A 71,239-nucleotide genomic window follows, 5' to 3' on the forward strand; every position below is an offset into this window, starting at 1 on the left:
CCAGATCCCTTCTCTCCCCCCAGATCCCTTCTCTCCCCCCAGATCCCTTCTCTCCCCCCAGATCCCTTCTCTCCCCCCAGATCCCTTCTCTCCCCCAGATCCCTTCTCTCCCCCAGATCCCTTCTCTCCCCCAGATCCCTTCTCTCCCCCCAGATCCCTTCTCTCCCCCCAGATCCCTTCTCTCCCCCCCAGATCCCTTCTCTCCCCCCCAGATCCCTTCTCTCCCCCCCAGATCCCTTCTCTCCCCCCCAGATCCCTTCTCTCCCCCCCAGATCCCTTCTCTCCCCCCCAGATCCCTTCTCTCCCCCCCAGATCCCTTCTCTCCCCCCCAGATCCCTTCTCTCCCCCCCCAGATCCCTTCTCTCCCCCCCAGATCCCTTCTCTCCTCCCCAGATCCCTTCTCTCCCCCCCAGATCCCTTCTCTCCCCCCCAGATCCCTTCTCTCCCCCCCAGATCCCTTCTCTCCCCCCCAGATCCCTTCTCTCCCCCCCAGATCCCTTCTCTCCCCCCCAGATCCCTTCTCTCCCCCCCAGATCCCTTCTCCCCCCAGATCCCTTCTCTCCCCCAGATCCCTTCTCTCCCCCAGATCCCTTCTCTCCCCCAGATCCCTTCTCTCCCCCAGATCCCTTCTCTCCCCCAGATCCCTTCTCTCCCCCAGATCCCTTCTCTCCCCCAGATCCCTTCTCTCCCCCAGATCCCTTCTCTCCCCCAGATCCCTTCTCTCCCCCAGATCCCTTCTCTCCCCCCAGATCCCTTCTCTCCCCCCAGATCCCTTCTCCCCCCCAGATCCCTTCTCCCCCCCAGATCCCTTCTCCCCCCCCCCAGATCCCTTCTCCCCCCCCCAGATCCCTTCTCCCCCCCCCAGATCCCTTCTCCCCCCCCCAGATCCCTTCTCCCCCCCAGATCCCTTCTCCCCCCCAGATCCCTTCTCCCCCCCCCCAGATCCCTTCTCCCCCCCCCAGATCCCTTCTCCCCCCCAGATCCCTTCTCCCCCCCCAGATCCCTTCTCCCCCCCCAGATCCCTTCTCCCCCCCAGATCCCTTCTCCCCCCAGATCCCTTCTCCCCCCAGATCCCTTCTCCCCCCAGATCCCTTCTCCCCCCAGATCCCTTCTCCCCCCAGATCCCTTCTCCCCCCAGATCCCTTCTCCCCCCAGATCCCTTCTCCCCCCCCAGATCCCTTCTCCCCCCCCAGATCCCTTCTCTCCCCCCCAGATCCCTTCTCTCCCCCCCAGATCCCTTCTCTCCCCCCCAGATCCCTTCTCTCCCCCCCAGATCCCTTCTCTCCCCCCCAGATCCCGTCTCTCCCCCCCCCAGATCCCTTCTCTCCCCCCCCCCCCCAGATCCCCCTCTCTCCCCCGCCAGATCCCCCTCTCTCCCCCGCCAGATCCCCCTCTCTCCCCCGCCAGATCCCCCTCTCTCCCCCGCCAGATCCCCCTCTCTCCCCCGCCAGATCCCCCTCTCTCCCCCCCCAGATCCCCCTCTCTCCCCCCCCAGATCCCCCTCTCTCCCCCCCCAGATCCCCCTCTCTCCCCCCCAGATCCCCCTCTCTCTCCCCCCCCAGATCCCCCTCTCTCTCCCCCCCCCAGATCCCCCTCTCTCCCCCCCAGATCCCCCTCTCTCCCCCCCAGATCCCCCTCTCTCCCCCCCAGATCCCCCTCTCTCCCCCCCCAGATCCCCCTCTCTCCCCCCCAGATCCCCCTCTCTCCCCCCCAGATCCCCCTCTCTCTCCCCCCCCCCCAGAACCCCCTCTCTCCCCCCCCAGATCCCCCTCTCTCCCCCCCAGATCCCCCTCTCACCCCCCCAGATCCCCCTCTCTCCCCCCCCAGATCCCCCTCTCTCCCCCCCAGATCCCCCTCTCTCCCCCCCCAGATCCCCTCTCTCCCCCCCCCCCCAGATCCCCCTCTCTCCCCCCCCCCCCCCCAGATCCCCCTCTCTCCCCCCCCCCCCCAGATCCCCCTCTCTCTTCCCCCAGATCCCCCTCTCTCTTCCCCCAGATCCCCCTCTCTCCCCCCCCGGATTCCCCTCTCTCCCCCCCCTAGATCCCCCTCTCTCCCCCCCCCCCCCCCCAGATCCCCTCTGTCCCCCCAGATCCCCTCTGCCCCCCAGATCCCCTCTGTCCCCCCAGATCCCCCTCTTCCCCCCCCCAGATCCCCCTCTTTCCCCCCCCCCCCCCGAAAGATGCCCCTCTCTCCCCCCCCCCCCCCCGAAAGATCCCCCTCTCTCCCCCCTGTCCTGGGCTGTCTCTCTTTCCCTTCTCCATTTTGAAATTCCTCCCTCAGTCCCGTTGGGATTTGAAAGGAGAGTTTGCAGATTTTAGTATTTTCTCTCTCTCTCCCCTGCGTCAGATGGTCTCCTCCCGGGGAGCTGGGGGAAGAGTCGCTCTCCCGGTCGGGACTCGGGGCTTTCTGTGTCGTGTGTGTGTGTCTCTCTGACTCGGCCAGAAATCTGAAAGTGTTTAAGTTCCGAGTGAGCGAGTCCCATCCTCACACTGCAAATCTGGATCCAATTAAATCCCCTCCCGGCAAAACTTCCACCACCCCCCAATCCTGGGAATATTGTCAAATCCCACTTTAAGCTGGGGGAAATAAATCCATTGGGGTTGAGTTTGATGTGTCATGAGGGAGGGGGGGTGTTGGGAAGGGAATGCGTGTCCCAATTCCCAGTTTGCTACTTTGAATTTTTCCATCTTGCTGGCAAATTGCATTCCCGTCCCCTTGTTTTTCTTGTAATTTTCCCTCGGAATCTGGAGGGTGTTTCTGTCTGGGATTGTGGCTGCTCTTTGCTGGCAGTAGGAGTGTCCATGGGTCTGTTTTGTCTCCAACCTTTGCTGTTTCTCTCTCTCTCTTCCTGCCCCAGTTCAGAGCTGTAAATATCCCAGTTCTCTTTCTCTCGACTCCCCCCTCACCGCCCCCCCCCCCCCCCCCCCACCTCCTTGACACTTTTACAGAATTTTTTTTCTTTTGGTTGCTTTGTTGTGCCTGTCCACAGAGGATTGGAGCTGAGAAAATGGCAGAAAGGAATCTGTTTATTTCTTCTCCTCGCTTTGCGAAGCTCTGTTGAAACCTGGCCAGAGGAGTCTTTCTGCAGCTGGGCCGTGGCTCTCCTGAATTGCAGCAGGCTTACACAATCTGGAGCAGCCAGCTGAGAATCCAGGGGCTGGCCTGCAAAGGGTGAACTTTTCCATTAGCCCGCAGCCCCGCTACAATACACACCATCCTCCATTGTTACTCTGTGTCTAATGCTATTGTTGGAGGTGCAACTTTATTTTCCTGCGGCTTTTTTGTGGTAGTAGGACGGTGGGGGAGAGAGAGAAATCACTCGTTCCCTTGTTTCCCCCCCCCCACCCCCTTCCTCGGGACTCAATACCAGGTGACCATTCTCCAGTCACACGGAGGTTGCTGGGTTGGAAGGGGAGGGGGTAATCATAGAAACTAGGAGCAGGATTCGGCCCCTCGAGCCCGCTCCGCCACTCAATGAGATCATGGCTGATCATCCAAACTCAGTACCCTGTCCCTGCCTTCTCCCCATATCCCTTGATCCCTTTAGCCTTAAGAAATATATCTAACTCCTTCTTGAATATATTTAATGAATTGGCCTCAACTGCCTTCTGTGGTAGAGAATTCCACAGGTTCACCACTCTCTGGGTGAAGAAATTCCTTCTCATCTCTGTCCTAAATGGCTTACTCAGTTCAGTTCAGTTCAAATGCTTTATTGGCATGAAAGTTTACAGAGAACCATATTGCCAAAGCTGACATAGCAAAAAGGTACAGTTTTCCAACATTCTGTAGGTGTCAATCGATTTGACATTTGTTGGGTACATACAATATTACTTTTAAACAATATTAATTTTAAACAGTCTTTGTACTTCATTTGGTACGTTCAATATTAATTTTAAACAGTCTTAATTTTAAACAGTCCTCAGGTTGTGACATGTTGTTACATATTTGGCCCCAAGGTATGGTCTGTCTCCTTCTCCTAGGACTAATCTCAATTTTGACAGGTCATCCAATTCCTTGAAATCTGGGGTTGTTTGGCTTAGCTTGTTGAATAATATGTTTCTTGATGTGTTGAATTTTTCGCATTTTAGGAGGAAATGCATCTCTGTTTCAACCTCGCCGGCCAGACATTGATCGCATATTCTATTCTCTCTAGGCTGCCAGGATTTCTTGTATCTGCCTTTTTCAATTTCCAGTTGGTGGTCGCTTAGTCTGTACCTGGTGAGGGTCTGTCTCTGTTTTGTGTCTCTGATGGTCGTGAGGTAGTCTGCCAGTTTATATTCTCTTTTTAGGGCCCGGTAACATTCTAATCTGCTTTGGCTTTCGGTTATTTTGTTCCAATGTTCCAGGTAGGTTTCTTTGCATTTTTTAATGATTTGGTTCACTCGGATTGGTGTTTGGACGGCTGTGTTGGTCTGGGGCTGGTCAGGGTCCGGCTGAGTACTTAGTTTCAGTAGCAGCTGACTCAGGGGACTTTTTTCTGGATTTAGCTCTTGGGTCTGAAAGGCTTTGAAATGAAGGGTGTCTGGGGAGCTAGATTTGAGGTGATTTAGGAAGTTTAGTGCTCGTTTTTGGATGTTTATTATCAGTGGGTATCTGCCTAGTTCGGCTCTGCATGCATTTGTTGGCGTTTTTCTTTGGGTGCGAAGGATGCTTCGGCAGAATTCTGCATGTAGGGCTTCTATTGTGTGTTTTTCCCATTTAGTGTAGCTTTGGTGATTTAGCGGGCCCCATACTTCACTACCGTACAGTGCAATGGGCAGGATTATGCTGTCAAATATTTTGAGCCAGATTTTGATTGGGATTTGGATGTAGTAGAATTTTCTTTTTATTGCATATAGGGCTCTTCGTGCTTTTTCTTTTAGTGCATTCACTGCTTATCCTTATCCTTAGACTGTGACCCCTGGTTCTGGACTCCCCGGCCATCGGGAACATCCACGAATTGGTTTGCACGGTCACATGTTTGTATCTTGTCGGATATAAATCGAGTTTAAACCCAGTAATTTCAAACACATGACTGACTGAACGATCTGTTTCCTTGCCGGAGTTGGAATGCATAATTTCTTGAGTTTTTTTTTTCTAAAACTGTCCCCATCGCACTGTAATTAGTCGGGTCGATGGACTTTTTTTTCTCCCTTTCTAACGGAAAGAATTCGTTGATGGTTTAAGCCGCAACAGTCGAGATTTGGGTTTCGGCCAAAACCACAAAGCAGAACTTGTGTTTTTAATTTTTTTTTTAAATGACGTACGTGGTGATTGCGCACACACTGATCCGTGCTGTCCTGAGGAAGCTCTGCATTCTCCTACAGGGAAAGGGGAGAAATTGGGGAGAGAATCACCCTGACTGGCGCTCGTCTTGGGCACTCCCACAATCGGGATATGAAATGTCGTCGGGAGTAACCCTTTCCACCCAGACAGAGGATGCTGAAAGTTGCTGCTTAGTGACTTTGAGCAAAAAGCCGGGCACAGTATCGTAGCATAAACATGGGAACATGCTGTCCCTTCTTCCTTCTTGGGCAGTCCTTCGGAACCGAGGATGACTTGTTTCCACATTAAAAATGAGTTCTCAGGTGACTGATGAGTCCAATGCGGGACCTGCAGTCTCTGGTCACAGGTGGGGCAGACGGTGGTTGAAGGGACGGGTGGGTGGGGTGCTTGGGTTGACGTGCGCTCCTTGCGCTGCCTGCGCTTGGCTTCCGCTTGCTCCCGGCGAAGAGACTCGAGGTGTTCAGCACCTTCCCGGATGCTTCTCCTCCACTTTGTGCGGTCTTGGGCCAGGGATTCCCAGGTGTCGGTGGGGATGTTACACTTTTTCAAGGAGGCTTTGAGGGTGTCCTTGAAGCGTTTCCTCTGCCCGCCTGGGGCTGTCTTGCCGTGCCGGAGCTCCGAGTAGAGCGCTTGTTTTGGGAGTCTCGTATCGGGCATGCGGGACAATGTGACCCGTCCATCGGAGCTGATTGAGCGTGGTCAAAGCTTCGATGCTGGGAATGTTGGCCTGAGCAAGAACTAACTCCAAACCACCGTCAACACCTTCACCGAGCGTACGAGAGCATGGGCCTTACACTAAACATCCGTAAGACAAAGGTCCTCTACCAACCTGCCCCCGCCACACAGTACTGCCCCCCCCGGTTATCAAAATCCACGACAAGGCCTTGGACAACATGGACCACTTTCCATACCTCGGGAGCCTACTGTCAACAGGGGCAGACGTCGATGACTAAAAATGAGTTGTCAGGTGACTGATGAGTCCTAATGTGGGACCGACAGTCTCTGTAACAGGTGGGGGCAGACGGTGGTTGAAGGGGGCGGGTGGGTGGGGTGCTTGGGTTGACGTGCGCTGTTTGCGCTCGGCTTCCGCTTGCTCCCGGCGAAGAGACTCGGGTCCGGCGCCTTCCCGGATGCTCCACCCTTGAAAAAGTGTAACATCCCCACCGCCACCTGGGAATCCCTGGCCCAAGGCCGCACACGCTGTCCAGGAGCATTAACAATACGCATGTAACGTGCAGACTGTCCCTGAACATGATCCAGCCTGGCAGTCTGGCGTTTGTGAACTGAGGAAAACATGTTTCTAGGTTGTCTTAAAGGGAAAAGCTGGACCTTCGGCCCTGGTTTATGTCCCGACGACTGAACATTTAAAATCAATTTTTCGCATTCTTTCATTCCCCGCTGTTGCTCATCTACTCTCAACCTGTTTGCAATCTGTAAAGTTAAGATTGACTGGGGAGACTCTTAAGAACTTGCATTTAACTAGCGCTTTTCACATTCTCAGGCTGTCCCAAAACACTAGACTGAAATATTCCGGTACGGGGATGTTGCTGGGAACTTTTCTGCGGAATGTAAGAACTATGAGAACTAAAAATGACATTCAGCTCACTGAGCTGATTCATAGAAACATCGAAATAGGAGCAGGAGTCGGCCATTCGGCCCCTCCAGCCTGCTCCGCCATTCAATGAGATCATGGCTGATCATCCAAATTCAGTACCCTGTCCCTGCCTTCTCCCCATATCCCTTGATCCCTTTAGCCTTAAGAAATATATCTAACTCCTTCTTGAATATATTTAATGAATTGGCCTCAACTGCCTTCTGTGGTAGAGAATTCCACAGGTTCACCAGGACAGAGATGAGGAGGAATTTCTTCACCCAGAGCAGGCTCGAGGGGCCGAATGGCCTACTCCTGCTCCTATCTTCTATGTTTACATGCAATTTGATCCCGTCCCCGTCTTTCCAGAGTCCGATCCCTACAGTCATCCATCTGTTTCTTGTGAGTCCAGTGTCCTGGCCTGGTGCATAAAGAAAGAAAGAGCTTGCATTTCGATAGCGCCTTTTACTACTTCAGGACATCCCGAAGCGCTTTACAACCAATTGAAGTACTTTTGAAGTGTAGTCACTGTTGTAATGTAGGAAACGCAGCAGCAAGCTCCCACAAACAGCAATGTGATAATGACCAGATCATCTGCTTTAGTGATGTTGGTTGAGGGATTAATATTGGCCCCAGGACACCGGGGAGAATGCCCCTGTTCTTCGAGAGGTTCCATGGGATCTTTTACGTCCAGCTGGGCCCTCCAAAAGACGGCGCTCCCTCAGTGCTGCACAGGGAGTGTCAGCCGAGATTGCGTTCAAGTCTCTGGAGAGGGGCTGGAACCCACAACCTTCTGACTCCGAGGCGAGAGGGCTACCCACCGAGCCAGGGCTGACACTGGGATAGAATAATCGCAACTGAACCTGGCTGGGTTTTTTTGGGGGGTCCTGTGTGGCTTAGTACCTCCGCTGGTCGTGTATCTCTCCACAGAGCTGTTTGGTGGTTGGTAACCAGCGAAATCTTGACCTGTCTCGGGTGGGTAAGCTCTTGCCTGTGTCTCGGCCTCTGCTAGATGCTCGCTGGGCAGACTGCGCCTGAGCCTGATTTACACGGGGTTGGTATCTGGCCGAGCTGGTCCTCTTCACCGTGGTGCTAGCAGTAGTTCAGTACTGATTGTAGTCGGACTTTCTTGTAGGTCTTATTCCCCACCATCTCCTCATAAATAGAGGTATTGAGTACAAAAGTGGAGAAGTTATGCTGAACCTTTATACAGCGCTGGTTGGGCCACAACTGGAGTATTGGGTCCCGTTCTGGTCCCCACACTTTAGGAAGGATGTGAAGGCCCTCGAGAGGGTGCAGAGGAGATTTATCAGAATGGTTCCGGGGATGGGGGATCTTAGCTACAAGGACAGGATGGAGAAGCTGGATTTGTTTTCATTAGAGCAAAGGAGGTTGAGGGGTGATTTGATCGAGGTGTACAAGATTATGACGGGTTTGGATAGGCTAGACGGGGAAAGGCTGTTCCCACGAGTTGATGGTACAAGGACTAGGGGACACAGATTTAAGGTTTTGGGCAAGAGATACAGGGAGGGATGTGAGGAAAAACTTTTTTACGCAGCGAGTGGTGAGGACCTGGAACTCGCTGCCGACGGAAGTGGTGGAAGCAGAGACACTCGATGTTTTCAAGGGGAGACTGGATAGGCACTTGAGGGAAATAAACTTGCAGGGCAACGGGATAGAGCGGGGGAATGGGACTGACTGGATTGTTCTACAGAGAGCTGGCACGGACTCGATGGGCCCAATGGCCGCCTTCTGTGCCGATATGACTCTATAAGCGCATCCGTCCCGGAGCTGAGATAGTGGGACTTGGGTGCTTCTAATACCAGTTAAATGGCCTGAATGAACTTGTACTGATATAAACAGTCCCTCTTCTCAAGTGTTCTGCTACACGTAGAATCACACAGCACAGAAGGAGCCCGTTCAGCCCATCCTGCCTGTGCTGGCCCTTTGGTAGAGCGATCCAATTAGTCCCACTCCCATGCTCATCATACCTCGCTGCGTACATTTAGTTTTGCCCCATCTCTCCTCTGGCTTTTTTTGCCGATTATCTGAAATCTGAGTCCTTGATGTACATCACTTGAGTGAGAGATATTTTCAGTTTGCGACTGTATGAAGTATGTGAGTTTCTGATTGTTGATGCAACCTCTGTTTTCCCCACTTAACCCACAAGTTTCCGTGTTGGGGTCAGAGACGAGCTTTCCTGTACCGCAGCTGACGCTTTCATCTTCACACCCGCGATACAGCTACATGTAGATTGGAAATGATTGTTTCGCGTTCAGGCTTTCTGCTTTTCCACGCTGTTTTTAATATTGAAATTAAAACTCGATAAATTATTGTTACTCATTAACAGACTGCGAACTGTACTTGGGCCAGGGATCTGTGGGCAAGAAAGGAATGGGTATGGTGAAGAAGTGGCAGACCTGTACCCACCAGTACTGTACCCCAGTGTTCTACAGTGACAGACCTGTGCCCACCAGTACTGTACCCCAGTGTTATAGTGACAGACCTGTACCCACCAGTACTGTACCCCAGGGTTATACAGTGACAGACCTGTGCCCACCAGTACTGTACCCCAGTGTTATAGTGACAGACCTGTACCCACCAGTACTGTACCCCAGGGTTATACAGTGACAGACCTGTACCCACCAGTACTGTACCCCAGTGTTCTACAGTGACAGACCTGTGCCCACCAGTACTGTACCCCAGTGTTATAGTGACAGACCTGTACCCACCAGTACTGTACCCCAGTGTTATACAGTGACAGACCTGTGCCCACCAGTACTGTACCCCAGTGTTATACAGTGACAGACCTGTACCCACCAGTACTGTACCCCAGTGTTATACAGTGACAGACCTGTGCCCACCAGTACTGTACCCCAGTGTTATACAGTGACAGACCTGTACCCACCAGTACTGTGCCCCAGTGTTATACAGTGACAGACCTGTACCCACCAGTACTGTACCCCAGTGTTATACAGTGACAGACCTGTGCCCACCAGTACTGTACCCCAGTGTTATACAGTGACAGACCTGTACCCACCAGTACTGTACCCCAGTGTTATACAGTGACAGACCTGTACCCACCAGTACTGTACCCCAGTGTTCTACAGTGACAGACCTGTACCCACCAGTACTGTACTCCAGTGTTATACAGTGACAGACCTGTACCCACCAGTACTGTACCCCAGTGTTATACAGTGACAGACCTGTACCCACCAGTACTGTACCCCAGTGTTCTACAGTGACAGACCTGTACCCACCAGTACTGTACCCCAGTGTTATAGTGACAGACCTGTACCCACCAGTACTGTACCCCAGTGTTATACAGTGACAGACCTGTACCCACCAGTACTGTACCCCAGTGTTATACAGTGACAGACCTGTACCCACCAGTACTGTACCCCAGTGTTATACAGTGACAGACCTGTACCCACCAGTACTGTACCCCAGTGTTATACAGTGACAGACCTGTACCCACCAGTACTGTACCCCAGTGTTATACAGTGACAGACCTGTACCCCAGTGTTATACAGTGACAGATCCAGGTCCAACAATTGTTGTTTTGGACCCACCAGTACATTAAGCATGTATCTCACAGCTGAAAATGCTCTCTCCAGACACAACCCAAGTTTGGAGGGACTGCATCAATACTTTTACCAAGTTCCATCGCCGTTCAGGTAGTCATGGTGTGAAACTTTCACACATGCATCTTCGCAATTCGCTGAAATGAGCGAAAAATCCCTGCAGCGTGACTGTGTGAAAGTTTCAGGCTCTCACCATCACGCCTTATTAAACCAGTGACAACAGTCCCTGCGACACTGATGAGCTTAGCGGCAGGGGTGGTGGGGGGAGGCTTGTGACTATTTTCTCCTTTCTGGGTCAGCCTTTCACATTTCCTTTGGCTAACCGATTAGCTGGGCTGATTGAAATCTGAATATCGCGCAGCTCGTTAGTTCAAGCATTGTGCTGGTCTTTCTGAATAGACCTCCTTCAGAGCCCCATGGCTGTTTGAAAAGGAGACCGGGAGCTGGGATTTTTCTGTTAATTAAAGACGAACTGTACGCTCCCAATTAATGGCCCCTGACCACCTTGCACACTGCGCCCCATCAGTGCTGAAAAGGAGTGGGTTTTTGAATGTCCCCACTTTGTATTTTGAGCTGCTGAATAACCCGTCTGTACGGATGTATAGCGAGTGTCTGAACAGATGAGCCCCTGGGCTAAGCATGTTCACTGTGGCGGGCACTTGTGCAGCCGGGTTCTTCAGTATGGCTTTGTGCTCGGTTCGTTAGGTTAGCCAGTTTGTCAAACCCTTTTATTCTTCAAAGCACCGAGGTTACGAGATGTCAATGCGGAGTCTGTCCGGTCTGAGTCAACTCTATCCCATCACTCCAGCTAGAAACATAGAAACATAGAAGATAGGAGCAGGAGTAGGCCATTCGGCCCCTCGAGCCTGTTCCGCCATTCAATGAGATCATGGCTGATCATCCAAATTCAGTACCCTGTCCCTGCTTTCTCCCCATATCCCTTGATCCCTTTAGCCTTAAGAAATATATCTAACTCCTTCTTGAATATATTTAATGAATTGGCCTCAACTGCCTTCTGTGATAGAGAATTCCACAGGTTCACCACTCTCTGGGTGAAGAAATTCCTCCTCATCTCTGTCCTAAATGGCTTACCCCTTATCCTTAGACTGTGACCCCTGGTTCTGGACTCCCCCGCCATCGGGAACATCCTTCCTGCATCTAGTCTGTCCAGTCCTGTTAGAATTTTATAAGTTTCAATGAGATCCCCTCTCATTCTTCTAAACTCCAGCGAGTATAAGCCTAATCGACCCAATCTCTCCTCATACGTCATTCCTGCCATCCCAGGTATCAGCCTGGTGAATCTTTGCTGCACTCCCTCCATGGCAAGAACATCCTTCCTCAGATAAGGCGACCAAAACTGCACACAATACTCAAGGTGTGGTCTCACCAAGGCCCTGTACAACTGCAGCAAGACATCCTTGTTCCTGTACTCCAACCCTCTCGCTACGAAGGCCTTCTTGTTCTGCACCGTTTTCCCCCTTACTTTCTCCACCGTGCTGGACTGTGGTCCACAGACACTGGTAACCCTCGGATAGCTCGGCCATTCTGCAGTGTGAGAGCCGTGAGGGTGAATGCTGGCAGGCTCTTTGACCAAGGGGGTCTTGATTGAGCTGTATACAATGACGAGGGGGCTAGAATCGATAGGAAGGACCTATTTCCCTTAGCAGAGGGGTCAATAACCAGGGGACATAGATGTAAAGTCATTGGGAGAAGGATTAGAGGGGAGTTGAGGAGAATTGTTTTCACCCAGAGGGTGGTGGGGTTCTGGAACTCACTGCCTGAAAGGGCGGTCGCGGCAGAAACCCTCATCGCATTTAGAAAGTACTTGGATCTGCACTTGAAGTGCCGTAACCTGCAGGGCCACGGACCGAGAGCTGGAAAGTGGGATTAGGCGGGATCGCTCCTTTTCAGCCGGCACAGACTCGATGGTGGCCTCCCTCTGTGCTGTAAATGTCTGATTCTGTGCAGTCCTCCCCAAACGCCCAGGCATTTACTGTCCAGCAGCCGTTTACCGGTTGGTGAGTAGGAGCAGGAGCCCCGGCTGACTGTTCTCCTCCTTGGGCCTGGGGCACTGAGGCTAATTGTAGCCCTCGCTTCTGACCCTTACTGAGATCAACTGAGTCAGTACAGAGCCGGGATTGTACCTGCGCCCTTCAGACTGCTACCGTTTGTCAGGTTCGGGGTGGGGGGAGGGGGGCAGAAGCCTACTGGTCGCTTTATCTGCAGAAAATGTCAAACCCCACCCCCACTCTGGGGTGCCTCCACAGTGGGAGGCTTAACAAGAGCAATTTGCATTTATATAGTGTCTTTTAATGTCAGGCACTTCACAGCTAGGCACAAGGAAGCAGACACGGAACTAGGGGCCAGGTTCCCGAGGAGTTAAGAGGATGGAGGAGTTTGCAGAGGCCCCTGGAGGGACTTCAAGGCGAGGATTTTAAATATAATGCACGAGGGGACGGAAAGCCAGTGTAGGCCAGCGAGGCGGTGATGAGCGTGCGGGAGAAAATACGGGCAACAGAGCTCTGGACGAGTTGGGAGTTGATGGAGGATGGGAGGCAGGGAAGGCAGTTCATCGCGGTTCCCTAGTTCAAGAGCCAAGTAGTGCTGAATTCACTTCTCGTGCGTGGATTAAATGAGGGTGCAGTTGATATCGGGAGGGGGGTGGGGGCCACGTGCGAGAGAATTGTGGCAGTGACCTTGTGTCATAGCAACCAGTGATGTGGCTCGTGGAAGAGTCAGCGCTTGGGCTGTGTCAGCTGTTGCCAAGCCTGAAACCAGATGGGGGGCAGGAACCACAGCTGAAGTTCTGGTGCCGTCTTCTGAAAGTTCACTGAAAGAACCAATGCCCCCCGCATCGTAAGACATTAAAGTAAAAACATCAGCGAGACACATGGCCCTCTTTATATTGGTGGCAGTGGTATGTTTACGCTCTCAGTTCCCGAAGCACGGCTCGCGCACAGCTGGCTTCAAGTCAGATGTAAAGCCATCAGGGCCTGAAATTGCCAGCTTGGAAGGTCTATTTTTAGCAAGGCCCCCTCTGCTGTGGGAATTGGCGGGGCAAACTCCCCGTCGCGGCTATTATCAAAGGACAGTTGAAAAATAAAAAGGACCTTCTAATTTACTCTGCACGGTCAAATGCCTCAACGGCCCTGGCAAAAACTGGACCGTGGAGTCCTGAAACAGGGCGGGTGGCAACCAGTGTTCCCCGCAGGCTGCGCTTTGTCCTACGTGGCCTGTTTCTTGTCCTGCGCGGTCCCTTTAAATGTCTGCACATGCGCGGTATTTGCACTGTAAAAGCCGGCGAGCGGCCTGCGCGGGACCTTTGCGATTGCTGTGCAGCCGCGCACCTTAGCAGGAACAATGATGCGGTGCCTTCGCCCTCCGTGTTATTGAAGACGCATCTTATGGTGCTTTTACTTTGCCGAGTGCAGCAAACAGTGGTTCAACACTTCCTCTTCTCATCTTTCCCAGCCCCACAGTCACGAATATAAACGGTCCTCTTTACACAGTTGTAACAGTGGAGTGTAGCCAGGTTATCCCCAATCCAGCTGCTCCTTCAATGCACGAAGCCAGCTCCCTGCTGAAAATGAGTGCTCCAAAGGAGTATAACTGTCCTCAGTACAGAATAAACACCTTTTGTTTCATTTTTTTTTGGCATCGGGCGTCTTGTTCCTAGGCAGCAAATGATTTGAGCCTATTTTAATGCTGAGTTAGGACCCCCCGCAGCTGTGAAGATCATTTGCTGCTGGCCAGATGGGCTGCCTGCTCGGCCCACCACCGACAGACAATGGAACATAAGAACATAAGAAGTAGGAGCAGGAGTAGGCCATACGGCCCCTCGGGCCTGCTCCGCCATTCAATAGGATCATGGCTGATCCGAACCTAGACTCACGTCCACTTCCCTGCCCGCTCCCCGTAACCCCTAATTCCCTTATCTGCTAGGAAACTGTCTTATCTCCGTTTTAAATTTATTTAATGTCGCAGCTTCCACAGCTCTCTGAGGTAGCAAACTCCATAGATTTACTACCCTCTGAGTGAAGAAGTTTCTCCTCATCTCAGTTTTGAAAGCGCAGCCCCTTATTCTAAGATTATGCCCCCTAGTTCTAGTCTCACCCATCAGTGGAAACATCCTCCCTGCATCCACCCGATCAAGCCCCCTCACAATCTTATATGTTTCGATAAGATCGCCTCTCATTCTCCTGAACTCCAATGAGTAGAGGCCCAACCTACTCAACCTTTCCTCATAAGTCAACCCCCTCATCTCCGGAATCAACTGAGTGAACCTTCTCTGAACTGCCTCGAGAGCAAGTATATCTTTTCTTAAGGATGGAAAACAAAACTGTACGCAGTATTCCAGGTGTGGCCTCACCAGTACCCTGTATAACTGAAGCAATGGAGAGTGTCCGCAATCTGTGAATGGAAATGGAGCAGGCTGGTGTTTTCAAAATCAGGTTAAAATTCAAACCCCTAACGTCAGCGTGGTTCAGTGGTAGCACGCTCGTCTGTGACTCAGGAGGTTGTGGGTTCAAGTCCCACTCCAGAGACTTGAGCACAACAGTCTAGGCTGATACTCCAGGGCAGTACTGAGGGAGCGTTGCACTGTCGGAGGCGCAGTACTGAGGGAGCGTCGCACTGTCGGAGGGGCAGTACTGAGGGAGTGCCGCACTGTCGGAGGGGCAGTACTGAGGGAGTGCTGCACTGTCGGAGGGGCAGTACTGAGGGAGTGCCGCACTGTCGGAGGAGCAGGACTGAGGGAGCGCCGCACTGTCGGAGGGGCAGTACTGAGGGAGCGCCGCACTGTCGGAGGGGCTGTACTGAGGGAGCGCCGCACTGTCGGAGGGGCAGTACTGAGGGAGCGCTGCACTGTCGGAGGGGCAGTACTGAGGGAGCGCCGCACTGTCGGAGGGGCAGTACTGAGGGAGCGCCGCACTGTCGGAGGGGCAGTACTGAGGGAGCGCCGCACTGTCGGGGGGCAGTACTGAGGGAGCGCCGCACTGTCGGAGGGGCAGTACTGAGGGAGAGCCGCACTGTCGGAGGGGCAGTACTGAGGGAGCGCAGCACTGTCGGAGGGGCAGTACTGAGGGAGAGCCGCACTGTCGGAGGGGCAGTACTGAGGGAGAGCCGCACTGTCGGAGGGGCAGTACTGAGGGAGCGCAGCACTGTCGGAGGGGCAGTACTGAGGGAGAGCCGCACTGTCGGAGGGGCAGTACTGAGGGAGCGCCGCACTGTCGGAGGGGCAGTACTGAGGGAGCGCAGCACTGTCGGAGGGGCAGTACTGAGGGAGAGCCGCACTGTCGGAGGGGCAGTACTGAGGGAGCGCCGCACTGTAGGAGGGGCAGTACTGAGGGAGCGCCGCACTGTCTGAGGGAGCGCCGCACTGTCGGAGCGGCAGTACTGAGGGAGCGCCGCACTGTAGGAGGGGCAGTACTGAGGGAGCGCCGCACTGTCGGAGGGGCAGTACTGAGGGAGCGCAGCACTGTCGGAGGTGCCGTCTTTCGGATTCTCACTTTGCTGTTTGTGGGAGCTTGCTGTCCGCAAATTGGCTGCCGCGTTTCCCAAATTGCAACAGTGACTACGCTTCAGAAATACCTCATTGGCTGTAAAGCTCTTTGGGACGTCCTGAGATTGTGAAAGGTGTTGTAGAAATGCAAGATTTTTTTAATGTAAAAATGGGCAGTGCCAATTAGGGTGGTTAGGGCTTGGAAGCGATGATGGTATTTTATAACTGCGGCAGCTGTAGTTCATTTAAAATTCTATTGGAAGTATTCACTCATTGACTCCCCTCGCTTCCTCCAGGAAAACTATTTGATTGTTGCCCCTGTACTGCCAGCCGTGAGCGAACAGCATTTCATTCTGACCTTTGTTTCGTTTTCAGTGTTGTGAAGGAAGAGATCTCCGACGACAATGCCAAGCTGCCCTGTTTCAACGGGAGAGTCGTATCCTGGGTAAGAAGCCTTCTGTGGGGGGGGGGGGGCGGTCGCAGCCTTGTGGCCTTCATCCAAGATTTGCTGGCATTGAGCCTTCGGCTTTGGAACCTTGAGCCCAGATACGGGGAGGGGGTGGTGATGAATCGATCTCTCCGCCAGGGGGGCATGAAAGGACGATGTGTACCTCATTATTCTCGAATGGGAGTGGGCGGTGTTTGTGGTCACACTGTCCTTTCCCCTCTGGGATTGTTGTTTCATTGTACCCCATTCTGAGAACAGCTGATAATTTAAACCCAAAACTCGCTTGATGGCAGTTGACAGTGAAATTAATTAATTTCTACTTCGCATTGCCACCATTTTCAGCTGCAAACGCGTGTGCACAATGTGTTTGGCAGCAGGGGCCCACAAGGTGGTGTCGTTCAATTGACTTAGTTCAGGTGTTGGACAAAGAGTGTAGCCCCTTCATCTTATCTGACACTTAAGGAATCAATGAGGGGCAGTACTGAGGGACTACCGCACTGTCGGAGGGGCAGTACTGAGGGAGCGCCGCACTGTCGGAGGGGCAGTACTGAGAGACCGCCGCACTGTCGGAGGGGCAGTACTGAGGGACTACTGCACTGTCGGAGGGGCAGTACTGAGGGACTACCGCACTGTCGGAGGGGCAGTACTGAGGGAGCGCTGCACTGTCGGAGGGGCAGTACTGAGAGACCGCCGCACTGTCGGAGCGGCAGTACTGAGGGACTACCGCACTGTCGGAGGGGCAGTACTGAGGGACTACCGCACTGTCGGAGGGGCAGTACTGAGGGAGCGCCGCACTGTCGGAGGGGCAGTACTGAGAGACCGCCGCACTGTCGGAGGGGCAGTACTGAGGGAGCGCCGCACTGTCGGAGGGGCAGTACTGAGGGAGCGCCGCACTGTCGGAAGGGCAGTACTGAGAGACCGCCGCACTGTCGGAGGGGCAGTACTGAGAGACCGCCGCACTGTCGGAGGGGCAGTACTGAGGGAGCGCCGCACTGTCGGAGGGGCAGTACTGAGGGAGCGCCGCACTGTCGGAGGGGCAGTACTGAGAGACCGCCGCACTGTCGGAGGGGCAGTACTGAGGGAGCGCCGCACTGTCGGAGGGGCAGTACTGAGAGAGTGCCGCACTGTCGGAGGGGCAGTACTGAGAGAGCGCCGCACTGTCGGAGGGGCAGTACTGAGGGAGCGCAGCACTGTCGGAGGGGCAGTACTGAGGGAGCGCCGCACTGTCGGAGGGGTCATCTTTCAGATGAGACATTAAACCGAGGCCCCGTCTGCGCTCTCAGGTGGATGCAGAGGATCCCATGGCACTATTTCAAAGAAGAGCAGGAGAGTTCCCATTTATCACTAAAACAGATTATCTGGTCATTATCACATAGCTGTTTGTGGGAGCTTGCTGTGCGCAAATTGGTTGCTGCGTTTCCCACATTATAACAGTGACTACACTTCAAAAAGTACTTCTATGGCTGTAAAGCGCTTTGGGATATCCTGAGGTGGTGAAAGGCGCTGGGAGTCTTTTTTGCTTTTTCTCCCAGGCAGATTAATCGCAGCTCCTCATCCTCTTCAATTCCTGAAACACAGAGTTGAGAAGCTAGCTGTTGGAGCATTCACTTCAGTTCTGGGTGGTTCAGTATGTTTTTGAGACTGAATGATGATTCCTCCCTTGCCCCGTAATGGCTCAACTCGTCGAGGCAACGAGATACTGCCCCCCATTGACCAGGAACCACACAGGCTTGACGCCTAGTTTGCCCTCGGTCAAGATCGCAAGCGGCACTTCAACTGGCCGCGACCACAGAGCAGTGGGGGAGTTGGCCAAAGTTCCTGCTGCCGACAGCCATCGTGTGTGTGTGTCTCTGTGTGTTGTGTCTCTGTGTGTGTGCGTGTGTGTGTCTGTGTGTCATTGGCTGGGCTCAGCAAGTCGCTCCTCTCAGATGCAGCCATGCAGTCTGCTCCTCTGGCGCGATGGAGGAGCCTGCAAACAGTAACTGCCGAGGCTCTCGCACGGGGCCTCGGACATAGTGGAGGGAATGTCGCTGTGGCGCCGTATCTGTGCAGAAAGTCTGCTCCTTCGAGGGTGTGGAGACTTGGCCACAAGATGAAATAAAATGCAGCTCGTGGGGTTATACCAGTGATGCCCCCTCTTTATTCGCAGTCTTGGCAGACTGCCTGTTGTATAGCGGAGGGCACGGCGCGTTAGTCTTTGCAGGGTTAAATCAGCAGGGTCCTTTATTAGTTGTCCTGGCTGAGTGCCTGTGGAAGTTGTTTCCTTCAGGATGGTAATTAAGGAAACAATCATTTCTCTGATGGGAAACAGCTGTCGTGGAATAGAAAGCTGAGCCGGTGCGTTGGAGTTGCCATCTATTGTAATGGTTTAAACCGGTCGAGTTATTACAGGAAGCTGTCTCATCCGAATCTTGTACGCCGCTCGCTGTGAGCGCACTTTTAGTTTCAGTGGGTGTTAATTTATTGACTGGCCGAGCGGCTGGACAGTCCCCTGGCGCTTGCTGCCTGCAGACTGAGCTTGGCGGGCATTGGCGCTCGGCATGGGCCAGGCCTGCCTCCATCGGTCAAACGGGGGTTGATGTTTTCCTAGATAGAAAGCAGAGAGGAAGTGAGCGAGAGAGAGGGGGGGTCTGGCGTGGAGGTGGAATGCTTGTTGCTGCTCCCTCTCCTCCACGCTCAGAGGAGGCACCATTCATCACACTGACCAGCGCACCTGGCTGAAGGCACTGTCCATCGTACAGATTTTAACATATTTTCTCCTCCATTTTCCTCGTGGACTTCCGTTTATGCCAATCCCGTATCCCCCCCCCCTCGGGGCTGTGCTTCCGATCTGAACCCAGTCGGTGCGTGTCAGCAAGCTGTTCGGTTATAGAGACAGACCATTGCAGCTAAACTCAATCCCGATGTCCGCACATAAGCATTATCTAGCCGGGGGTGGGGTGGAGGGGTCACTGGACAACAACCAGCCTTGCTGACGTTTCTTTTTCCCTTCCCCTAACCTGGCACCGAGACCAGTTGTAACAACGGCTGTACTGGTTGAGATCAGCGAACCCTACATGGACTCGGAATTCAACCTGGGCCCCTCTGGCCTGTGAGCCAGTGCCACGTTAAGGGGGATGAGTTTTGCTGTGTAGTTTAACCAGAAAGCGGCTATGTTGAATGATCTTAATTCTTGTGGCTCAGTTGGTAGCACCCTCGCCTCTGAGTCAGAAGGTCGTGGGTTGAAGTCCCACTCCAGAGACTGAGAGAACATAAATCTCGGCTGACACTCCCAGTGCAGTACTGAGGGAGCGCCGCACTGCCGGAGGGGCAGTACTGAGGGAGTGCCGCACTGTCGGAGGGGCAGTACTGAGGGAGTGCCGCACTGTCGGAGGGGCAGTACTGAGGGAGCGCCGCACTGCCGGAGGGGCAGTACTGAGGGAGCGCCGCACTGTCGGAGGGGCAGTACTGAGGGAGCGCCGCACTGCCGGAGGGGCAGTACTGAGGGAGTGCCGCACTGTCGGAGGGGCAGTACTGAGGGAGCGCCGCACTGTCGGAGGGGCAGTACTGAGGGAGCGCCGCACTGTCGGAGGGGCAGTACTGAGGGAGCGCCGCACTGTCGGAGGGGCAGTACTGAGGGAGCGCCGCACTGTCGGAGGGGCAGTACTGAGGGAGCGCCGCACTGTCGGAGGGGCAGTACTGAGGGAGCGCCGCACTGTCGGAGGGGCAGTACTGAGGGAGCGCCGCACTGTCGGAGGGGCAGTACTGAGGGAGCGCCGCACTGTCGGAGGGGCAGTACTGAGGGAGTGCCGCACTGTCGGAGGGGCAGTACTGAGGGAGTGCCGCACTGTCGGAGGGGCAGTACTGAGGGAGTGCCGCACTGTCGGAGGGGCAGTACTGAGGGAGCGCCGCACTGTCGGAGGGGCAGTACTGAGGGAGCGCCGCACTGTCAGAGGGGCAGTACTGAGGGAGCGCCGCACTGTCGGAGGGGCAGTACTGAGGGAGTGCCGCACTGTCGGAGGGGCAGTACTGAGGGAGCGCCGCACTGCCGGAGGGGCAGTACTGAGGGAGCGCCGCACTGTCGGAGGGGCAGTACTGAGGGAGCGCCGCACTGCCGGAGGGGCAGTACTGAGGGAGCGCCGCACTGTCGGAGGGGCAGTACTGAGGGAGCGCCGCACTGTCGGAGGGGCAGTACTGAGGGAGCGCCGCACTGTCGGAGGGGCAGTACTGAGGGAGCGCCGCACTGTCGGAGGGGCAGTACTGAGGGAGCGCCGCACTGTCGGAGGGGCAGTACTGAGGGAGCGCCGCACTGTCGGAGGGGCAGTACTGAGGGAGCGCCGCACTGTCGGAGGGGCAGTACTGAGGGAGCGCCGCACTGTCGGAGGGGCAGTACTGAGGGAGCGCCGCACTGTCGGAGGGGCAGTACTGAGGGAGCGCCGCACTGTCGGAGGGGCAGTACTGAGGGAGTGCCGCACTGTCGGAGGGGCAGTACTGAGGGAGCGCCGCACTGTCGGAGGGGCAGTACTGAGGGAGCGCAGCACTGTCGGAGGGGCAGCACTGAGGGAGCGCCGCACTGTCGGAGGGGCAGTACTGAGAGAGCGCCGCACTGTCGGAGGGGCAGTACTGAGAGAGCGCCGCACTGTCGGAGGGACAGCACTGAGGGAGCGCCGCTCTTTCAGGTGAGACGTTAAACCGAGGCCTCATCTGCCTCCTCAGGTGGACGTAAAAGATCCCCTGGCACTATTTCGAAGAAGAGCAGGGGAGTTCTCCCCGGTGTCCTGGCCAATATTTATCCCTCAATCAACATCACTAAAAACAAATGGACTGGTCATTATCACATTGCTGTTTGTGGGAGCTTGCTGTGCGCAAATTGGCTGCCGCGTTTCCAACATTACAACAGTGACCACATTTCAAAAGTACTTCATTGGCTGTAAAGCGCTTTGAGACGTCCTGAGATCGTGAAAGGCGCTGGAGAAATGGCAGTCTTTGTATCTTTTCTTGTGTAGGTTGTAAGTGCTGTTTGAATGGATCTATATTGTCTTACTGTCCGTGCTCATTGTTTACCATGTTATAATTTATTTTTTTATTCTCGTAGTTGGTGTCTGCTGAAGGCTCGCAGTCGGAAGCAGCACCTCACCCGGTAAGCAGTGTGGCAGACGTGCCCCCTCCCATCGAACGGACAGGTGGAATTGGAGACTCGAGACCCCCGTCCTTCCAGTGAGTGATGTCACCAGTTTGTTAACCATGTCACTGTGATGGCTTCCTAGTTTTTAATGCGATGGAGAAATTGGAGATGGCAATCTATGTTTGAATATTTTAATAATATCTTCGAGACCGAGAGTAATATTTTAAAAGATAGGGACAGGGTGATGCAGTGAGACGCTGTTCATTCAAATCCTAGAATAGCACAGCGCAGAAGGAGGCCGTTCGGCCCATCGAGTCTACGCCGGCTCTTTCGACGAGCAATCCGGTTAGTCCCACTCCCCCGCTCTTTCCCCATATCCCTGCAATTTTTTCTTCAAGTATTTATCCAATTCCCTTTTGAAGGCTGCGATTGAATCTGTTTCCACCGCCCTATCAGGCAGCGCATTCCAAATCCTAACCACACGTTGCGTAAAAAGGTTTTTCCTCCTGTCGCCTCTGGTTCTTTGGCCAATCACCTTAAATCTGCACCCTCTGGTTAACAACCCTTCAGCCATTGGAAACAGTTTCTCTTTATTTACTCTATCTAAACCCTTTATGATTTTGAACACCTCTATCAAATCTCCTCTTAGCCTTCTATGCTCCAAGGAGAACAACCCCAGCTTCTCCAGTCTATCCACGTAAGTATAATCCCTCATCCCTGGAACCACTCTAGTAAATCTCTGCTGTACCCTCTCCAAAGCCTTCACATCCTTCCTAAAGTGCGGTGCCCAGACTTGGATCTGTCCAGACTAACGGGCGAAAAGTCTGTGTTGTCTGCGAGGGTCTTGTGTGAAATGGGTTTGATGCGTCCTCAACCCTTGGGCTCGTAGCACCAAACTGTCCAGGTTTGGCAGTAAGTTAGCGACCTCACTCGGAGGGGGCTGGTACGGGAAGATGGCAGACACATGCAATTGGGAGATGGGCATTGAGGCAGATTGCGAGTCGCTGAAATTCCCCAGAACTAATGTCTCTTCCTCATTATCACAAAAAAGGCTAATTTAGGGGAAACAAATGAGCCGCGGAGTTAAACTCGTGATTTCTGGGAGTTGTTAACCTTTTTACACTTGTGCCTCACACACGTACAAATTCAACAGCTTTATACGTTGTACGTTTTACCCCCGGCCCCAAAAATATATTGCCAAGTCTTCCTTCCATCAGCTTATGTGTATAAGGTGTGTGGATGAGGGTAGTGCAGTTGATGTAGTCTACATGGACTTCATCAGTAAGGCTTTTGACAAAGTCCCACATGGGAGACTGGTCAAGAAGGGCAATTTGGCTCACTGGATCCAAAATTGGCTTAGTGGCAGGAGGCAGAGGGTGATGGTCGAAGGTTGTTTTTGTGACTGGAAGCCTGTGTCCAGTGGTGTACCGCAGGGATCGGTGCTGGGTCCCTTGCTGTTTGTAGTGTACATTAATGATTTAGATCTGAATGTAGGAGGTATGATCAGCAAGTTCGCAGACGACACGAAAATTGGTGGAGTGGTAAATAGCGAGGAGGGAAGCCTCAGGCTACAGGACGATATAGACAGGTTGGTCAGATGGGCAGAACAGTGGCAAATGGAATTTAACCCTGAAAAGTGCGAGGTGATGCATTTTGGGAGGACTAACCAGGCAAGGGAATACACAATGAATGGTAGGACCCTAGGAAGGACAGAGGATCAGAGGGACCTTGGTGCGCATGTACATAGATCCCTGAAGGCAGCAGGACAGGTAGATAAGGTGGTTAAGAAGGCATATGGGATACTTGCCTTCATTAGCCGAGGCATAGAATACAAGAGCAGGGAGGTTATGATGGAGCTGTACAAAACGCTGGTTAGGCCACAGCTGGAATACTGTGTGCAGTTCTGGTCGCCACACTATAGGAAGGATGTGATTGCATTGGAGAGGGTGCAGAGGAGATTCACCAGGATGTTACCTGGGCTGGAGCGCTTCAGCTATGAGGAGAGACTGGACAGGCTGGGGTTGTTTTCCTTGGAGCAGAGAAGGCTGAGGGGGGACCTGAGTGAGGTGTACAAAATTATGAGGGGCATAGATAGGGTAGATAGAAAGGAACTTTTCCCCTTAGTAGAGGGGTCAATAACCAGGGGGCATAGTTTCAAGGTAAGGGGCAGGAGGTTTAGAGGGGATTTGAGGAAAAACTTTTTCACCCAGAGGGTGGTTGGAATCTGGAACTCACTGCCTGAAAGGGTGGTAGAGGCAGGAACCCTCACAACATTCAAGAAGCATTTAGATGAGCACTTGAAACGCCATAGCATACAAGGCTACGGACCAAGTGCTGGAAAATGGGATTAGAATAGACAGGGCTTGATGGCCGGCGCGGACACGATGGGCCGAAGGGCCTCTTTCTGTGCTGTATAACTCTATGGCTCTATCTATAAACATATCTGTGTATGAATGCTGGCTGGCGTGTCACCTGCCGCGTGCTGTACAGATAGTGGTGGGAGAGAGCGCCCTGGCTTAAACTGTGTCATTCTTTTCCAGGAAGTATGTAACCGTGGGCCAGTGTGAGTGTTTCTGGAACTGGAGCCAGGGGTGATTGGCAAAGCTCACCGGCAGCCCTGAGCGTCCCGTCTTATTCAGTCTATTTACAGGGAGACTTATCTTAAGAGGGAAAAGTACATGATTCTCTCTTTTTATGATTATCTGTTAGAATACCTCCAACAAATAGAATCAACAGTTACACCCTCCTCCCTCACATCCCCCATAAAAGTCCGAGGGTTTCCGAGAGGCTGGGGACATGTGGGAGTTTCTAAAAACCTGCTTGCAGTTCCGGAAGATCTGAAGGGCTTAATGTGCGATTGTCGGGCGACAAATCTTTGCTTGCTCGCCAGTGTCGTCCCTTGGATTTCAGTAAAGCCCGGTGGCGGGCGTGTGAAATTTTCATGCTTTGTCCATTTCACCTGCGAAAGCGCACTCGGCAGTACAGAGATTTTGCCAGATTGGGTCATGTCTGGAGAGAATCTTTTGAGCAGTGTAGAATAGCGTGCCGGTCTGTCACTGGTGGCGGGATCGGTTTGAGATGATGAGTTAAGAGTGTCACTATAAAGCTGTACATTTTGCCCCTTCCAGTTGGGTTGCCAATCCAATAATGAGACCCAAGACTGGACACGGGAACCAGGGAGCTTTTGCTGTGCGGTCTGACTAAAAAGACGGACTAATCGGTGTCGGCGTGGAGCACTCAAAGTCCAGGGAGCGCGGCCTCACTCGGTTGTTGTAATCTAGACGGATGGGCGTGGTGATGCTCACGTTTCCCGTTTCCCTCGGCCGGTTAGACAGTGCAACGCAATGTGACCAGTGCAGAGTCATTGCTGCCTTCCGCGGTGACCACGCGTAGTCATTGCTGGACCTGAAGACGAGGAGAAACGCTTTACAAAAGGAAAGTTTTGTGCAACGAGGAAGCAATCGATTCCTCTGAGCGTGTAGCTCGATCTTTACAGATATTGTAAGGACAGATCGTTGGGTGCTTAATATTGAAGGAAAGGCTTTGTTTTAAAGTTCCCATCTTTTAGCCGCGGTTTGTGTATCCCATTCTCGAGTGGTTTCCCCCCCCCCACTTGACGGGTGTGAACGCTTTTCCTCTTCCTTGCAGCGCGAATATCACGGGGAGTCGGGAGAATTTGGACAATGAGACAGAGACAGAATCTGTGGTCCTGTCGCGGAGAGAGAAGCCTCGGCGCAGAGAGAGTATGGAACATGGTAAGAGCGAGCGAGGGGGGACTACCTGAGGGAATGCTGTGACCTAGGTTGGCATTGAGGAATTGGTTGTGCGCGTGCAAATATTTGTACCTAAGCAGTGAACTTTTTGAAATTCCTCAGTGTCTGAATAGGTACGGCTTAACTCCGTTGCTTTTAAGCCGCTTGTATTGTCCGAGCTGCCTGGAACAGATATAACGGACCCAATCCCAATGACTCGGGTGACTGATTCCACTGCACAGTGTGGCACGCAGCCTTGAAGGTTCAAGCACTAGACTGTCGTGAGTTCGGGCTGATTAATTTTTCAGAGTTCCCGTATTTTGGGACTAGGGAAAATCATCCAGTACTCCTGACCACACCAGCGCCTGCTGGAAAGTGTGTGCATGTAGGGTTAGGGCACAGTTGCACGGCAGTTAAGCGATGTGTCCTGCTCTCTCCTAGGTCCCAGAGTTAACGGACACCCAAAGATGGAGCGCCACCTTGCTGGCTACGAGAGTTCATCTACACTCCTGAGCAGCGAGCTAGAAACGACCAGTTTCTGTGATTCCGACGAGGATGATGCAGCTAGCAGGTACTCCTCTCCCATGTAACGACGTTCCCTTTAACTCTGGTTCGTAGAACTCCCTTCAGGCCCTAGGCAGAACGCAAGAAGAAATTGTCCTCCAAGAGGCAATGTCTCTTGCCTCCTGTTTCGTGGTGTGTGGGGCTCTCTCGTGCTCCCTTGCTCTCCTTTGCTGGTTTCTCTCCCGTTTTATCAGTGCTGTATGGTCACTGCTTGTCTGACCTTTCCTAACTTGTTCCTCCTAAGCTGCAAACACGCTGCCTTAACCGCTGCTCCTCCTCCTCCTCGCTCATTCCCATAACAACAATAACATCTTGTATTTATATAACATACACCTTTAACATAAGGCGCTTCACAGGAGTGTTCTAAAACAAAATTTGACACCGAGCCACATAAGGAGATATTAGGACAGGTGACCAAAAGCTTGGTCAAAGGGGTCGGTTTTAAGGAACGCCTTAAAGGAGGAGAGAGAGGTGGAGAGGTTTAGGGAGGGAATTCCAGAGCTCAGGGCCCAGGCAGCTGAATGGTGAAACAATTAAAATCAGGGATACGCAAGAGGCCAGAATTGGAGGAGCGCAGAGAACTCGGAGGGTTGTGGGGCTGGAGGAGTTTACAGAGATAGGGAGGGGGCGAGGGCCATGGAGGGATTGGAAAACAAGGATGAGAATTTTAAAATGGAAGCGTTGCCGGACCGGGAGCCAATGTAGAGATTCACCAGGATGTTACCTGGGCTGGAGCGCTTCAGCTATAGAAACATAGAAGATAGGAGCAGGAGTAGGCCATTCGGCCTCTCGAGCCTGCTCCGCCATTCAATGCGATCATGGCTGATCATCCAAACTCAGTACCCTGTCCCTGCTTTCTCCCCATATCCCTTGATCCCTTTAGCCTTAAGAAATATATCCAACTCCTTCTTGAAGATATTTAATGTATTGGCTTCTACTGCCTTCTGTGGTAGAAAATTCCACAGGTTCACCACTCTCTGGGTGAAGAAATTCCTCCTCATTTCTGTCCTAAATGGCCTACCCCTTATCCTTAGACTGTGACCCCTGGTTCTGGACCCCCCGACCATCGGGAACATCCTTCCTGCATCTAGTCTATCCAGCCCTGTCAGAATTTTATAAGTTTCAATGAGATCCCCTCTCATTCTTCTAAACTCCAACGAGTATAAGCCCAATCTCTCCAATCTCTCCTCATACGTCATTCCTGTCATCCCAGGTATCAGCCTGGTGAATCTTTGCTGAACTCCTTCCATGGCAAGAACATCCTTCCTCAGATAAGACGACCAAAACTGCACACAATACTCCAGATGTGGTCTCACCAAGGCCCTGTACAACTGCAACAAGACATCCTTGTTCCTGTACTCAAACCCTCTCGCTACGAAGGCCAACATGCCATTTGCCTTCTTAACCGCCTGCTGCACCTGCATGCTTACCTTCAGCGACTGGTGTACAAGGACACCCAGGTCTCGTTGCATTTCCCCTTCCCCCAATCTATTGCCATTCAGATAATAATCTGCCTTCCTGTTTTTGCCACCAAAGTGGATAACCTCGCATTTATCCACGTTATATTGCATCTGCCATGCTTTTGCCCAATCACCCAACCTGTCCAAATTATCCTGGAGTTTCTCGGCATCCTCCTCACAGCACACACGCCCACCCAGCTTTGTGTCGTCTGCAAATTTGGAGATACTACATCTAGTTCCCTTGTCTAGATCATTAATATATATTGTGAAATAGCTGGGGCCCAAGGACCGATTCCTGCGGTACCCCACTAGTCACTGCTTGCCACTCGGAAAAAGACCCGTTTATTCCAACTCTTTGCTTTCTGTCTGCCAACCAGTTCTCTATCCAAGTCAATACCTTGCCCCCAATCCCATGTGCCTTAACTTTACACGCTAATCTCTTATGCGGGACCTTATCGAAAGCCTTCTGAAAGTCCAAATACACCACATCCACTGGTTCTCCCTTATCTATTTTACCAGTTACATCCTCAAAAAATTCCAATAGATTAGTCAAGCACGATTTACCTTTTGTAAATCCATGTTGACTTTGTCCGATCCTGTCACTGCTTTCCAAGTGCTCTGCTATTACACCTTTTATAATGGACTCTAGCATTTTCCCCACTACCGATGTCAGGCTTACCGGTCTGTAATTCCCCGTTTTCTCTCTACCACCTTTTTTGAATAGTGGGGTAACATTAGCTACCCTCCAATCCATGGGTACTGTTCCAGATTCCATCGAATGCTGGAAGATGATCAACAAAGCATCAACTATTTCTAGGGCCACTTCCTTAAGTACCCTAGGATGTAGATTATCAGGCCCTGGGGATTTATCGGCCTTCAGTCCCATCAATTTCCCTAACACCATTTCCCTACAAATACTGATTTCTTTCAGTTCCTCCCTTTCATCAGACCCTATGTTCCTCAACATCTCTGGGAGGTTATTTGTGTCCTCCTTTGTGAAGACAGAACCAAAATATGTATTTAATTGGTCTGCCATTTCTTTGTCTATGAAGAGACTGGACAGGCTGGGGTTGTTTTCCTTAGAGCAGAGAAGGCTGAGGGGGACCTGATTGAGGTGTACAAAATTATAAGGGGCATAGATAGGGTAGATAGAAAGGAACTTTTTCCCTTCGTAGAGGGGTCAATAACCAGGGGGCATAGTTTCAAGGTAAGGGGCAGGAGGTTTAGAGGGGATTTGAGGAAAAACTTTTTCACTCAGAGGGTGGTTGGAATCTGGAACTCACTGCCTGAAAGGGTGGTAGAGGCAGGAACCCTCACAACATTCAAGAAGCATTTAGATGAGCACTTGAAACGCCATAGCATACAAGGCTACGGACCAAGTGCTGGAAAATGGGATTAGAATAGACAGGGCTTGATGGCCGGCGCAGACACGATGGGCCGAAGGGCCTCTTTCTGTGCTGTATGACTCTATGTAGGGCAGCAAGCAGAGGGGGTGATGGCCAGGAGGGCTTTGGAATAGTCTCAAAGCAGTGGAACTGCTTGGCTCACTCAGCTTTGCCCATCCTCCTACTTTCATAACCCAAGCTGAACATCACCTGGTCACCACCGGCCTGACTTAACTCGTCTCATCCCCTGTTCTCGGCCTTAGTAATGTCCTAAACCGAGAGCTTTGACCCCCCCCCTTCCCTTGGTCTCGCAATAGCTCCCATTCTTCCTCATCTCCTTTCAAGTCTGGCTGTGTCCAAGCGTCCCTACTGATCAGAGCTCAGCTGCGCTGACCCTAACGCAGCCAAAAGAGGGGTGGTTCCTTGTCGGCGCCTCCTGTGAGCCGTCGGTTCTGTGGCATTCGGGACTTGACCTTATCTGAGGAAGGAGGTTCTTGCCATGGAGGGAGTGCAGCGAACCCCAGCCTGTCCAGTCTCTCTTCATAGCTGAAGCGCTCCAGCCCAGGTAACATCCTGGTGAATCTCTACATTGGCTCCCGGTCCAGCAACGCTTCCATTTTAAAATTCTCACCAGACTGATACCTGGGATGGCAGGAATGTCGTACGAGGAGAGATTGGGTCAATTGGGCTTATAATCGCTGGAGTTTAGAAGAATGAGAGGGGATCTCATTGAAACTTAAAATTCTAACAGGACTAGACAGACTAGATGCAGGAAGGATGTTCCCGATGGTCGGGGAGTCCAGAACCAGGGGTCACAGTCTAAGGATAAGGGGTAAGCCATTTAGGACAGAAATGAGGAGGAATTTCTTCACCCAGAGAGTGGTGAACCTGTGGAATTCTCTACCACAGAAGGCAGTGGAGGCCAATTCATTAAATATATTCAAGAAGGAGTTAGATATATTTCTTAAGGCTAAAGGGATATGGGGAGAAAGCAGGGACAGGGTACTGAATTTGGATGATCAGCCATGATCTCATTGAATGGCGGAGCAGGCTCGAGGGGCCGAATGGCCTACTCCTGCTACGATCTTCTATGTTTCTATGATGTTCAGCCTGCTTGAAAGCCGTTCTCAACCCAGCAGTGCAAGTCAGCTCGGCCCCAGAGGCATTGGGGAACCTGGTAGGTAACCTGGAGTTAGGATACAGATCAGTCACGTTGTAATTGAGTGGTGGAACGGGCTTGAGCGGAATGGCGTCCTCCTGCGGTGCAAATTCAGCTCGATCTTCAGGTCGGCGTTCCTCCGTGCAGCATTCCATTCGGAACGCCCCTTTCACTGGAAAGCACGTGGAGGTGTGTAACAGAAGGCGGAGGGCGATGTGACGGGGAGGCTGGATTTGCTGCTGCTGGTCCCACCTTCTCAATGTGTCTGATCTAGTTGATCACGACACTGCCTGGTGTGGTGCTTGACATGAATCTTGCCATTCATGTAGAAAAGACTTATGAAATAATACTGAGCGGCCTGCGGGTGGCGCTGTCCAGGGAGAGTATAAATACCCGGGCACGGGCCCAGCTTGCTCAGGACATTCTTTAACAGGAACTAGTGAAGGACACGACTAGACCTCCATGTTGAAAAACAGTTGATTGAAGCTTTGTTTAACGCTTAGACCAGATGCCGAGTAGTTTTCTTACGTCAGTGCTAAGCCACGGTGGCCCGGCAGATTCCCGGCCCCGTGCCGAGCCGCCTGCTCTCGGCTGGGACGGCGGTTCGGGGGCACTGCAGTTTGCCTCCGCGCCCGCTGGCCCAGCGAGAGGGAAAGGCGGCTCGGCGTCCCTGCTTCCAGCGCTAGCCAGGGCGCCGGCTGGGAACAGATTCGGGCTCGGCCCTCGGTAGTTGAATGAACAGAAGCAGTGAAGCGGCCAGGTACCCGGGGAACCGTACCCCAGCGAGGGCCAGCGTTTCTGAGAGGGGGGGGTGGGGAGAGAGAGGGTGGGCCGAAGGGCGGAGCGTCGCCACTTCTAGAAAGACTAAAACTAGTTCATGGCGCGCTCACCGCCGCAGCCATCCCGATCTGCGAGAACACGGGCGGGTGAGCGCGCCAAGCCGGCAGATCCTGTTGAGTTTCGTTCGGATTTTATTTGACCTTTTTTTTTTCCTCCTCCCAGATTCAGCAGCTCCACCGAACAGAGCAACTCTTCCCGGATCCTGAAGCGCCATCGCCGCAGACGGAAGCAGCGCCCCCCGCGGCTCGAGCGTGTAAGAGCACAGTCGCCCGCGGTGTAATTGGCTCTGTAGGCGGGGCCCTTCGTCTTTTGAATCGCAAATGAGCGAGACCGTTCGGCCCGTCTATCTCGTCCTTCCCTAGAAACCTGCAGTCCACCCCCGAATCACCCGTCGTGGAATTCTAACAGCCTGTTGGATGACTCAAGGTTTTACCTCCGCTCCCCTAATCGGCCCATTGCCGATGTTGGCCACTCTGTGTGAAGAGATGCCTCCTGATACAGACTTATACAGCACAAAGGAAAGCTCTTGGAAAGAGCTCTCCGATTAGTCCCACTCCGCCCGGCTCTTTCCCCACAGCCCTGCAAAATTACCCCTTCAAGTATTTCTCCAATTCCCCTTTTGAAAGTTACTGTTGAATCTGCTTCCACCGCCCTTTCAGGCAGCGCGTTCCAGATCACAACTCGCTGCGGAAAAACATTCTCCTCGTCTCCCCGCCTCCCCGCCCAGGTTGTTTTGCCAGTTCTCTGAAACCTGTGTCCTCTGGTTGCCACTGGAAACAGTTTCTCCCTATTGACTCTATCAAGACCCCTCATCATTTTGAACACCTCTGTTAAATCTCCCAATTGAACATCAGCCCCGAACTCGCCCTTTTACCAGTTTGTGTCACCTTGCCGTACGATTGTGGTTTGACGCGAATAGTGGCCGAGGTTACCTACATCGCTGTGGAGTCGAGGTCGAAGATCAGCCACGACCTGCTGCTCGAGGGGCCAAATGGCCGACTCCAGCTCCTAATTCTGAGGTTCTTATCCTGGCCACTGTCCAGTGATTCCTGATGGAAAATATGTATCTGGTCTTCAGATAAGAACGGGAGCGGACTTGGCTGTGATGCACCCCGCTATCAAATGGCTGTAGTAATGCTCACACTTGAGTTGTCACTTGGATGAGGCACCAGAGGGCCTGTGAGTGTATTCCAGCAAAGTTTGGTACCTTCAGCAGAGGAAGATATTTGGGGGTGCGGGGAGGGGTGGGGGGGCTGTCGGTTTGTTACCCTATCTCTGATTCGGCTTCTCTGTTTGTAAACCTACATAGGCCTCCTCGTTCAGCAGCGTGACTGACTCGACAATGTCCCTGAACATCATCACAGTCACCTTGAACATGGGTAAGTGAGTGACTCTGTGCTCTGGAATGCTGACGGCGTTTGCTGATGCTGTGCCCGCTGCGCTCAAGTATCTGGGTTTTGTCACGAGGCCCCTTTGTCCCCGTGCGAGCTGGCTGCCTCTCGCTTGTGCGGAGCAATTGCAGCACGGAATGGGACCATTTGGCTCGACACATAAACTGACTGACTGACTGTCAGCCGTGGCTCAGCGATAGAACTCGAGCACAGAATCTAGGCTGACACTCCCGGTGCAGGACTGAGGGAGCGCTGCACCATCGGAGCTGCCGTCTTTCGCATGAGACGCTAAACCGAGGCCCCGTCTGCCCCCCTAGGACGTAACGACCACTATTGGAAGAAAAGCAGGGGTGTTCTGCTCAATATTTATCCCTCAATCAACATCACTAAAACAGATTATCTGGTCATTATCACAGCGCTGTTTGTGGGAGCTTGCTGTGCTCGGGTCTTTTTCTGAGTGGCAGGCAGTGACTAGTGGGGTACCGCAGGGATCGGTGCTAGGACCCCAGCTATTCACAATATATATTAATGATCTAGACGAGGGAACTTGATGTAATATCTCCAAGTTTGCAGACGACACAAAGCTGGGTGGGCGTGTGTGCTGTGAGGAGGATGCCGAGAAACTCCAGTATGATTTGGACGGGTTGGGTGATATGGCAGATGCAGTATAATGTGAATAAATGTGAGGTTATCCACTTTGGTGGCAAAAACAGGAAGGCAGATTATTATCTGAACAGCAATAGATTGGGAGAAGGGGAAGTGCAACGAGACCTGGGTGTCCTTGTGCACCTGTCGCTGAAGGTAAGCATGCAGGTGCAGCAGGCGGTTAAGAAGGCAAATGGTATGTTGGCCTTCGTAGCGAGAGGATTCCAGTACAGGAGCAAGGATGTCTTGCTGCAGTTGTACAGGGCCTTGGTGAGACCACACCTTGAGTATTGTGTGCAGTTTTGGTCGCCTTATCTGAGGAAGGATGTTCTTGCCATGGAGGGAGTGCAGCGAAGATTCACCAGACTGATACCTGGGATGGCAGGAATGACGTATGAGGAGAGATTGGGTCGATTGGGCTTATACTCGCTGGAGTTTAGAAGAATGAGAGGGGATCTCATTGAAACTTATAAAATTCTAACAGGACTAGACAGACTAGATGCAGGAAGGATGTTCCCGATGGCGGGGGAGTCCAGAACCAGGGGTCACAGTCTAAGGATAAGGGGTAAGCCATTTAGGACAGAGATGAGGAGGAATTTCTTCACCCAGAGAGTGGTGAACCTGTGGAATTCTCTACCACAGAAGGCAGTGGAGGCCAATTCATTAAATATATTCAAGAAGGAGTTGGATATATTTCTTAAGGCTAAAGGGATCAAGGGATATGGGGAGAAGGCAGGGACAGGGTACTGAGTTTGGATGATCAGCCATGATCTCATTGAATGGCGGAACAGGCTCGAGGGGCCGAATGACCTACTCCTGCTCCTATCTTCTATGTTTCTATGATGCCCCAATTGGCTGCCGCGTTTCCCACATTACAACAGTGACTACACTTTAGAAAGTCCTTCATTGGCTGTGAAGCGCTTTGGGACGTCCTGAGGTGGTGAAAGGAGGCTGGAGAAACGCGAGCTCCTCCTTTTCTTGCTAGAAATTATACAAATAATTAAATGCAACAATTGCAGATGTTTCATTTTGAACCCTGGCGAATGTCCCGATCATCTCAACAAAAAAAAATAACAATAATGATTCCATTTTCTCCAAACTCCAGAAAAGTACAACTTTCTGGGCATCAGTATCGTGGGCCAGAGCAACGAGCGAGGTGACGGAGGGATTTACATCGGGTCGATCATGAAAGGCGGAGCTGTGGCAGCGGACGGGAGGATCGAACCTGGCGACATGCTGTTGCAGGTAACCGGAAATGACCCCGGGTTACAGGGGAAAGTGTGGGCACGCCGTCTTTGGTCGTATTGTGTCGGCGGGGAACAACCAGCATTTCATTGTCCTTGAGCATTAGTACCCCCATCACAATAATTCCCGAAGTTTCTGACTGGTACCGGAGTACAGTTCCACGGGCACCTAGTAGCTCTCTGTTGCCGTACCGCACCCTTCATGTGTGAACCTAGATGGTGTGTGTGGGTGGGGCTGAATCACAGCCGATCCCACCCTCTGTCACCAGCCATGTACACCTTGCCTTCCAGCAGGGAGGGTCACTGAATCGTGATTAGGAAGGGAGGAATCTGGCTGGTTTGTTTTCATGGGATTGGGGGTAAGGTACTGACTTGGATAGAGAACTGGTTGGCAGACAGGAAGCAAAGAGTTGGAATAAACGGCTCTTTTTCTGAGTGGCAGACAGTGACTCGTGGGGTACCGCAGGGATCGGTGCTAGGACCCCAGCTATTCACAATATATATAAATGATCTAGACAAGGGAACTAGATGTAATAGCTCCAAGTTTGCAGACAACACAAAGCTGGGTGGGCGTGTGTGCTGTGAGGAGGATGCCGAGAAACTCCAGTATGATTTGGACATGTTGGGTGATTGGGCAGAAGCATGGCAGATGCAGTATAATGTGAATAAATGCGAGGTTATCCACCTTGGTGGCAAAAACAGGGAGGCAGATTATTACCTGAACGGCAATAGATTGGGAGAAGGGGAAGTGCAACGAGACCTGGGTGTCCTTGTGCACCAGTCGCTGAAGGTAAGCATGCAGGTGCAGCAGGCGGTTAAGAAGGCAAATGGTATGTTGGCCTTCGTAGCGAGAGGATTTGAGTACAGGAACAAGGATATCTTGCTGCAGTTGTACAGGGCCTTGGTGAGACCACACCTTGAGTATTGTGTGCAGTTTTGGTCGCCTTATCTGAGGAAGGATGTTCTTGCCATGGAGGGAGTGCAGCGAAGATTCACCAGACTGATACCTGGGATGGCAGGAATGACGTATGAGGAGAGATTGGGTCGATTGGGCTTATACTCGCTGGAGTTTAGAAGAATGAGAGGGGATCTCATTGAAACTTATAAAATTCTAACAGGACTGGACAGACTAGATGCAGGAAGGATGTTCCCGATGGCCGGGGAGTCCAGAACCAGGGGTCACAGTCTAAGGATAAGGGGTAAGCCATTTAGGACAAAGATGAGGAGGAATTTCTGCACCCAGAGAGTGGTGAACCTGTGGAATTCTCTACCACAGAAGACAGTGGAGGCCAATTCATTAAATATATTCAAGAAGGAGTTAGATATATTTCTTAAGGCTAAAGGGATCAAGGGATATGGGGAGAAGGCAGGGACAGGGTACTGAATTTGGATGATCAGCCATGATCGCATTGAATGGCGGAGCAGGCTCGAGGGGCCGAATGGCCGACTCCTGCTCCTATCTTCTATGTTTCCCCCTCTCCCACTAGCCAGGAGTCTGAGACCAAATGCAGTCTGCTCCCCCTCACACCCCCCCCCCCCCCCCCCCCCAACAACCATTGTTCCCGATCTGGAGGTCCTGCGCAGGCCACTCAACGATTGAAATAACCCGCGCATGCGTGAGAAATTGAATGGCCGTGCACCCAAAAAAAGAATTAGCGGGGACATTGTCTCCCCACGCACCCACCCAACCCACCAGATTAGAGACCGAAACGGAGACGGTTGGGTCAGAATAGCTCAATACCACATTGGACAGCGCACTTAACCAATTGGGCCAATTCTGAGATAGCAGCGTTTAATATTGAAAGGTCTGTGTCGCGTAGCAGTGAAGTGTCGGCCCCTGTCTTGTTTACGGGCTTCCTGAGTGTAGTTGAGGAGGGCACGGGCCCTTATTGTTGCGTTCACGTGTGACTGCTTGGATAGGAGGCTTCCTGTGCCACTCACTCACTCCGGGTCCTTCTGTCCCCCTTCAGGTGAACGATATAAACTTTGAGAACATGAGCAATGATGATGCTGTGCGGGTTCTGAGGGAGATTGTACACAAGCCTGGGTAAGTGACAATGCCACCCGACAATGTTGAATCTTCTACCCCCCCTCCTTACTATTTTTATATTAATATATTTGTGGTAAACCACTTTTATCATTCACTATCGTTACACTATGGTTATCACTGTTTATATCGTTACACTATGGTTATCACTGTTTACACTGTTGTATCACTACACAAGGTCACCTCTTGTCACGCTGTTATACCTGGGCTGACCACAGCTGACTCCGCCCATGGCTCCGCCTGCTTGCCCAGGTATAAAGGTGGTCGACTGGCTGGTATTCCTCTTTGTTGGACCCGATCACCCATGAGGGTGGGCTCTGTCATTTAGCCAATAAAAACCTATAGTTACTATCTTAACTCATCGCTTTTCATTGGATGAATTGATAGGTATATCAATTTTATTGGCTAAATTTTGAAATGAGTGGACCGGAGCAGCCAAACGACCAGCCAAACGGCCAGCTACAACAGCCACAGCAGCCGGCCTGGCTGCGAGCCCTCCAACCGCCGTACTTGGATCTAAACCCACAGGCAGCGAACTCAGCCCTCGACTTCAAACACTGGCTGAGCTGTTTCGAATCCTACCTGGGAGAATCCGGCGTGCCTCCGGGATCCAAACTAAGAGTCCTGACCGCCCAAGTGAGCCCTAAAGTATTTGCATTCATCCAGGACCTTACTACATACGAGGACGCCCTCAATCTGCTGAAAGAGCAGTACCGGAGCCCGGTAAATTCTATGTATGCCAGACATCTCCTAAGATCCCGCTCGCAACAGCCAGAAGAGTCTGTAGATGAATTTTTACGGGCGCTACAAACACTCGGCAGGGACTGTGACTTTAAAGCTGTAACGGCGGCAGAAAATACTGAAGAGAATATCCGCGATGCCGTCGTGAAAGGCCTTCGGTCCGACTACTCACGGCAAAGACTGCTCGAATCAAAGGACCTCGACCTGAATACAACTGCAGCCCTCGCTCGCTCTCTGGAAGTGGCCCATCGGGACCTCGAGGCGTATTCCAGGTACTGTGCTGCGCGACCCTGGGACTCGGGCCCGACCCTGGCCGCAATACCCCTCGCACCGCCGCCTCTGGGACCTACATCAGCGTCGGCGTCCCAGAACCGATCGGGACCGCCACCCCCGGTACCGGCTGCGACATCGGAGCCCCGCGATTGGGCCGCCGGCTGCTTCTTCTGTGGCCAGGCGAAACACCCGAGGACGCGCTGCCCTGCAAGAAACGCGACCTGCTCCGATTGCCACAAGAAAGGCCACTTCGCGAAGGCCTGCAGGGGGAGAGCCACAGACGCCAGCGGTGCCTCATGCGAGTTGTGGGGGCGGCCATCTTTCATCAAGGCCACAGATGCCAGTAGCCCATCGTGTGAGTCGTGGGGGCGGCCATTTTTTATCAAGGCCACCGACGCCAGCAGGGCCTCATGTGAGTTGTGGGGGCGGCCATTTTCTCCGCCATTTTATTCAACGTCGTGGGCGCCGCCATTTTGTCCACCACACTCGTCCGCCACCTTGTCTCCAGACCCGACCACCGCCTCACCCGCAGACTACAGCAGCTCGCTCAGCCATACACTAGCCTCCGTCACACTGGACCAAGCTCGCCCGCATCACCTGTCCAAGTCAATGATGGACATCAAAGTAAACGGCCACGCCACGACCTGCCTGTTCGACAGCGGAAGCACGGAGAGTTTCATCCATCCAGACACGGTGAGCCACTACTCCCTCACTGTCCGGCCAACGCGCAACCGGATCTCGATGGCATCGAGGCCCCACGCCACAGACATCAGCGGCTACTGTGTTGTGACCCTGTCGGTTAGGGGCACGGAGTATAAAAATTTTAAACTCCTCGTCCTGCCCCAGCTCTGCGCTGCCGTCCTACTAGGGCTGGACTTCCAATCCCACCTTCAAAGTGTCACTTTGGCATATGGTGGACCCCTCCCCCCACTCACAGTCGACAACCAGCAGCCTTTAAACCGCCCACCGCGTACCACCTGCGGCCTATCCACCCTCAAGGTCCCGCCCCCCTCCCTGTTCGCTAACCTCACCCGCGACTGTAAACCCGTCGCCACCAAGAGCAGGCGGTACAGCGCCGGGGACAGAGCTTTTATTAGCTCTGAGGTGCAGCGTCTCCTGAAGGAGGGCATCATCGAGAGGAGCAACAGCCCCTGGCGTGCCCAGGTCGTAGTCGTTAAGACCGGCAATAAAAACCGCCTGGTCATCGACTACAGCCAAACCATAAACCGGTACACCCAGCTGGACGCATACCCCCTTCCCCGCATATCTGATATGGTCAATCAGATTGCACAGTACCGGGTATTCTCCACCATCGACCTTAAGTCGGCCTATCACCAACTCCCTATCCGCCCTGAGGACCGCCAGTATACCGCCTTCGAGGCGAATGGCCGCCTCTACCACTTCCTTAGGGTTCCCTTCGGCGTCACCAACGGGGTTTCGGTCTTCCAAAGGGAGATGGACCGGATGGTTGACCAGAACGGGCTGCAGGCCACGTTCCCTTATCTAGATAACGTCACCATCTGCGGCCGCAACCGGCAGGACCACGATGTTAATCTGGAGAAATTCCTCCGTACGGCCGAACGGCTGAACCTCACTTACAATAAGGAGAAATGTGTGTTTAACACCTCGCGTCTTGCCATCCTCGGCTGCGTAGTAGAGAACGGAGTCATCGGCCCCAACCCCGAAAGAATGCGCCCCCTCATGGAGCTTCCCCTCCCCCACTGTCCAAAGGCACTGAAGAGAACCCTGGGGCTCTTCGCTTACTATGCCCAATGGGTGCCGAATTATGCGGACAAAGCCAGACCCCTCATGAAGTCCACCTCCTTCCCCCTGACGGCAGAAGCGTGCGCAGCCTTCTCCCTCATAAAGGGAGACATTGCTAAGGCCACAATGCACGCGGTGGATGAGTCTATCCCTTTCCAAGTGGAGAACGATGCATCCGACTTCGCCCTAGCTGCAACCCTTAACCAGGCAGGGAGATCTGTGGCCTTCTTCTCAAGGACCCTCCAGGGCCCTGAGATCCGACACTCTTCGGTCGAGAAGGAGGCCCAGGCGATCGTGGAGGCAGTACGACGCTGGAGGCATTATCTGGCAGGCACACGATTTACCCTCCTCACCGACCAGCGTTCGGTCGCTTTTATGTTTAATAACAAGCTGAGGGGCAAAATCAAGAACGACAAGATCTTGAGGTGGAGAATCGAGCTCTCCACCTATGATTATGAGATCTTGTACCGGCCTGGTAAACTGAACGAACCCCCAGATGCTCTATCACGAAGTACATGCGCCAACGTGCAAATTGATAGACTGCAGACCCTCCACAACGACCTCTGCCACCCCGGGGTCACCAGACTTTACCACTTCACTAAGGCCCGCAACCTGCCCTACTCCATCGAGGAGGTCAGGACCATGACCAGGAACTGCCAAACCTGTGCCGAATGCAAACCGCATTTCTTTAGGCCGGACAGAGCAAGCCTGATCAAGGCCACCCGCCCCTTCGAGCGCTTGAGCATCGATTTTAAGGGGCCCCTCCCGTCCTCTGACCGTAATGTGTACTTCCTCAACATCGTTGATGAGTACTCCCGTTTCCCCTTTGCCTTCCCCTGCCCAGACATGACCAGTACCACGGTCATCAAATGCCTGAACGACCTCTTCGCCTTGTTCGGGTTCCCGAACTATATACATAGCGACCGGGGCTCATCCTTCATGAGCGAGGAACTTCGCCAGTTCCTACTAGCGAGAGGCATTGCTGCAAGCAGGACCACCAGCTACAACCCCCGAGGGAACGGCCAGGTGGAAAGAGAGAACGCGACTGTCTGGAAGGCTGTTCTCTTAGCCTTAAAGTCTAAGGGCCTCCCAACCTCTCGCTGGCAGGAAGTCCTCCTGGCAGCGCTGCATTCCATCCGGTCACTACTTTGCACTGCCATTAACGCCACCCCCCATGAACGAATGTTTGTTTTCCCCAGGAAGTCGACTACGGGAACCTCGCTACCAACATGGCTGACTTCTCCGGGGCCCGTCTTGCTGCGAAAGCACGTGAGGGCCCATAAAACGGACCCCCTGGTCGAGAGGGTGGACCTCCTGCACGCCAACCCCCAGTACGCCTATGTGGCATACCCAGACGGGCGGGAGGACACAGTCTCCTTACGAGACCTTGCACCCTCGGGCACCCCGAGACACCACCGTTACCCCCCACCACCCCCCCAAATCCAGCCCAGGTAGACGGCATGCCGGAACCCCACGAGCCTTCGCCGACCACGCAGACACCAGCATTAACATCGGATACTGCATCACCGCCACCGCTGCTGCACCGATCAGAAAGACTTACGAGGCCTCCGGACAGACTGACATACCCGAACTGGTAGTATACTTCACCCCGCCGGACTCAAATTTAAACAGGGGGTGAATGTGGTAAACCACTTTTATCGTTCACTATCGTTACACTATGGTTATCACTGTTTATATCGTTACACTATGGTTATCACTGTTTACACTGTTGTATCACTACACAAGGTCACCTCTTGTCACGCTGTTATACCTGGGCTGACCACAGCTGACTCCGCCCATGGCTCCGCCTGCTTGCCCAGGTATAAAGGTGGTCGACTGGCTGGTATTCCTCCTTGTTGGACCCGATCAGCCACGAGGGTGGGCTCTGTTATTTAGCCAATAAAAACCTATAGTTACTATCTTAACTCGTCGCTTTTCATTGGATGAATTGATAGGTATATCAATATTTCGAGAGAGAATGTGGAGATTGTTGTACTTGACCGTTCAGGGGGGATGTCAGGAAGCACTTCTTCACACAAAGGGTGGTGGAAACCTGGAACTCTCTCCCCCAAAAAGCTGTTGAGGCCGGGGGTCAATTGGAAATGTTAACACTGAGATTGATAGATTTTTGTTGGGGTCAGGGGTATTAAGGTTTCGGGAACCAAGGCGGGTGGATGGAGTTCAGATACAGATCAGCCCTGATCTCATTGAATGGAAAAACCAAGGAAACTGAGTTGATAACAGCTTCACGGCTGACTATCACATTTAAGAATAAACTTGCACAGTGAATGTGGATGTGATTGAGACATTCAAACAAGAAGTTTCGGGTTATATAGAATCTACAGCATTGAAACAGGCCATTTGGCCCACCTGCTCCGTGCCGGTGTTTCTGCTCCACACCAGCCTCCTCCCACCCCTCTCCATCTCACCCCATCACCATATCCTTCTATTCCTTTCTCCCTCGTGTGTTTATCCAGCTTCCCCCTTAAATGCATCTCTGCTATTCGCCTCAACCACTCCCTGTGGCAGCGAGTTCCACATTCTCACCACTCTCTGGGGAAAGAAGTTTCTCCTGAATTCCCGACTGGATTTATTAGTGACTGTCTTATATTGATGGCCTCTAGTTCTGGTCTCCCCCACAAGTGGAAACATCTTCAGTACGTCTACCCTATCGAACCCTTTCCTGATCTTAAAAGACCTCGATCAGGTCGCCCCTCAGCCTTCTCTTTTCTAGAGAAAAGAGCGCCACCCAGCCTGTTCAATCTTTCCTGGTAGGTATACCCTCTCCGTTCTGGTCTCTCTTCTCTCTTAGGCAGTCCCTCGGAACTGAGGATGACTTTCAGTTCTGGGATCATCCTTGTAAATCTTTTTTGCACCTTCTCCTGTGCCCCCGTGTCCTTTTCATAATAGGTAGACCAGAACTGTTCACAGTTCTCTGTGCGGTCTAACCAAGGTTCGATGCAAGTTTTAATATTAACTTCTCTGCTTTTCAATTCTGTCGCTCCAGAAATGAACCCCAGTGCTTTGTTTGCTTTGTCTATGGCCTTATTAACCTCCATCGCTACTTTTAGTGACGTGTGTATCTGTACCCGCAGATCCCTCTCTTCTTCAACCCCATTTAGACTCTTATTTTCCAACAACTTGGAATCTTCAGCCTCGACATGAGGCAAATGAGAATGGCCCTTCATGACGTATTAATAAGATATTAAGTGAAAATGAATATTCTAAGATTCATCTGGGCACTATTTCAGGTTAAACCACGACTGTAGAGCAAGGAGACACGGGGACAGACTGCACACTTCACACAAAGTGTGTCAATGCCTGGACTCGTCTCCAGGTAGGGGAGTGGCGGGGGAAAGGGCTGGAGTCACTCAAAAGGCAGTTAGACGCTGTAATGGGGGTGAAAGGATGAACTGGATGGGGCAAATGGCCTCCGCCATCTGTACTCACTGGGAGCGAGGGGTAAAGGTGATTCAGCCTCAGCCCCGAACAAGCGCAAGTTAAAGCAAGTCTGCACCTGGATCTGAATGACCGCAGGGCCTTTTCTCATTTTCCCTTTCCTAATGTGCTGTGATGCTCTTTCTCCCATTTTAGAGTGCTTCTGTACTTTGTTCGACGTTAATCTGTGTGTTTTTTTCCTGTTTTAAGGCCGATCATTTTAACAGTTGCCAAGTGCTGGGACCCATCACCTCAGGGTTATTTCACATTGCCCAGAAGTAAGTATCATACTAGCAGTTAGACGATTTAAGCTTTTACTGCAGTTAAGAGCAGAATGTTCTGTGCCACCTAAATAGATTTTTATTGACTTCTTATGTGAGTAAATTTTTCAATGCCTCTAGCTCAAATTTTAATGACTGTCAGCTTCAAATATTACCAGGGCAGGGACAGCACGGGTTAGATACAGAGTAAAGCTCCCTCTACACTGTCCCATCAAACACTCCCAGGGCAGGTACAGCACGGGTTAGATACAGAGTAAAGCTCCCTCTACACTCTCCCATCAAACACTCCCAGGGCAGGTACAGCACAGGTTAGATACAGAGTAAAGCTCCCTCTACACTGTCCCATCAAACACTCCCAGGGCAGGTACAGCACGGGTTAGATACAGAGTAAAGCTCCCTCTACACTGTCCCATCAAACACTCCCAGGGCAGGTACAGCACAGGTTAGATACAGAGTAAAGCTCCCTCTACACTGTCCCATCAACCACTCTCAGGGCAGGTACAGCACGAGTTAGATACAGAGTAAAGCTCCCTCTACACTGTCCCATCAAACACTCCCAGGGCAGGTACAGCACGGGTTAGATACAGAGTAAAGCTCCCTCTACACTGTCCCATCAAACACTTCCAGGGCAGGTACAGCACGGGTTAGATACAGAGTAAAGCTCCCTCTACACTGTCCCATCAAACACTCCCAGGGCAGGTACAGCACAGATTAGATACAGAGTAAAGCTCCCTCTACACTGTCCCATCAAACACTCCCAGGGCAGGTACAGCACAGATTAGATACAGAGTAAAGCTCCCTCTACACTGTCCCATCAAACACTCCCAGGGCAGGTACAGCACGGGGTTAGATACAGAGTAAAGCTCCCTCTACACTGTCCCATCAAACACTCCCAGGGCAGGTACAGCACGGGTTAGATACAGAGTAAAGCTCCCTCTACACTGTCCCATCAAACAGTCCCAGGGCAGGTACAGCACGGGTTAGATACAGAGTAAAGCTCCCTCTACACTGTCCCATCAAACACTCCCAGGGCAGGTACAGCACAGGTTAGATACAGAGTAAAGCTCCCTCTACACAGTCCCATCAAACACTCCCAGGGCAGGTACAGCACAGATTAGATACAGAGTAAAGCTCCCTCTACACTGGGACTAATCGGATGGCTCTTTGAAAGAGCAGGCACAATGGGCCGAATGGCCTCCTCCTGTGCTGTATGGTTCGGTCTAGTGTCCTCTGCTGGAATGTACGAGTGTGTGGATGTTGGATGAGGACAAAATGGGGACGTGTGACACACATTCCCTGTCCCCATTGTTTGAATAAGCTGTGGGTGCTCGATGGAACAAGCTCACACATGAGAACTGAGCACTTGGGCGACGTGCTGCAGGGCACTCAGTGCAAGTGGAGCTTTGGTCCAGCACGGGTCTGTGCCTTCGGGAGAGGAGTGGGCAAAATGAGAGGGCAAATCTAATGAAAGGAATTTAATTGTTAGTGTATTGGTGTGTTGTCGCATCGTGTTTAGTCAGTGCATCTCTTGGTGAGTTACCCTGTTGATGATATTCTCTTCCTGTTTTTTTTTTGCTGTCTTTCTCTCTCCTCTACAGGTGTTCCACACTCACTGATGAGATTCTCTGTGCCTCTTTCTGTAGATGAGCCCATCAGGCCTATCGATCCCGCCGCCTGGGTTTCTCATTCTGTCGCATTGACTGGAGCGTATCCAGCTTACGGCGCCAGTTCGTCCATGAGCACCATCACTTCGAGCAGCTCCATTACCGAAACTGAACGTGAGTGACTACCTGCGGGTGTGCTCGGCGTCATTGGACAAGGGAAGTTCAGCCCCGTCGATGACCTTTTTTTTTGGGGGGGTTGATAGCTGTGGCCCAGCACGCTGGAACTCTCTGATACCCGGTGGGAGCCTCGGATCCTGGCATCTGAGAAATCTGTGGAATGTGGAGCATACATTGCCCTCCTGCTAGAGGGGCACACACCATGTAGCCAAGCCCAACGAACTGAGTGCACAGGTTGCAGACAGCATTCCTGCTCCAGGGTTGCCGACTTTTCAATGCAAAATCATGCGTGGTCCGCGCAGCCCCTTAAAGGGGGGCATGGGGCGCCCTCCCCCCAAAAAATTAGAGGGAACGTTGTTGCAGACCCAAGGGTTCGGGATCCTCCAACTTGCACCGGGATCTAACCAGCTGAAGCAGTGCAGCTTGTCAGCAACGCACTGGTAAGCTTCCTCCCGCTTGTCCAGGTAGGACAGCCCTACCCGTTAAGGTATTGGCTTGTAGATGTTTACAGAGCAGGACGGGTTAGAATCCCAGCCCCCAGTGACCGGCCGGTCTTCTGCTCCGGGTTCCATTTGTGAGCCGCCGTGCCTGGAGTACTGTGAATCTCTCAGTCAGGTATTAGACTGCCAAGCTTGCCACAGAGGGTCGACTTGGCTCTGAACTGGTGACAGCTATCTCAATTTGGGGTTACCCAAAGAGACTGCGCCTCCTTCTCCCCTCCCAACCTCCCCCCGCCCCCCCCCCCCCCCCCCCCCCCAGGATAATGGCCACAAGTTGACTAGATATTGTGGTGCACGGTGCCCTGCAGTGGTGGTACACGGGTTCCACCATTGATTGGGCATGGTAACAAGAGGCATCTTGCCTTCAGCTGTTGCTGTGCCCCCCCCTCCCCCACCGTGGCCTGTTAATGGCTTTACCAGGGCCTGGGAGCAGCTCGTGGGTCTGCCAGTCACGTTCCAGACCTAAAGACAAACAGCAAGAATAAGCGGAGGGAACAGATACGTCTCTGTGTTGGACCAGTGGCCTCTGTTCCGATCTTTGGCAATTCTCGTAATCAGTTTGCTAAATCTTTCTCCAGGGTTTGATGACTTTAACTTGTCGATCCACACGGATATGATGTCTGTTGCTAAGGCGATGGCCTCCCCAGAGTCTGGCCTTGAGGTTCGAGACAGAATGTGGTTGAAAATTACAATCCCCAATGCATTTTTAGGTATGTTGCTTGTTAATCAGACTTGTATTTATTACCCAACATACAGGGTATTAACACTTCCATGGTCACAAGTGTAAACGTACTTACTGTACAGAGTAGTTTCTTATTCAGCAAGATGAAGATGACTTAATGTGTAACCATAGATTTCCAGTTCAGTGTAACTGAGGCCCCTGCTTGTTCAGGAGAACGGTCACTCTCTGTGTAACACCAGTTACTGTTCAGGATAAGGGTCACTCGCTGTGTAACTGTACAGAGTCACTGTTTATTCAGGATAAGGGTCACTCACTGTGTAACTGTACAGAGTCACTGTTTATTCAGAGTAAGGGTCACTCACTGTAACTGTACAGAGTCACTGTTTATTCAGGATAAGAGTCACTCGCTGTGTAACTGTACAGAGTCGCTGTTTATTCAGGATAAGAGTCACTCGCTGTGTAACTGTACAGAGTCACTGTTTATTCAGGGTAAGGGTCACTCACTGTAACTGTACAGAGTCACTGTTTATTCAGGGTAAGGGTCACTCACTGTGTAACTGTACAGAGTCACTGTTTATTCAGGATAAGGGTCACTCACTGTAACTGTACAGAGTCACTGTTTATTCAGGATAAGAGTCACTCGCTGTGTAACTGTACAGAGTCACTGTTTATTCAGGGTAAGGGTCACTCACTGTAACTGTACAGAGTCACTGTTTATTCAGGGTAAGGGTCACTCACTGTGTAACTGTACAGAGTCACTGTTTATTCAGGGTAAGGGTCACTCACTGTAACTGTACAGAGTCACTGTTTATTCAGGGTAAGGGTCATTCACTGTGTAACTGTACAGAGTCACTGTTTATTCAGGGTAAGGGTCACTCACTGTGTAACTGTACAGAGTCACTGTTTATTCAGGGTAAGGGTCACTCACTGTAACTGTACAGAGTCACTGTTTATTCAGGGTAAGGGTCACTCACTGTAACTGTACAGAGTCACTGTTTATTCAGGGTAAGGGTCACTCACTGTGTAACTGTACAGAGTCGCTGTTTATTCAGGGTAAGGGTCACTCACTGTAGCTGTACAGAGTCACTGTTTATTCAGGGTAAGGGTCACTCACTGTAACTGTACAGAGTCACTGTTTATTCAGGGTAAGGGTCACTCACTGTGTAACTGTACAGAGTCACTGTTTATTCAGGGTAAGGGTCACTCACTGTGTAACTGTACAGAGTCACTGTTTATTCAGGGTAAGGGTCACTCACTAACTGTACAGTGTCACTGTTTATTCAGCAGGGTAAGTGTCACTCACTGTGTAACTCAGGGAGATATCTGTACACTGACTGGTGTCTCTCAGTCCCTCTCTCTCAGGGAGATATCTGTACTCTGACTGGTGTCTCTCAGTCCCTCTCTCTCAGGGAGATATCTGTACACTGACTGGTGTCTCTCAGTCCCTCTCCCTCAGGGAGATATCTGTACACTGACTGGTGTCTCTCAGTCCCACTCTCTCGGGGAGATATTTGTACACTAACTGGTGTGGCTCAGTCCCTCTCCCTCAGGGAGATATCTGTACACCGACTGGTGTCTGTCATCCCTCTCCCTCAGGGAGATATCTGTACACTGACTGGTGTCTCTCAGTCCCTCTCCCTTGGGGAGATATCTGTACACTGACTGGTGTCTCTCAGTCCCCTCTCCCTCAGGGAGATATCTGTACACTGACTGGTGTCTCTCAGTCCCTCTCTCTCTCGGGGAGATATCTGTACACTGACTGGTGTCTCTCAGTCACTCTCTCTCTCGGGGAGATATCTGTACACAGACTGGTGTCTCTCAGTCCCTCTCCCTCAGGGAGATATCTGTACACTGACTGGTGTCTCTCAGTCCCCCTCCCTCGGGGAGATATCTGTACACTGACTGGTGTCTCTCAGTCCCTCTCCCTCAGGGAGATATCTGTACACTGACTGGTGTCTCTCAGTCCCTCTCTCTCGGGGAGATATCTGTACACTGACTGGTGTCTCTCAGTCCCTCTCTCTCGGGGAGATATCTGTACACTGACTGGTGTCTCTCAGTCCCTCTCTCTCGGGGAGATATCTGTACACTGACTGGTGTCTCTCAGTCCCTCTCTCTCGGGGAGATATCTGTACACTGACTGGTGTCTCTCAGTCCCTCTCTCTCGGGGAGATATCTGTACACTGACTGGTGTCTCTCAGTCCCTCTCTCTCGGGGAGATATCTGTACACTGACTGGTGTCTCTCAGTCCCTCTCTCTCTCGGGGAGATATCTGTACACTGACTGGTGTCTCTCAGTCCCTCTCTCTCGGGGAGATATCTGTACACTGACTGGTGTCTCTCAGTCCCTCTCTCTCTCGGGGAGATATCTGTACACTGACTGGTGTCTCTCAGTCCCTCTCTCTCGGGGAGATATCTGTACACTGACTGGTGTCTCTCAGTCCCCTCTGTCTTGGGGAGATATCTGTACACTGACTGGTGTCTCTCAGTCCCTCTCTCTCGGGGAGATATCTGTACACTGACTGGTGTCTCTCAGTCTCCTACCCAAGACTGTCTGCCATTATTGATGTGATGATGCCTGCTCCAATTGCCTCTGTCCAGACTTTCTTTGCCTGCGGTCTCACTGTTGCAGAAGTGATCGGACTAAACCGTGTGTTGCTCACAGGCTCCGACGTTGTGGATTGGCTGTACCACCACATCGAGGGCTTCCAGGATCGCAGAGAGGCGAGGAAGTACGCGAGCAATCTGCTGAAGGCTGGCTTCATCCGCCACACTGTCAACAAGATCACCTTCTCGGAGCAGTGTTACTACATCTTTGGGGACTTCAGCGGCTGTGAGAACTGTGAGTGAGAGAGTGGAGCCTCCGTCTGGTGTTCAGCAGTTAGATTTCATTTCAAAAAGTCTTTACCTGTTACCGGGGAGGAAGTTATGTTACAATTACAGAAACATAGGAGCAGGAGTAGGCCATTCGGCCCCTCGAGCCTGCTCCGCCATTCAATGAGATCATGGCTGATCATCCAAATTCAGTACCCTGTCCCTGCCTTCTCCCCATATCCCTTGATCCCTTTAGCCTTAAGAAATATATCTAACTCCTTCTTGAATATATTTAATGAATTGGCCTCCACTGCCTTCTGTGGTAGAGAATTCCACAGGTTCACCACTCTCTGGGTGAAGAAATTCCTCCTCATCTCTGTCCTAAATAGCTTACCCCTTATCCTTAGACTGTGACCCCTGGTTCTGGACTCCCCCGCCATCGGGAACATCCTTCCTGCATCTAGTCGGTCTAGTCCTGTTAGAATTTTATAGGTTTCGATGAGATCCCCTCTCATTCGTCTAAACTCCAGTGAGTATAAGCCCAATCTCTCCTCATACGTCATTCCTGCCATCCCAGGTATCAGTCTGGTGAATCTTCGCTGCACTCCCTCCATGGCAAGAACATCCTTCCTCAGATAAGGCGACCAAAACTGCACACAATACTCAAGATGTGGTCTCACCAAGGCCCTGTACAACTGCAGCAAGACATCCTTGCTCCTGTACTCGAATCCTCTCGCTACGAAGGCCAAAAAAGCTCTGGTGAGACCCCACCTGGAGTGACCGGGTTCAGTCCTGGGCCCCGCCCCTCAGGAAGGATATCTCTGCCTTGGAGGGGGAGCCGCGCAGATTCACCAGAACGATACCCGGGGGCTAAAAGGGTTAAATTCCGAGGCCAGGTTGCACAGACTGGGCTTGTGTTCCCTCGAGTTTAGAAGATTAAGCGGTGATCTAATCGAGGTGTTTAAGATGATTAAAGGAGTTGATCGGGTGGATCGAGAGAAACTATTTCCTCTGGTGGGGGGAGTCCAGAACAAGGGGGCAGAACCTTAAAATCAGAGCCAGGCCATTCAGGGGTGATGTCAGGAAGCACTTCTTCACACAAAGGGGGGTGGAAATCTGGAACTCTCCCCCACAAAAAGCTGTCGAGGCTGGGGGTCAATTGGAAATTTCAAAACTGAGATTGTTTGATTTTTGTTGGGTAAGATTATTAAGGGTTACGGAACCAAGGCGGGCAGATGGAGTTAAGATACAGACCAGCCCTGATCTAGTTGAGTGGTGGAACAGGCTCGACTGGCCTCCTCCTGTTCCCATGTAACAGTTTCATTGCTGGGGAAACTGATGTGGGAAAATCATGGAGTGCGATGAAGGGTTCAGATACCATGGACCCGGATGAAGAATGAGGGAGTTAAGGGCGAGACGGGAAGCCGATTGGAATGTTTGTTACCTAAAGGGCGACGGTGAAGTGGAATAAGTTACTGCGAGAGGGTACCACAGCAGGCAGCATCGACAGGTGTGAGGCCGTTGCACGTGCTTCTGCAGGGAGAGGAGGAGGTGGGGTGTGGGGCTAACTTGGGACAAGGAGGGGGCTGATTGGACTGAATGGCCTTTCCATAATAATTCCATAAAAATGCAAACCAAGCACTAGGGTTTATTTCTAGAGGGATAGAATTGAAAAGTAGTGAAGTTATGCTAAACCTGTATCGAACCTTGGTTAGACCACACTTGGAGTACTGCGTACAGTTCTGGTCGCCATATTATAAAAAGGATATCGAGGCACTGGAGAGGGTGCAGAGAAGATTTACAAGGATGATACCAGAAATGCGAGGGTGTACATATCAGGAAAGGATGAACAGGCTGGGTCTCTTTTCTCTTGAAAAGAGAAGGCTGAGGGGTGACCTAATAGAGGGCTTTAAAATGATGAAAGGTTTTGATAGAGTGGATAAAGAGAGAATGTTTCCACTTGTGGGGAAGAGCAAAACTAGAGACCATCAATATAAGATAGTCACCAAGAAATCCAATAGGGAATTCAGGAGAAACTTCTTTACCCAGAGAGTGGTGAGAAAGTGGAACTCGCTGCCACAGGGAGTGGTTGAGGTGAATAGTAAAGATGCATTTAAGGGGAGTGACGTAAGAAAACTACTCGGCACTTGGTCTAAGCGTTAAACAAAGCTTTAATCAACTGTTTTACAACATGGAGGTCTAGTTGTGTCCTTCACTAGTTCCTGTTAAAGAATGTCCTGAGCAAGCTGGGCCCATGCCCGAGTATTTATACTCTTCCCTGGACAGCGCCACCAGCAGGCCGCCCACTATCATTTCATAAGTCATTTCCACGTGAATGACGAGATTCATGTCAGGGAGGCTGGACAAGCATGTGAGGAGGAGGGAATCGAGGGTTACGCTGATAGTGAGATGAGGAAAGACGGGAGGAGGCTCGAGTGGTGCATGGACCGGTTGGGCCAAACGGCCTGTTTCCGTGCCGTAGATCCGATGAAATTCTGATCTCCTGCTGCTGATTTGACTGGGTTTGCGTTGTTAACTGCTTCCTGCTTCTTTTCACCCTAGACTTGGCCAATCTCTCCTTGAACGACAATGATGGTTCAAGTGGCGCCTCGGACCAGGACACGCTGGCACCCCTTCCCCACCCGGGCACCACCCCGTGGCCGATCATGCATTCCTTCCAGTATCCCTACCCACCCCCGCACCCCTACTCCACGCAGCCGCCCAGCTACCACGAGTTAACCACCTACAGCTACGGAGGAGGCGGGAGTGCCGGCAGCCAGCACAGCGAAGGTGAGCGAGGGTTTCGTGCGTCCGACCCCCCCCCCCCCCACGAGCTCTTAACAAGCTGCGCTCACATTTTTTCTCCATTTTTCACGCTAAAACATCCTTCGAAAGAAAGAACTTGCGTTTCACCGGCGCCTTTGGTGAGCTCGGGACGTCCCGAAGCGCTTTTTACAGCCAGTGACGTACGTTTTGCAGCGTGGTCGCTGTTGTAATGTAGGCAACGTGGCATTTTTATGCTCAAGTCTCTGGAGTGGGACTTGAACCCATGACGCTCTGACTCGGGCGAGTGTGCGACCCACTGAGCCAGGGCTGATGCGCTTCTTCAGTGACGTTGCCAGTTAGTGCCGGACTAGCGGCAGTTTTATGTGCGCGCAGAGAACGGATTCGAGACTGCCCAACTCATTTCAGGTAGGATCCATAAGGGACCTTCACTCCGCAGCTAACCTGGGCCTGGATCTGACCGGGAAAGGCTCGGTGTTGCCAATGGGTGCCTAGCAGGGCTTCGCTAATTGAGAATCACTGACACGGCTTGCCTTGAGCGTGAAATTTGCCCTTCCCAAACCCTTTTTAAAAAAAAAAATCTTTAAAAATCCGCACCCAAAAGACTTTGGCCTGTGATGGCGCTGCCGGTTGGGACGGGTGGAGTCGTTTGTAGCGATGCTCTCCGTTTTGACGCGCGTAATTTATGATTTTTTTTTGCAACCTTCGCTCGGTTGCAGGAAGCCGCAGCAGTGGATCGAACCGCAGCGAGAGCGAGAGACGCAAGGACAAGGACAGCAAAACGGTGGATTCCAAGTCGGGCAGCGGCAGCGAGTCGGAGTACTCGGCGCGGAGCAGCGTGCGCCGCGAGCACGCCGGGAGCGAGCGCTCGGCCCCCAACAGCGAGCACAGCCACCGGAGCCACCACCACTCGGTGATGGGCAGCGTGCGGTCCCACCACTCCGTCCACGCCTACGGGCCCCCGGGGGTCCCGCTGCAGTACAACCCCCTGATGGTGATGATGGTGCCCCAGCCGCCCTCGGCCGCCGTGCCCCCGGGGGCGCCGCCCGTCCGCGACCTAGCCTCCGTGCCCCCCGAGCTCACCGCCAGCCGCCAGTCCTTCCACATGGCCATGGGAAACCCCAGCGAGTTCTTTGTGGACGTCATGTGACTCGGACGGTAGCGCGGGACCCATTTTTTTTTTGTTGCCGCCGTACTGGGCCGGAAAATCGGAAGAGGGTGCGAGTGAAGATCCGCCGCCGACTTTGTACACTGTATATAACGTCACCTTTCATACCACGCTCTGCACGGAGCCTAGCGCAGTTCTGAAAACCCCCCCTGCTCGAAGATGGCGAGTTCCTGGCTGACTCGGGAGAACGAGAGCAGCCGTCGCGGGAGCAGAGACCGAGACAAGTATTTTAACAAACTGCGGTTTAGTATAATTTAATTGAAGTACAAGTGCAATTCTAGCCTTTTATCTCTTTTATTTTTTTTGGTATTATAAACCAAGACCTAGTATTATCCTCCACTGTAATCACAAGATGTCCCCGTCGAGTTTGGACTGCAAACTCCACCCAGTCACCTGCAAAAAAAATAATAAATCTAAAGATAAAACGACTGCACAGCGACTGCCCGGTAAACTCCCCGGGATGCGTTTGAAATCGCAACCTGGCCGAGCTAAGAGCTGCGGCTCTTTAAAGGGTAGATAAGCTTGCGAGTCCTCCGGTGCCTTGCAGTGTAACGCAAGAGGAAAGTGGAAGGTCTGGCTTTATTTTATTTTGTTTTTTTTTAAATTGTAGAATAAAAGTAACTCGGTTACGTTATTGGATTGTTTTTTTTTGGAAGGAAAAGAAAACCTGGTAATCAAGTCATTAGTGCAGTATTGCAATGATTTTGGAGTTTTACAAAAAAAAAATTAAAAAAATAAACTTGCCGCCTTTGAATCTTTGCAGTAAACTCGACCGTGTCTCACTGAGGTTTCCTGCAGCCACGGTCTCGATCTGGCCCGCCGTACAGAGCACCTTACGCTTGGCCTCGCTTCTTCTTTCTAGAGGCTCGCCAGCAACAACTCACATTCGTACAGTGCCTTTTAACGTAGCAAAACGTCCCAAGGTGCTTCACAGGAGCATTCTCAAAAACAGGATTTGACACCCAGATATTAGGACAGGTGACCAAAAAAACTTGGGTCAAAGAGGTAGGTTTTAAGGAGCGTCTTAAAGAAGGAGAGAGAGAGAGACGGAGAGGTTTAGGGAGGGAATTCCAGAGCTCGGGGCCCAGGCAGCTGAAGGCACGGCCGGCAATGGTGGAGCAATGGAAATCGGGCATGCGCAAGAGGCCAGAATTGGAGGAACGCAGAGATCTCGGAGGGTTGTGGGGCTGGAGGAGGTTACAGAGATAGGGTTGTAGGGCTGGAGGAGGTTACAGAGATAGGGAGGGTTGTAGGGCTGGAGGAGGTTACAGAGATAGGGAGGGTTGTAGGGGCTGGAGGAGGTTACAGAGATAGGGAGAGTTGCAGGGGGCTGGAGGAGGTTACAGAGATAGGGAGGGGTGTAGGGGCTGGAGGAGGTTACAGAGATAGGGTTGTAGGGCTGGAGGAGGTTACAGAGATAGGGAGGGTTGTAGGGCTGGAGGAGGTTACAGAGATAGGGAGGGGTGTAGGGGCTGGAGGAAGTTACAGAGATAGGGAGGGTTGTAGGGGCTGGAGGAGGTTACAGAGATAGGGAGGGTTGTAGGGCTGGAGGAGGTTACAGAGATAGGGAGGGTTGTAGGGCTGGAGGAGGTTACAGAGATAGGGAGGGTTGTGGGGCTGGAGGAGGTTACAGAGATAGGGAGGGTTGTGGGGCTGGAGGAGGTTACAGAGATAGGGTTGTGGGGCTGGAGGAGGTTACAGAGATAGGGAGGGTTGTGGGGCTGGAGGAGGTTACAGAGATAGGGAGGGTTGTAGGGGGCTGGAGGAGGTTACAGAGATAGGGAGGGTTGTAGGGCTGGAGGAGGTTACAGAGATAGGGAGGGTTGTAGGGGCTGGAGGAGGTTACAGAGACAGGAAGGGTTGTAGGGGCTGGAGGAGGTTACAGAGAAGGGAGGGTTGTAGGGGCTGGAAGGGGTTACAGAGATAGGGAGGGGTGTAGGGGCTGGAGGAGGTTACAGAGATAGGGAGGGTTGTAGGGGCTGGAGGAGGTTACAGAGATAGGGAGGGTTGTAGGAGCTGGAGGAGGTTACAGAGACGAGGGTTGTAGTGCTGGAGGAGGTTACAGAGATAGGGAGGGTTGTGGGGCTGGAGGAGGTTACAGAGATAGGGAGGGTTGTGGGGCTGGAGGAGGTTACAGAGATAGGGTTGTGGGGCTGGAGGAGGTTACAGAGATAGGGAGGGTTGTGGGGCTGGAGGAGGTTACAGAGATAGGGAGGGTTGTAGGGGGCTGGAGGAGGTTACAGAGATAGGGAGGGTTGTAGGGCTGGAGGAGGTTACAGAGATAGGGAGGGTTGTAGGGGCTGGAGGAGGTTACAGAGAAGGGAGGGTTGGGGCTGGAAGGGGTTACAGAGATAGGGAGGGGTGTAGGGGCTGGAGGAGGTTACAGAGATAGGGAGGGTTGTAGGGGCTGGAGGAGGTTACAGAGATAGGGAGGGTTGTAGGAGCTGGAGGAGGTTACAGAGACAAGGAGGGTTGTAGTGCTGGAGGAGGTTACAGAGATAGGGAGGGTTGTAGGGGCTGGAGGAGGTTACAGAGACAGGGAGGGGGGCGAGGGCCGTGGAGGGATTTGAAAACCAGCTTTGTTTCTCTGTGGCAGGCGGTGTGTGGTACCGTGGGTTTGCAGTCACTGGTTTTTGTAGCCCCCTCATCCTATCCTTTTTTTTTCCCCTCCCTTCTCGGAGGTGAGGGACGATGGCGTTTGTTTCAGAACTCGCCAATAAAAGGCCAGCCCTGGGTACAGTGGTTGGGTAGGTAGAGAAGCTTTACCCTGATGGTGGAATCCAGAACAAATGGGGGGGCACACCCTTGAAATTAGAGCTAGGCCGTTCAGGAGCGAAATCGGGACTAAACAAAAATGTGCATTTCGGTCGCGTCTTTCACGATCTCAGGATGTCCCAAAGCGCTTTACAGCCAATGACGAGGGATACGGGGGGAGGCGGGGCGGAGGGATACGGGGGGAGGCGGGGCGGAGGGATACGGGGGGAGGCGGGGCGGAGGGATACGGGGGGAGGCGGGGCGGAGGGATACGGGGGAGGCGGAGGGATACATGGGAGGCGGGGCGGAGGGATACGGGGGAGGCGGGGCGGAGGGATACGGGCGGGGCGGAGGGATACGGGGGGAAGCGGGGCAGGGGGATACGGGGGGGAGGCGGGGCGGAAGGATACGGGGGGAGGCGGGGCGGAGGGATACGGGGGGCGGGGTGGGGGGAGGCGGGGCGGATGGATACGGGGGAGGCGGAGGGATACATGGGAGGCGGGGCGGAGGGATACGGGGGAGGCGGGGCGGAGGGATACGGGCGGGGCGGAGGGATACGGCGGGGAGGGAGGCGGGGCGGAGAGATACGGGGGACAGGCGGGGCGGAGGGATATGGGGGGAGGCGGGGCGGAGGGATACGGGGGACAGGCGGGGCGGAGGGATACGGGGGGAGGGGGAGGCGGAGGGATACGGGGGAGAGGCGGGGCGGAGGGATACGGGGGGAGGCGGGGCAGATGGATACGGGGGAGAGGCGGGGCGGAGGGATACGGGGGAGGGAGGCGGGCGGAGGGACACGGTGGGGAGGGAGGCGGGGCGGAGGGATACGGGGGAGAGGCGGGGCGGAGGGATACGGGGGAGGGAGGCGGGCGGAGGGATACGGCGGGGCGGAGGGACACGGTGGGGAGGGAGGCGGGCGGAGGGACACAGTGGGGAAAGTTCCCTTTAAGCTGCCCGGTCGCGCAGTGCTCTCGGGGTCCCGCGCAGCCGGTGAGCGTGGAATTTTGAATGGGCTGTGCAGCCCCATAAAGGGCCCACGTGGCCCAAAAACAATTACAGGGAACATTGGTGAGTAGGTGGGGGTCGAGGGTCAAGGAGTTGTGGTGGGCGAACAGGTCGGTAGGGTTGACCTATGAAAACGACAGACTTGTGAGCTTATTTGCTCTGTAGGCAGTTTTCTGTTTGAAGTCGCTCCCAGCCGTGTGTTGGGTCAGCGAGGTGGGTTGTTTAGGTACGGGAAGAATCAGCCTTTCAGTTGCTCCTGTGGGACGTTTCTTCAGGATTAAACTTTGGTCAGCCACCTTCTGATACAAAAATAAATGACAACACTTTGGTTTCTCTGTACAGGAATCACCAGTCCCCCATTCATAACTCATTAAAGGATAATAAATACCTGGGGAATTTGTGTGGTGGGCCAAGGCACGCTGGGCAAGGCGCAGAAGAAATGATGAGGTAAATTAAGTAATAGTTAGATAATAAAAAGCTTGGATTTTAAAAGCCTTGCGTTTCTTGGCGGAAAGGGAGATTGAGGGTGGCAAGTTGTGAGCTGGGAGAAAGGATGGTAAAATAAATGTGGGGAGCGAGAGACTAAATAATAGTGTAACGATCACTTTTAGGGTACTTAAGGACATAACATAAGAGTTGGGAGCAGGAGTCGGCCATACGGCCCCTCGAGCCTGCTCCGCCATTCAGGCAGATCATGGCTGATCATTGACCTCAGCTCCACTCCCCCGCCCGATCCCCATATCCCTCAAGTCCAAAAATCTGTCTATCTCGGCCTTGAATATACTGGAACGTGAGCAACGTCCCCTGTAAGCTGCACTGCCTCCTGCGCGGCCCGCCTGCCTCCCCCAGTGCACAGCCCGTTCAAAGTTTTGCCCGTGTGCGGTACCCCCAATGGAAAAGCCAGTGAGCGGCAGGACGACCGGGCGACTCAGCGGGGACGTCGAATGTGCGGCAGGGATTTCGCAGCGTTTTGACTGATGTTGGGTGACACTTTGTTTCCGGTGTGGACCCTCTTTTGCTCTCTCCTGCTCACTCACCTTGCTCTCTGCCAGTGGGTTTTCAGGAAAGGGTGATGGTGAGCGGGTGACTCCGGCCATTCCACATAATGCGGCGAGGGGGGAACTGTTTCCCTTCTAAGGGGCCGAGTCCAACTCTTTGGTCAACACCAGAGTTTCATCAGTGGCGAACTTGTGTTAGCTTGAGCCTCAGATCAGAAGCACCGGCTTTCTTGCCACTTGTTGTGGTTGGTTGCTTTGCATCTGCAGCCCGGTCGGTATGTGTGTGATGGACAAAACTGGCTCTGAAGGAGTATTTTGATCTGTATGACACGAGGGTGAAGTACTGGTGATTTCAGTCATAGAGTTATACAGCACAGAAAGAGGCCCTTTGGCCCATCGTGTCCATGCCAGCCATCAAACCCTGTCTAGACAAGGGAACTAGATGTAATATCTCCAAGTGTGCAGACGACACAAAGCTGGGTGGGCGTGTCTGCTGTGAGGAGGATGCAGAGAAACTCCAGTACGATTTGGACAGGTTGGGTGATTGGGCAGATGCAGTATAATGTGGATAAATGCGAGGTTATCCACTTTGGTGGCAAAAACAGGAAGGCAGATTATTATCTGAACGGCAATAGATTTGGAGAAGGGGGAAGTGCAACGAGACCTGGGTGTCCTTATGCACCAGTCGCTGAAGGTAAGCATGCAGGTGCAGCAGGCGGTTAAGAAGGCAAACAGTATGTTGGCCTTCGTAGCAAGAGGGTTCGAGTACAGGAACAAGGATGTCTTGCTGCAGTTGTACAGGGCCTTGGTGAGACCACACCTTGAGTATTGTGTGCAGTTTTGGTCACCATATCTGAGGAAGGATGTTCTTGCCATGGAGGTGATGCGCTATCAATTACTCAGAAGACTGAGGTTAAGCGAGTAACTAACAGGCTTTTATTAACAAGAGAATGAAGGTGTGCCTCGAGTGTTCGACCAGTCCAGAATACAGAGGGACTGTGGAGCAGTCACCTTTATACCTGGACTCGTGGGAGGAGTCAGCCGAGGCATGTACAGACATGTACACAGTGGAATACAAACACCCACACAGGCAGGTATAACAGTGGTTTACCACATTCACCCCTTGTTTAAAAATGAGTCCGGCGGGGTGAAGTGTATTAAAAGTTTGTGTATTGGAGTCTCTCCGGAGGTCTTGTCTGCCGCTGTGATCGACGTGGCGACAGCAGGGGTAGTGAAGCTTCCGGCGTCTAGTCCCGCGTAGGCTGGGGCACTGGTGTGTAGCCCTCGTGGGTGTCGAGCGGGTCGCGGGGCCCAGGCCTGCCGTCTGCTGGGGTTGGATATTGGATCGTGGGGGGGGGGTGGTAGTGGGTTACTGGGGCCCCCGAGGGTGCGAGGTCTCGTATGGAGACTGTGTCCTCCCGCCCGTCCGGGTACGCAATGTAAGCATACTGGGGGTTGGCGTGGAGGAGGTCGACCCTCTCGACCAGGGGGTCCGTTTTATGGGTCCTCACGTGTCTTCTCAGTAGGACCGGCCCTGGGGACGTCAGCCATGGCAGTAGCGATGTCCCCGATGTGGACTTCTTGGGAAGACAAACATTTTCTCATGAGGGGTGGCGTTAGTGGCAGTTCAGAGCAGTGACCGAATAGAGTGGAGCGCATCGGGGAGCACATCCTGCCAGCGGGAGGTCGGAAGGCCCCTAGACTTTAAGGCTAGCAGGGCGGCCTTCCAAACCGTTGCATTCTCTCTTTCCACCTGTCCGTTCCCCCGGGGGTTGTAACTGGTGGTCCTGCTTGTGGCAATACCCCTAGCGAGCAGGTACTGGCGGAGTTCGTCGCTCATAAACGATGAGCCCCGGTCACTATGGATATAGCTGGGGAAACCGAACAGGGTGAAGAGGTCGTTCAGACATTTAATGACCGTGGCACTGGTCATGTCCGGGCAGGGGATGGCGAACGGGAAACGGGAGTACTCATCAATAATGTTGAGGAAGTACACATTGCGGTCGGAGGAGGGGAGAGGCCCTTTAAAATCAACGCTCAGGCGCTCGAAGGGGCGAGTGGCTTTTATCAGGTGAGCCCTGTCTGGTCTATAAAAGTGCTGTTTGCACTCAGCGCAGACTTGGCAGTTCCTGGTCATGGTCCTGACCTCCTCAATGGAGTAAGGCAGGTTGCGGGCCTTGATGAAGTGGAAGAACCTGGTGACCCCCGGGTGGCAGAGGTCATTGTGGAGGGCCCGCAGTCTATCGATCTGCGCGCTGGCGCAGGTACCATGCGATGGAGCATCCGGGGGTTCATTGAGCTTCCTGGGCCGGTACAAGATCTCGTAATTGTAGGTGGAAAGTTCGATTCTCCACCTCAAGATCTTGTCGTTTTTGATTTTGCCCCTCTGCTTGTTGTTAAACATAAAAGCAACTGAACGCTGGTCAGTGAGCAGGGTAAATCGTTTACCGGCCAGGTAGTGCCTCCAATGACGCACAGCCTCCACAATAGCCTGGGCCTCCTTCTCAACAGCGGAGTGTCTGATCTCCGGGCCGTGGAGGGTTCGTGAAAAGAAGGCCACGGGTCTCCCCGCCTGATTAAGGGTAGCGGCCAGGGCAAAGTCGGACGCGTCGCTTTCCACCTGGAAGGGGATGGATTCGTCCACTGCGTGCATGGTGGCTTTGGCAATGTCTTCCTTGATACGGTGGAAGGCTAAGCGGGCCTCTGCCGTCAAGGGAAAAGAGGTGGACTTGATCAGCGGATGGGCCTTGTCCGCATAGTAGGGGACCCACTGGGCGTAATAGGAGAAAAACCCTAGGCACCTCTTCAGGGCCTTGAGGCAGTGGGAGTTCCATAAGGGGATGCATCCGGCCGGGGTCGGGACTGATGACTCCGTGTTCCACAACACAGCCAAGGATGGCGAGGCGGGTTGTGCGAAATATGCACTTCTCCTTGTTATACGTCAGGTTCAGGAGTTGGGCGGTGCAGAGGAATTTTTCGAGGTTTGCGTCATGGTCCTGCAAGTCATGGCCGCAGATGGTCACATTGTCCAGATATGGGAAAGTGGCCTGCAACGCATTTTGATCGACCATCCGGTCCATCTCCCTTTGGAAGACGGAGACCCCGTTGGTGACGCCAAAGGGAACCCTAAGGAAGTGATAGAGGCGGCCGTTTGCCTCAAAGGCAGTATACTGGCGGTCCTCAGGGCGGATAGGGAGCTGGTGGTACGCTGATTTCAGGTCAATGGTCGAGAAGACGCGGTACTGCGCGATCTGGTTGACCATATCAGCTATGCGGGGGAGTGGGTAAGCGTCCAGCAGGGTGTAGCGATTTATTGTCTGGCTGTAGTCGATGACCAGGCGCTGCTTCTCGCCGGTCTTAACGACCACAACCTGGGCTCGCCAGGGGCTGGTGCTGCCCTCAATAATCCCCTCCTTCAGGAGCCGCTCCACTTCGGTTTTAATGAAAACCCTGTCCCCGGCACTGTATCGCCTGCTCTTTGTGGCGATGGGCTTACAGTCGGGGGTGAGGTTAGCAAACAGTGGGGGGGGGGTGACTCTGAGTGTGGAGAGGTTGCACCTGGTGCGCGGCGGGCAATTTGGAAGCTGCTGGCTGCGGACTGTGAGTGGGGGGAGGGGTCCACCGTATGCCATCGTAACACTTTTAAGGTGGCACTGAAAATCTAACCCCAGTAGAACGGCAGCGCAGAGGTGGGGCAGGACCAGAAGTTTAAAATTATCGTACACAGTCCCGTCTACTAAGAGTGTCACCACGCAGTAGCCGCCGATGTCCGCCGACTGGGACTCGGAGGCCATAGAAATCCGCTGGTGCGCAGGCAGGACTGGGAGAGAGCAACGCCGCACCATGTCGGGGTGGATGAAGCTCTCCGTGCTCCCAGAGTCAAAAAGGCAGGTTGTTTCGTGACCATTTACCTTAATGTCCATTGTGGACCGGGCCAGTTGGTGCGGTCTCGCTTGGTCCAGCGTAACGGAGGCCAGCGTAGGGGTCGGTGTGTCGCTGCGGGTATCAGATGAGGCGGTGTTGGGGGCCTGCTGCGTCCCGGCTGGCGTCCAAGATGGCGGCGTCCATGATCCCCATGTGGCTGGAGGCGTCCAAAATGGCTGCTGTTCCGGTGGTTCGCACATGGCTGGGGAGGCCCAAGATGACGGCCCACACGCGGCGCTGCTGGGGTTCGGGGTGGCTTTGGCCCTGCAGACGCTGGCGTAGTGTCCCTTCTTCCCGCAGCCCGAGCAGATCGCATTTTTCGCCGGGCAGCGCGCTCTGGGGTGTTTGGCCTGGCCACAGAAGTAGCATTTCTGGCCTTGGGACACTGCTGCGGTAGTTGGGATGTGGCTGGGGTGGCACGGCGCTATGAGACGGTCCTACCGTGTCCCAGGCTGTCGTTCCCCGCGGCGTCCACGGTGCAGAGGAGTAGGCATCCATGCCCCGGTAGGCTGCGTCCAATGATAGTGCGAGTTCAGAGGCCTTGTTGAGGTCGAGGTCACTCTGCTCCAACAGTCGCTGTCGGGTGTAATTGGACCTGTGGCCCACCACAAAAGCGTCCCGGATAAGTTCCTCTGTGTACACGGCGGCCTTTACATCCTTACAACCACAGGCCCGGCCAAGCACAGACAGTGCCTGAAGGTATTCCTCGGTCGATTCCCCAGGTTGTTGTTTACGACTCCCCAGGAGGTGCCTGGCGTACACCTCGTTCACTGGGTGCGTGTACTGGTCCTTGAGGAGCTTGAGAGCAGCCGTGTACGAGGTCGCGTCCTGGATGACCGAGTACGCTCGGTGGTTCACTTTGGAGGTCAGGACATCCAGTTTGTCCTCATCCGATTTGACCGTTGCAGCGGAGGCGATCAGGAATCTTTCAAAGCACCTAAGCCAGTGAGCAAACTTGGTGGATGCGTCCGCCTCCCGATGGTCTAAGTCCAGGCATGCTGGTGTGAGGATCTTCTCCATTATAAAAAATCTTGTTAATAAAATTGATGCGCTATCAATTACTCAAAAGACTGAGGTTAAGCGAGTAACTAACAGGCTTTTATTAACAAGAGAATGAAGGTGTGCCTCGAGTGTTCGACCAGTCCAGAATACAGAGGGACTGTGGAGCAGTCACCATTATACCTGGACTCGTGGGAGGAGTCAGCCGAGGCATGTACAGACATGTACACAGTGGAATACAAACACCCACACAGGCAGGTATAACAGTGGTTTACCACAGGAGGGAGTGCAGTGAAGATTCACCAGACATACCTGGGATGGCAGGAATGACATATGAGGAGAGATTGGGTCGATTAGGCTTATATTTGCTGGAGTTTAGAAGAATGAGAGGGGGTCTCATTGAAACTTATAAAATTCTAACAGGACTAGACAGACTAGATGCAGGAAGGATGTTCCCGATGGCGGGGGAGTCCAGAACCAGGGGTCACAGTCTAAGGATAAGGGGTAAGCCATTTAGGACTGCGATGAGGAGGAATTTCTTCACCCAGAGAGTGGTGAACCTGTGGAATTCTCTACCACAGAAGGCAGTGGAGGCCAATTCATTAAATATATTCAAGAAGGAGTTATCAAATCAAATCAACTTTTATTGTCATTGTTAGTGCACAAGTGCAGTACAACGAAATGTAGGCTTGCGGCTCCCGAGAGTGTACATTTAGATTAAGACATTTAAACATTCAACATTCATTTGGCTTGTAATACATTAACATAAACATAACCATAATAAAGTGCATTGGCAGATGTGCAGGCTTTAGAGTTTATTTGTGGAGTTCAGTAGGATGACAGCCCTGGGAAAGAAGCTGTTCCTAAATCTGGTCGTACGGGTGCGAATGCATCTGTAGCGTCTCCCAGATGGCAGGAGGGCGAACAGACTGTGGCTGGGGTGGGTAGGGTCTTTGATGATGGTCCGTGACCTCTGTAAACAGCGTTTCTGGTATATGTGCTCTATGGTCGGTAGCCGAGTGCCGGTAATGCGTTGGGCAGTTTTGACTACCCGCTGCAGGGCTTTCCGGTCATAGTAGCTACAGCTGCCATACCATACTGTGATACAGTTTGTCAGGATGCTCTCTATTGTGCAGCGGTAAAAGTTAGAGAGGATCAGGGGTGACAGGTTACATCCCTTCAGCCTCCTTAGGAAATATAGGCGCTGCTGGGCCTTCTTCACCAGAGTGGAGGTTTTGAGGGACCAGGAGAGGTCTTCCGTGATGTGGACTCCGAGGAACTTAAAGCTGTCCACCCTTTCCACCACAGCCCCATTGATGTGGATGGGGGTGTGACTTCCGCCTTTAGACTTCCTGAAGTCCACAATGATTTCTTTGGTATTCTTGATGTCAGATATATTTCTTAAGGCTAAAGGGATATGGGGAGAAGGCCCACAGGGTACTGAATTTGGATGATCAGCCATGATCTCATTAAATGGCGGAACAGGCTCGAGGGGCCGAGTGGCCTACTCCTGCTCCTATCTTCTATGTTTCTATGTATTCTAATCCCATTTTCCAGCACTTGGTCCGTAGCCTTGTATGCTATGGTGTTTCAAGTGCTCATCTAAATGCTTCTTGAATGTTGTGAGGGTTCCTGCCTCTACCACCCTTTCAGGCAGTGAGTTCCAGATTCCAACCACCCTCTGGGTGAAAAAGATTTTCCTCAAATCCCCTCTAAACCTTCCTGCCCCTTACCTTGAAACTATGCCCCCTGGTTATTGACCCCTCTACTAAGGGGAAAAGTTCCTTTCTATCTACCCTATCTATGCCCCTCATAATTTTGTACACCTCAATCGGGTCCCCCCTCAGCCTTCTCTGCTCTAAGGAAAACAACCCCAGCCTGTCCAGTCTCTCTTCATAGCTGAAGCGCTCCAGCCCAGGTAACATCCTGGTGAATCTCCTCTGCACCCTCTCCAATGCAATCACATCCTTCCTATAGTTTAAGTCGGTGCATGTATACAAGGTCATAAATTGAGTCACAAGATTATTGCCTATTGGTACCAAGGTGGTCACGACCTCGTGACAACACACTTACAGAATCATAGTGGTTTGAATAAAAAAGCTAATTTAGTTTGGCTATGTGGAAAGAGCAGAGGATTGGGGCTAATTTAATAGCTCTTTCAAAGAGTCGATCAGCCACGATGGCCTGAATGGCCTCCTTCGATGTTGTATGATTCTTAGTTTTAAGTGCTGCACTGTCGGAGGGGCAGTACTGAGGGAGCGCCGCACTGTCGGAGGGGCAGTACTGAGGGAGCGCCGCACTGTCGGAGGGGCAGTGCTGAGGGAGCGCCGCACTGTCGGAGGGGCAGTACTGAGGGAGCGCCGCACTGTCGGAGGGTCAGTACTGAGGGAGCGCCGCACTGTCGGAGGGGCAGTACTGAGGGAACGCCGCACTGTCGGTGGAGCAGTACTGAGGGAGTGCCGCACTGTCGGAGGGTCAGTACTGAGGGAGCGCCGCATTGTCGGAGGGGCAGTACTGAGGGAGCGCCGAAATGTCGGAGGGGCAGTATTGAGGGAGCGCCGCACTGTCGGAGGGGCAGTACTGAGGGAGCGCCGCACTGTCGGAGGGGCAGTACTGAGGGAGCGCCGCACTGTCGGAGGGGCAGTACTGAGGGAGCCCCGCACTGTCGGAGGGGCAGTACTGAGGGAGCGCCGCACTGTCGGAGGGGCAGTACTGAGGGAGCGCCGCACTGTCGGAGGGGCAGTACTGAGGGAGCGCCGCACTGTCGGAGGGGCAGTACTGAGGGAGCCCCGCACTGTCGGAGGGGCAGTACTGAGGGAGCGCCGCACTGTCGGAGGGGCAGTACTGAGGGAGCGCCGCACTGTCGGAGGGGCAGTACTGAGGGAGCGCCGCACTGTCGGAGGGGCAGTACTGAGGGAGCGCCGCACTGTCGGAGGGGCAGTACTGAGGGAGCCCCGCACTGTCGGAGGGTCAGTACTGAGGGAGCGCCGCACTGTCGGAGGGGCAGTACTGAGGGAACGCCGCACTGTCGGTGGAGCAGTACTGAGGGAGTGCCGCACTGTCGGAGGGTCAGTACTGAGGGAGCGCCGCATTGTCGGAGGGGCAGTACTGAGGGAGCGCCGAAATGTCGGAGGGGCAGTACTGAGGGAGCGCCGCACTGTCGGAGGGGCAGTACTGAGGGAGTGCCGCACTGTCGGAGGGGCCGTCTTTCGGATGAGACATTAAACCGAGGCCCCGCCTGCTCTCTCGGGTGGATGTAAAAGATCCCACGGCACTATTTCGAAGAAGAGCAGGGGGGAGTTCTCCCCGGTGTCCTGGGCCAATATTGCCCCTCAACGAACATCACTGAAAACAGATGATCTGGTCATTATCACATTGCTGTTTGTGGGAGCCTGCTGTGTGAAGTATGGCAGCTGTGTTTCCTGCATTACAACAGTGACTACACTTCAAATAAAGTACTTTGTTGGCTGGGAAATCCTGAGGCTGTGAAAGGCGCTCCAGAAAATGGGAGTTTTTTGTTTTCTGTCGGGTGGTTCGTTACTGGAGCACAGCGGCACCAAGTGGTATGATGAAGGTTTGCGTGCTCCCTCCCCAGCCAAAACAGTCAGAGATCCCAATGTCCCAAGGGGCTGAATGGGCCTCCTCCTGTTCTTATCGCCCCCGACTGCTTGGGACTCTCCCGAGGCCCCGCTCTCCCGGCTGGAGCGGGTACGTCCCAGATCACCTTCGCCGCCACTCTGGGCCCAGAGGAATCGTACAGAATTCCGAAACTCGGGAACACTGTGCTGGCGGGCGGGCATGTGGCCAATGAAGGCGCCCATCCCCTTGACTCAAGGCGCACAGACTCTGCTCCTTTGCGCTGCTGTTTCCTCGATTTGTCTCGTGGGCAGCCAACCAGCAGGCCCCATAACATCCTGCCTGCCTTGTTTCCAGTACAATAAACTGCTGCTATGAATGGGCCAGCGGTTGTTGTCAGCTATCGACCGTCTTGCCTTGTCCTGCTTACAGGCTCAAAGATCAGTCCGTGTGCTGTGCGGTATTACTCACGGGTCCCGGCACACCTAGTTACAACAGTTTAACTGTCCGAGGAGCCGCTCCCTTTGATTCACAGAGGCACGTGTCTTCTCTCCCTCCCCATCTCCTGTTCTCTGCCCAGGGCTTTGCTTCAGACCCATCGCCAGGTGACGTTAGGGAGATCTTATTTACTTTTCCTTCCATAACTTTTGAACAAAGCAAAAGGGGAAACTTGTGGACTAAATTATAATATTACCCCCCCCACCGCCCCAGTGTCCATGAAACACTCTGTAATACAAGGCCCTGATCGTACACCACGCAGTCCATCTCCAGGGCCAGCTGGATGCAGGCGAGACCGTGGAAGAGCGGCAGGCGGCCAGAGTGACGTCCCCCCCTTTCCCCAGGCCACATCCACCCTGGGCCAGTGGGTGGCCACCTTTACCAGGTTCAGGAGCAGACACACGAGGAGATTCTCAGACTTCTCCAAATCTCACCCCCACCTCACCCCCCCCCCACCCCGCCAAAGAGCAGGAACGTGGGACTGAAGTGCAGCCAGAAATTGATGAGCTGTTCTCTCCCACCCACCCCCCCCTGGCCCGCCTCATATAACTGAACAGAGGCTGCAACCTCCGACACCCAACATATACGTGAAACGCAGGCTCATCCAGGCAGCGGAAGTTCCAAGCGGCCTGTCTGCCTGAAATAACTAACTAGGGTTTGTCGGAACTACTCCAGCAGCACTCTCCGCCCTAGAGTCCACCAAAGGTGCAGGGACAAACTGCGCCGTCGAGACCCCTCCATTGGGGGTGCCCATCATCGAGACCCCTCCATTGGGGGTGCCCACCATCGAGACCCCTCCATTGGGGGTGCCCGCTGTCGAGACCCCTCCATTGGGGGTACCCATCGTCGAGACCCCTCCATTAGGGGTACCCACCGCAGAGACCCCTCCATTGGGGGTGCCCACCGTCAAGACCCCTCCATTGGGGGTACCCACCATCGAGACCCCTCCATTGGGGATACCCACCGTCGAGACCCCTCCATTGGGGGAGCCCACCGTCGAGACCCCTCCATTGGGGGTGCCCACCGTCGAGACTCCTCCATTGGGGGTGCCCACCGTCGAGACCCCTCCATTGGGGGTGCCCGCCGTCGAGACCCCTCCATTGGGGGTGCCCACCGTCGAGACCCCTCCATTGGGGGTGCCCACCGTCGAGACCCCTCCATTGGGGGTGCCCACTGTCGAGCCCCCTCCATTGGGGTGCCCGTTGTCGAGCCCCCTCCATTGGGGGTGCCCACTATCGAGCCCCCTCCATTGGGGGTGCCCACCGCAGAGACCCCTCCATTGGAGGTGCCCACTGTCGAGACTCCTCCATTGGGGGTGCCCACCGTCAAGACCCCTCCATTGGGGGTGCCCACCGCAGAGACCCCTCCATTGGGGGTACCCACCGCAGAGACCCCTCCATTGGGGGTGCCCTCCTCCGCCGGACGGACAATGAAATGCCAGGGTGTGTCCGGATGGATGGTGGAACGCCAGGGTGTGTCCGGATAGATGGTGGAACGCCAGGGTGTGTCCGGATGATAAGGTGGAACGCCAGGATGTGTCCGGATGGATGGTGGAACGCCAGGGTGTGTCCGGATGATAAGGTGGAACGCCATGGTGTGTCCGGGCAGGAGACGAGGGCGAGGAAGTGGAGAGTGTGCAGGAGCAGCCTGTACAGCAAAGGGCACGGAGGGAATTACCGAGAGATGGCCCGAGGGAGGATTCGGGGCCTCGCGCCGGTGAGAGATTCCTCCCGAACAGGGGGGGGTGAGGGGGTAAGATCGGGCGGGGTCGCTCCACGAGCCCAAGACTCCGCGATGCATCTGATGGTATCGGGGGCCCAAGCGCGGCTTTGGCCGCGAGTCTGATTTAGCGACACAACATCTGAACTGCCAGCGCCTCTGATGATATCCAGCCCGGTCACAAAGATGGTGATCCACATTGACTTGGGCCAGGCTGGTCTCGGTGCTTTGGGACAGATCAGAGGCTGGAGCGGGAAGTGGTTGAGAGGTGAGTATGCAGTTTGGTGACATTGTCACGTTGGAGGACCTTGGAGTGAAAAGGTCAGTTAAAGGTGGGACAGTTTTTGGGGGGTTAAAAAGGGGATTAAGTTGAGATGCACCAACCCAGTACAGAGAAAGCAGTAAACCTCGTCCTGTAGTCTGTGTGCATTGTACTGCACTGGGGTGAATTAACCCACTCTTCCTCTTAGGCAGTCCCTCAGAGCCGAGGATGACTTGCTTCCACATTAAAAATGAGTTCTCAGGTGACTGATGAGTCCAATGCGGGACCTACAGTCTCTGTCACAGGTGGGGCAGACGGTGGTTGAAGGGGCGGGTGGGTGGGGTGCTTGGGTTGATGTGCGCTCCTTGCGCTTGGCTTCCGCTTGCTCCCGGCGAAGAGACTCGAGGTGTTCGGCGCCTTCTCGGATGCTTCTCCTCCACTTTGTGCAGTCTTGGGCCAGGGATTCCCAGGTGTCGGTGGGGATGTTACACTTTTTCAAGGAGGCTTTGAGGGTGTCCTTGAAGCATTTCCTCTGCCCGCCTGGGGCTCTCTTGCCGTGTCGGAGCTCTGAGTAGAGCGCTTGTTTTGGGAGTCTCATATCAGGCATGCGGACGATGTGACCCCTCCATCGGAGCTGATCGAGCGTGGTCAAAGCTTCGATGCTGGGGATGTTGGCCTGAGCGAGAACACTGACGTTGGTGCGCCTATCCTGCCAATGGATTTGCAGGATCTTGCGGAGGCAGCGTTGGTGGTACCTCTCCAGTGCTTTGAGGTGCCTGCTGTACATGGTCCATGTCTCTGAGGCATACAGCAGGGCGGGTATCGCTGCTGCTCTGTAGACCATGAGCTTGGTGCCCGGTTTGAGGTCCTGGTCTTCAAACACTCTCTTCCTCAGGCGACCGAAGGCTGCACTGGCACACTGAAGGCGGTGTTGGACTTCGTCGTCGACGTCTGCCCTTGTTAACAGTAGGCTCCCGAGGTATGGAAAGTGGTCCACGTTGTCCAAGGCCTTGTCGTGGATTTTGATAATCGGGGGGCAGTACTGTGTGGCGGGGGCAGGCTGGTAGAGGACCTTTGTCTTACGGATGTTTAGTGTAAGGCCCACGCTCTTGTACTAGGGCCATTCGGAGAGCTCATTGCTTCGCTCCTATCCTCCAAGGGAGCAGTTCACACCTGCTGGGAGTAACCTAATGTCAGGGAGCAGAGCCTCAGGGATAGAGTTAGGAGTTTTTAAGCTCCAGATTTTTAAAAATCCTATGCAGTAACCCGTGAAGCAAGGAACTTGCTCACTTTGAAGCTGGATTGTACTTGTGTTGTATGGCCAGCAGATGGCAGATGCAGCTCAGTGTGGGTAAATGTATGTCAACACAGAGCATCAGTTACAATATACAGCACAGAAACCAGCCATAGGGCCCAGCTAGTCTGTGCCGGAGTTTATACTCCACACCAGTCTCTTCCCGTTCCATCTACCTCCTCTCAGCCTTTCGGCATATCTTTCTATTCCCTTTTCTCTCATTTACTCACTCATCTACTTTCATAGAAACATAGAAGATAGGAGCAGGAGTCGGCCATTCGGCCCCTCGAGCCTGCTCCACCATTCAATGAGATCATGGCTGATCATCCAAATTCAGTACCCTGTCCCTGCCTTCTCCCCATATCCCTTGATCCTCTTAACCTTAAGAAATATATCCAACTCCTTCTTGAATATATTTAATGAATTGGCCTCCACTGCCTTCTGTGGTAGAGAATTCCACAGGTTCACCACTCTCTGGGTGAAGAAATTCCTCCTCATCTCTGTCCTAAATGGCTTACCCCTTATCCTTAGACTGTGACCCCTGGTTCTGGGCTCCCCCGCCATCGGGAACATCCTTCCTGCATCTAGTCTGTCCAGTCCTGTTAGAATTTTATAAGCTTCAATGAGATCCCCTCTCATTCTTCTAAACTCCAGCGAGTACAAGCCCAATCGACCCAATCTCTCCTCATACGTCATTCCTGCCATCCCAGGTATCAGTCTGGTGAATCTTCGCTGCACTCCCTCCATGGCAAGAACATCCTTCCCCAGATAAGGGCGATCCTTTTGAATGCATCTCTACTATTCGCCTCAACCACTCCCTGTGGCAGCGAGTTCCACATTCTCACCACTCTGTGGGGAAAGAAGTTTCTCCTGAATTCCCCCCTCTGATTTATTAGTGACTCTCTTGTATTTATAGACCCTAGTTTTGGATTTTCCCACTAGCGGAAACATTGTTTGATAATTGCTCCTGTGAAGCGCCTTGGGACGTTTTGCTTGTATTCCCTTGAGTTTAGCGAGTTGACAAGTGCTCTGATCGAATTATTTAAAATGAAGAGATTCGATAGGGTGGAGAGAGAGAAACTATTTCCTCTGGTGGGGGGAGTCCAGAACAAGGGGGCAGAACCTTAAAATTAGAGCCAGGCCGTTCAGGGGCGATGTCAGGAAGCACTTCTTCACACAAAGGGGGGTGGAAATCTGGAACTCTCTCCCCCAAAGGCTGTGGATGCCGGGGGTCAATTGGAGTTTTGAAGACTGAGATTTTTGTTGGGTGAGGGGTGTCAAGGGGCTACGGAGCAAAGGCACGTAAGTGGGGTTGAGGCAAGAACAGCCATGATCGAATTGAACAGCGGGACAGGCTCGAGGGGCCGAATGGACAACTCCTGTTCCTGCACGCACGCACGCACACGTGTGACATTTTGAACGCGGCACAAGAGTGTGGCAGTTGTGAGTGTGTCACGAAACTTTAAAACCTATTTTAGTGGATGCTCCGCTTAACCGTGCCAGCATTGCTGCACCATGTAATGCCCACTGCATTATTCTGCTGCAAAGGCATTATTTTTTAACCTGGTCTCCTCTACATTGGGGAGACCAAACGCAGATTGGGCAACCGCTTTGCGGAACACCTCCCTTCAGTCCGTGAGGGGGACCCTGAGCTTCCGGTCACCTGTCATTTTAATTCACCGCCCCATTCCCACTCGGACCTCACTGTACTCGGGCTCTTGCATTGTTCCACAGGAGCTCAGCGTAAGCTCGAGGAACAGCATCTCATCGTCCGATTAGGCACTTTACAGCCTTCCGGACTCAATATCGAGTTCAACAATTTCAGATCATAACCTTGGCCCCTATTACATTTTTACATATATTTTTTATCCACACCTTTGTTTTGTGCCCCCCCCCTTTTATTCTCTCCCACATGGCAGCTGTCTCCCATTCTGCCAGCGCATTTCACACCTAATCTAGAGCCGTCTTTTGTCTCCACTAGTCCGACCACCATCTCGTCTGGTTTTGAATAC

The 71,239-nt window shown here is 53.1% G+C and overlaps 1 protein-coding gene across 1 annotated transcript; it reads left to right on the top strand.

Annotated features, from left to right (window-relative positions):
• Positions 1-16,229: 16,229 nt before the first annotated feature.
• Positions 16,230-52,945, top strand: LOC147091103 (segment polarity protein dishevelled homolog DVL-3-like; the record flags this gene model as incomplete). Its single annotated transcript, XM_085977165.1, has 14 exons — positions 16,230-16,385; positions 21,463-21,584; positions 25,141-25,247; positions 25,686-25,815; positions 30,815-30,905; positions 31,962-32,031; positions 33,794-33,933; positions 35,903-35,979; positions 42,406-42,473; positions 44,120-44,254; positions 45,336-45,467; positions 48,101-48,277; positions 50,812-51,039; positions 51,753-52,945. Coding segments are annotated over 14 exons (2,064 nt in total), but the record flags the coding sequence as incomplete, so codon positions are not given.
• Between the last annotated feature and the right edge of the window lie 18,294 nt (positions 52,946-71,239).

The sequence above is a fragment of the Somniosus microcephalus genome, unplaced genomic scaffold (assembly GCF_052327205.1).
Source record: "Somniosus microcephalus isolate GS21.2 unplaced genomic scaffold, FLI_Smic_1.0 unresolved_chr4, whole genome shotgun sequence".
NCBI lineage: Eukaryota > Metazoa > Chordata > Chondrichthyes > Squaliformes > Somniosidae > Somniosus > Somniosus microcephalus.